At 43.2% G+C, this 63,271-nt stretch overlaps 1 protein-coding gene across 1 annotated transcript; it reads left to right on the top strand.

Moving 5' to 3' along the window:
- The first annotated feature begins 36,885 nt into the window (after window positions 1-36,885).
- Window positions 36,886-60,604, top strand: TNFSF8 (TNF superfamily member 8). The gene is made up of 4 exons (XM_073314108.1): window positions 36,886-37,332; window positions 45,616-45,661; window positions 58,472-58,540; window positions 59,046-60,604. Exons 1-4 carry the CDS (start codon window positions 37,138-37,140, stop codon window positions 59,504-59,506), a joined length of 771 nt encoding a protein of 256 aa, XP_073170209.1. The 5' UTR covers window positions 36,886-37,137; the 3' UTR covers window positions 59,507-60,604.
- Window positions 60,605-63,271: the final 2,667 nt, after the last annotated feature.

The raw sequence follows: 63,271 nt of genomic DNA, 5'->3' as shown, positions 1-63,271 counted from the left end.
AACAACGTCAACTTTCAACTCAGGGTATCTTTCTTTAAGAAGATTTGAGCAGGGAGATGGGTGTAGTGGGAGACATGGGAGTGCCTGAATGAAAAGAAGCTTTGTGCTTGTCTGCGTAACTGAGAGTCAGACACAGAGAGAGGAAGTGATATGCCTGAGGACACACAAAGAATCTGTTGCAGAGCCAGGAAATGAACCCAGATAATGAGTCCCAGTCAACTGCCTTAGCCATGCATCCATACTTCCTCTGTTCATGCTCCCTGCCATAGTAGTTGATTGTGTAACCCCCTGAGATTAAATTTAGCAGGGTTGCTAATGATTCTGTAAAGAAGGTTGGTGGGAAGATAAATGGAGAATGCAGGTGATGATTAAAAATAAAGCAAAACAAATAAAGCTCAGCTCTTTCCTCTCACACCACCATCTCAAACTCACAGATCTCCCCCAGACTATAACTTTTACTGCTAAACTAATGTAGAGAGGTGTACACAAGCATTTTATGGTTTGGAGAATTTTGTGTGTGTAAAAGAGAAACTGGGGGAAAGACAAAAAAAATTATTCATTTGTGCTGATCCCAGTCTCTTCAGCAGCTCCAGTGGCTGGTGGGGATAGCCCCATCAGCGCTCCGTGCAACCCATGTCTCATGGAATACATTTCTTTGAAAATGTCTGATCAGGAACTCTCATAACGCCTGTCTGTGTGTGTATAGCCTCCCCTAGGGTACTTCCCCGCCTGCCTCCACAGGTAAAGAAATCTCAGCCTACAGTGCCAGAGAAGCTGTGTGTGGGTAAGACACATATGAGTCCTAATAAACAAGGTCTGATTGTTGCAGAGGAAGTGCAAGTAGACGTCGTCCACACAACAATACAAATTATCTTAATTCCTGGAAAAGCGGGCAGCCCCACCATGAACAAATGACTGCTAAAGTAGAATCTCATCAAGATAACAGGGCAATCTCTCCTGTGGTGAAGAAAAGGAAGGGTTAGATGAGAGGTGGGGGGAGCCTCTCTGGAAAAAAATGGAAAAAGAGAGAATAGCTTTGCTTTTCTAGGCCATCCTCCTCTCTCACAAACCACTCCTGGCTTTTTGGGAGCTCAAAAGCAGCTTGGGAACCTCAACCCCATTGATTTCAACTGAAAGGCATCCGGCACTTCCACAGCTAAGGAATTTTTCATTGGGTTTGGAATGGTTCACCATCCAGTTTACACCCCGTCACTTTCCTCCTGCAAAGTAACACTTCACTCACATCACATTTGACTGCCTCATTTACTCCACAATGATTTCATTTGGCTTTAGAAACTTTATGGCATTCACAGGGGAGAAAGGAACAGCCAAAGTTAATCCTCTTTTGCCATCATGACGCCTGTGTATTTTATAGAGTGTTCTTCGAAGAAGAGGGGGTTGGGTATGAAAGAAAGAAAAGTTAAAACATTCTATTCCATTTATGGACAAACTGCTCATCCCTAACAAAATATAAAATCCCCATTTTTCCTAATCTGCCATCCCTCATGCCACGATACACACACCTATACCTGCACACAAACATACACATAAACCCACTTACCAGGCCGTCACTTTTGACGTGTAGAGGACTCCTGCTCCCACTGAGATCCACACCTCGTACCTTCTGCAGCTGCTGTTGAGGAGTTGCTTGGATGGGGAACTTGGCTCTTGAGTCAGGACAGCTTTCGAAATTTCACAAAGTTTTTGGTTGAGATTTTTCAAAGCTGACTAAGGGATTTGGATGCCTACCTCTCATACATTTTTATGTGAGCCAGGTGGCCAAATCTCTCTGAAAACTTCAGCTGTCGGTTTTTAGGTATCTGAAAAAAAGATTTTTAAACTTCTGAAAGGAACTGTCTCCTCACAGGATGGGAGATCCAAAATGGCGCCCGTGCAGTGATGGTCCCGCAGCCAAAGCTGGTGTGAGGATTCGCGCTTCACAGGAGGCAGGGGTGGGGTGTGGGGGTAGGAGGGAGGATGTAAAATGGCAGCTGTGCAGTGTTACACCCACAGGACACTGCAGATTACCCAGCCATCTGTCTGACAGGCCCACCACAGTTCCCAAGAGAGAGGCGCTGCTACCCTTGCTCACGGTGAGTAGTGTCTTGGTCCATGAGTAGTCCCACTGACATCAATGCACTATTTGCACAGTAAGGTACTACTCAAGGTGGGTGATCGTGGCAGATTCTGGTGTGGTATAGCATGTGACGTATTGATTAAATGCTTTGTCACAAAAACAATGGAAAACTCAAAGCTGCTTGTACTTGGGCTGTCACTAGGAGCAGCTCAGGACTCTCATACCTTCTGAATGTCATGCACTTTCATGACCACATCAAAGCCCTCTCATTCTGGGATCAGGTCTTTTACTGAAACCTCGGAGGATGTAGCAGGTGGTGATGAAGCCAAACCATTTGACGACTTTACTCACAGAGACTACTTCACTACTTGCAATATTACCTCTTTGTCAGGTGCTTTCCTCAGAGGAAATCATTCAGCTTCCTGTGCTTTTACTGTAAATCATATTCACCAAAGAGGAAAGAGAGAGTGTCACAGACCGGCAGACTGAGAGTGGAAAGATATAGATAGTTTCAGTACAGGTTGTGCCTTTCACCATCTCATTTGTAGCTCCCATTACCAAAGAGGCCTCCCTTCTTACCAGCTTGTTGTTATTCAGGCAGGAGTTAAAACCAACAACAACTCGTCGGGAACTTTGATCAACGCTTGAACTGAAACTCGTTTCAAAAACAAAAGTATTTGACTAACTTTCTCCCCACGCCTTTACTTTTCATTTTCTTGTCTCTCTTCACTTCCTGGAGCTGAGTAGCGAAGAACTGAAATACGGTGAGAAAAGCTGGTTTTAGTAGATTTTTTGCCCAAGTAGAAGGAAGAGCTACCGACAATTTCACAAAAAAGTGGAGCTGGCTGGAAAGTGCTTTATTTTATCACAAAAATTAAAACCAAAATGTGTTCAGCGGAAAATGTTTGAGTCAAAACCTAGTTTTCCACTGAAAAACAATTTTGATGAAAAATTTGAAAGCCTTCGTTTAAGTTTGTTAGTGTATGCATTGTGCTGTTAAAGCCATCTAAAGAATGAATGCCCTCCCTAGCTGTGTTCCGCTCCTTTAAAGAGCAGAGTGCAGCCCCCACCCCCTTGCTAGCCCCAAGTCTTTTCGGTACCCTGTATTCCCTAAAAATCTCTTGTCAGTACTGCATACTGGAGAGTACCACCCTACTTGCACTACTGATGGTGGCAGTTGTCAAACTAAACCAGGAGAGAACAGTCTGAACCAAAGCCCAGACCAGAAATACCCTCAAACCCTGGGGAATGTCCTGTATCCACAGTCTGTCTGAATCCAAACAGTTGGAGCCTAGCTCTTCCAGAGGGGGCCTTCCAGAAATGCGTAATGTCCGTGGATCACACAGTAATTGGGCTGAATGCTCACCATGACAGCTCACAGTTCAGTGCCTTTGAATCCAAACCTGGTTCTGCCCTCAACGCAAACCCTAATCTAAGCGTGAACACCATTTTCTTGTCCTAGCCATAACCCAGTAAGAAAGCTGCTTCTTTAGTGGACTGAGAATAGAACTTTTTGCATACAAAGATCTTAATGTTCACATGCATGAACTAGCTGGTAGAGTCTCAGTATGTCTCCTATAGCTGCATCACCTTGGGTTTGTGATTGCTTTGGCAGAAGGCATAGGGCAGGATCAGTCCTTGGATGTGAAACCTCTTGGAAAAATTCAGGTGTTGACGGCAGCGGTGTTGGAGATTCACCAGGTAAAATTCTTTCTAAGTCATTTCTGAAACAATTCCCCAGCATGGTGCTCGAGGGCTCTGTGCTTCCAGAGGTGCTGTCAATTGAGAAGGGAAACTACAGCACTGAGGGTCTGTAGTTTTTAAAGACTCCCTGGCAACTTCTGCAAGAATTATGATGTTAACCGGGTCAATTTCCAACTCAGGTAAGTACCTCCGGCTTTCTGCCTAACCCAAGTCCCCTTTCAGTTTAAATTATGCACAGTGCTCCAAACTCATGTGTTGTGTTGCTGTGAGTTGTTAAGCAGTTCCACCCCAGAGGCAGCTGCACTTCAGTGGTTGGTAAAGTGATATAGATATAGTGATGTCAGTCTTATAAGTTTGGGATGTACTCAGTGGAGTATGAAGAGCATGGCAATAACAGCAAAAATGAAGGCCTCGGTGTTTGTGCAAGGCAATACTCATGATACTATGGTTACTATCATCTTCAGGGCTTCTTACTGATGCTCCTAGTGGGACCAGAATGCACTCCTCTCTGTTACCTGTTACCTTCTGTTCCATGCACACTTGAGGAATGCCCCCATGCCCCCAGCCAGCTGATGACACCCCCTGCATCTAGCAATCAAGGAAGCATGAGTTCTGTACTACCGTGGCTACTGTGCTGAGGCAACCGATGTCTACACCTTCTTTAAACATCTGTGTAAGACAGGCTAGAATGTTTCCCAGATGCAATAATGCAGTGACATTAAAAATGTTAAATGTGTGGGGGGGGGGCAAGCACAGGATTAAGAATGCTTGAGTTCAAACAGAATAGCCAAATATTGGGGAAGGTGACACATCCCCTCTTTTTACCCAATGGTTGACCCTGTGCCATAATGGGTAAAGCGCTTTGCAGATAAGAGGTGTTCTCAGAATATAAACTCCTCAGATTTGTTGCTATTATTATGATGACTGCTCCAAATTATTATCAATACAACTCACTCACTCCAATTCGTATTTCTTAAAAAGCATTACAGAGACAGAAAATAAGGGGAGAACCAATGATTTCTCTCAGTCCTGGGTTAAAATTGCCCTAAATTTCAGCTTTCCCAGTTTGTCAGCTGTCCTAGCCAGTACATGACCATGAACCAAAATAAAGGAGCAGGTAGGGTTTACTCATTTTTGGAGCTCAGTGGGAAACAGTTTTCCCCTCCTAGGTTTTTTTTTTTTTTTTGAGATCCAACAATTTTCCTGTCAAGAATTGGGATAAAAATTCAAAATCCCCAAAATATTCATCCATTGAAATGTAAAAAAAAAATCATTTTGGGTCATTTCAAACATTTTAAAAACATGTTCTTACCATTCTGACCCTTTTAATGTTTTGTTGGTGGGTTGGTTACTATACTTAGCTCAAATTTCAAAATGAAACATTGGTTCAAACCGGAAAACCAGATTTGTCGTTTGTTTCAAAATGAAACTTTTCAACAATTTCAAAACTTTTTCCCTCAAATAATTTTCAAGTTGAAAAAGTTGTCAAAACCAACCCTTTCTGGCTAAAAGTTTCAGTTTCGATGAATCAGCATTTTCTGACATTGCCAAGTACCTGAGTGGTCTGGCTCTTTGGTATTTTGACAATGCTTATATAACTTGTCACGCCAGTAAGCCTCACTGAATTGGAACACATTGCCAAAATGTCTCTTCTGGAGAAAGCTGTGTACCTGTAGCCATTTTGGTCCCAGGCTGTGAGAGAGTCTAGGTGGGTGAGGTAATATCTTTTATTGGACCAACCTCTGATGGTTAGAGAGAGACACGTTCAGGTCTGGGAACTGAAGAAGAGCTCTGTGTGGCTCGAAAGCTTGTCGGAAGTTGGTCCAATAAAAGATATTCCCTTCCTCGCTTTCTCTCTCTTTTGGAGCAGTCTGTTTCATTCATCTTTGTTGCATACCAAGCAATTATCACCAGTTAATACATCTTGTATATGGGCGCTAGAGGGACCATTTCTTCAGCAAGAACAGGAGGACTTGTGGCACCTTAGAGACTAACCAATTTATTTGAGCACAAGCTTTCGTGAGCTACAGCTCACTTCGTCGGATGCATTCAGTGGAAAATATAGTGGGGAGATTTATATACATGAAACAATGGGTGTTTTCATACACACTGTAAGGGGAGTGATCACTTAAGATGAGCTAACACCAGCAGGAGAGCGGGGGCGGGGAGGGACCATTTGTAGTGATAATCAAGGTGGGCCATTTCCAGCAGTTGACAAGAACGTCTGAGGAACAGTGGGGGTGGGGGTGGGGACTAAACATGGGGAAATAGTTTTACTTTGTGTAATGACCCATCCACTCCCAGTCTCTGTTCAAGCCTAAGTAGACTAACACAGCTGCTACTCTGAAACATTTCTGCAGAGTAAATGCTGAGGGACAGATGATGCCTTTGGGAAAGGGTTAACACATGTTTTTCTTTTAAAAGCAAGGAAATGACATTGAAAATGTCCAGCCTGACCTTTTCATCTCAAAGCAAGCAAAGTCACAGGTGGGTACAGACAATATTCTAGCTGGAGAAGAAATAATAGGAAGGAGAAGTATGGTTGGAAAGCAGATTTCTTTCCTGATTTTCAATAGAAAAGCAGAGACTGAACAAATCATAACAGCCAGAGTTACTGCTCATATGACCACTGAGATCAAATTTATTCTGGCAAAAGTAGACTCAACTACATTATTTCAATGGAGTTGCACACACCCCCTTGCTCTAGCATTGAACTTTGTTCTGAACTTTACAGATTACAGCACATGATCAACTTTGGCCAAGATTTACAAAAGTAGGAAGCTAAAGTTACACTTCTAGGCCCAAAAACTCAAAGGTATTTAGACACCTTACTCCCACTGGTTTCAAATGGGAGTTAGATGCCTAAATAGCTGTAAGGATCTGAGCTCTAGACTCATACTTAAGCACCTAAATCAGTGAGCTGATTTTCAAAAGTGCTAACCACCCAGTAGGTTCCTTTGGGCTGTTGTGTGCTCAGCACTTTTGAAAAGGAGACCACTCTTTAGCTGCCGAACAATGGATTTAGAAACCTAACTGTGACAGACTGTAACCGTGTGTTCGCACCCTACACATGATTGTAATAATTTTTGTAAAAGGAAAGTCTTGTAAGGTATCATTTGAAAACACATAATTTTCTGGTCAGTATCATCTAACAAAATATGTATGTAAAACTGTAAGAGTTCCATGCATGATGTTATTAACACATGTTTCAAATTCCACAGCCTTGCCGAAACAGAGGTTGGCAAACTGATCGGTTGTAGACAAAGGAATATGTGCTCCACTTAATGTGCATTTAAGCAGTAAACAGAGTCATCAAGCAGGAAGGGAAACACAGAAAACCCAAAGAGGTGAGAAAAAGCCAGCAAGGAGCATCCTTTCACATAGACTCTGGCTCCTAGTGCTCTGCTGAAAATGTGTTTCAAGCAAGTGACTGAACCTATATAAAGAAGGGATAAACACCCCAAGTCACCCCACTTTCTTTCCCTGACAATTGCATTCACTACACTGAAGAGATAAAGGAGCATTTATTGGACCTTGGAGGACGGGTCCTGCCCTGCAAAGGTTGGTCAATAAGACTGCTGAAAGCATGTGGTGAGAAACTTTGTTTGACTCTGATATAGTTTGTTCAGTTAGAAATTAGTAAACGTCTTATCTTTATTTTTCTTGTAAACATTTCTGACATTTAAGCCTCATTCCTTTTACTCACTTTGAATATCTCTCTTTGTAATTAATCAGCTTGTGGTTTTCTTGTTTGTTTTATCTAATCCAGTGTGTTTAAACGGAAGTGTCTGAATAACTATTTGAGATAATAAGATGGCATATTATTCCCTTTAAGCAATAACAGACTTAAAATATGTTGTACTGTCCAGGAGTGGGCTGGACAGCACAAGACATACATTTCTGGCAGGAATCTGGGACTGGGGTGTGTGTTGGGGTCACCCTGCAGTATAACCCAGGTTGGTGAGAGCCAAAGTGTAACCCTAGTGTCACCTAGGCTGCACTAACGCACAGATACTCACGGTGTGGTTTGCATGCTGGCAGGCTGTTTGTGAGCACAGACCAGGTGAGAGCTTCCTTTGTAAGACACACAAGGTTGCTGGGCAGGAGAGACACAGCTGCTCATTAGTCTGGATTATACCCTGGGTATGTCACACTAACTTTAGGCTCTGAAAATCTTGGCCTGTTTGTATAAACACAGATTATATATATGTAAATGCAGAGAGAGAAAGAGAAAGAACAACTGACAATAGCTTGCACAGTTACTACAGTGGTAGGGAGAAACAGCTGCATTTCAGATAAGTGCGCAGGTAGCTATTATTGCTAAATCTTGTCTTTTTAATAGTGAATGCTGTGTGTTTGTGTGTGTGTGTGTAAAAATTCCTGCTCACTCTCCTGCTGGTAATAACTCATCCAAAGTGACCACTCTCCCTACAATGTGCATGGTAATCAAGGTGGGCCATTTCCAGCACAAATCCAGGCTTTCTCACCCCCCACCCCTTTACATATCTTCTCATTGGCAACTTTACTGGACATTTAATCAGCTGTGTAGTTCTTAAAAATCAGCCAAGGGTTTATGAGGAGGAGGCAAGATTTATGTTGTGAGATGCAACTACTAAACAAGCCAACACTCAGGCATAAACAAGGACATAGAAGCATGCTGAAGTATTACCACTTTTGAAGCAAGAGAGGCTATCTTTTGCGGTCATCACAGCTTGCCCACAAGAGAAATAAGCTTAGAAAAGCAGGCAGGCATGAGCTTACGTAATGGGTCAGGCAAGGAAATAATAAAGGAAGGCAGGCAGTCAAAGAGGATTTTAACAACCAGTACTCACTAATCCTCTGACCTAGTTTCTGAAAGGCCTATATAAGGAAGAATATTCTCCACTCAGCAAGCTGCTAATAAGCAGTGCCAGCATTTGAGATTTTGGAGCATATAGATTCTGAGATGAAACTTGCTCTTCCTGGAAAATAAAGCTATGCAAGTGAACCCTCTTCAAAGAAAAAATCACCTTACATCTCTAACAAAAGCAACATTGTCTCCCTCCATAGCAACCATGGTTAATGCAACAACCTCATACGGTTTATTTTGTTCATTAGTTTGTGGTTGAACCTTAAAATGGACTTTACTGGCAGGGTGGGCCTTAGGGCTGGGCAAACGGGGCCCACGACCAGGGCACTGTAGCCAAGGGAGCACTAGCAGGGGCTCAGGCTTCCCCTGGCTCACTGTAGTCGGATTCCTCTCTTCTCCAGCCCATGGCCCATGCTGGGACAGTGGGCTTCTCCCCGCCCTACTGACTCCTCCCTCACTCGCTCCTCAGTGCACTCACTGTCTCTCAAACGTCCCTAACACACACACACACACAGAGTTTCACATGCCCCAACACACACTCTGGCTCTCACACAATCCCCCAACACACAGTGACACACACACACTCATTGTCTCTCTCTCACACAGGCTGGCTCTCAGACCCACATACCCTCTGCCTCTCACAGTCCCTCAACACAGATTGTCTCACACACATAGTCTCACACTCCCCAACACACACTCTGTCTCTCACACAATTCTCTGACACATAGCCTCACACACACAGAGGCTTTCTCTCTCTGTCTCTCTCTCACAGACTGGCTCTCTCTCTAAGAGCGGCAAGGGGCTGCAGGAGGGCCGTAGACTCTGGCAAGATGCAGCCCCCTTTTGACAGTGTGAAGGCTGCCTTGAGCTGCAGGCCAAGTGCCAGGAACCAAAAGCCACCGCAGCAGACAGAAGTAAGTGTGGCAATACACCATATACCATGCCACTCTTACTTCTGCACTTCTGCTGACAGTGGCCTAGGAATTTGCTAGTTGTAGCAGTTACTCATTGTGACGTTATCTGATTAAAACATGACCATGTAGATCACCGTTGCATATTTGCAACAAATCTTGTACAACATGTCACATGTAAGATGTCTATGAAAAGGTTATGATTTGCTGAATATGTTTATGCTATTTGTATGCATGTATCGTTTTGGTATTTGAAGTCATGAGTAGAGACCTGTATTTCAAATGTTTGCTCCTGGGGTAACTCCCACAAGGTAGTTAGCCAGCACATCTTGAAGGGACTAGTCAAAGTAAGTGGCTCATCAAGTGGCACTTAACTACAATGGATCATGGGAGATGCCCATCTACATTGAATGGACTTTCCTGTGGACATTGCATATGAAGTATAGGTAATGGCCCAGAGGTGATGGGTAGGGGGGAGCCCAGGGACCACGTAGGAGCCAGGGCTAATGGGGGAAGGAGAGGGAGGGCACTAAAATACAAGTTCACCCAGGGCACCATTTTCACTAAGGCCAGCCCTGTTCACTGGTAAGTGAGTCTCTCATCCATGGTTATTGGTCTGCATTGTGCATGTTAGTACAGTTATTACAACTATCTATCATAGGTGTTTGTACAGCCATCCATCACCGTATGATCTGAGAAAATCCCTCCATGTAAAATCAATAGCAATAATGAAGTCCTTAGTCTCCTTCATGGAGTCTCTGGGTCTTCTCAATTTAAAGAAAGCTCAGAATGGAGTCGAGAGAGACCCAAACTAGGACCCTCATAGGATTTTCATCCTGTCCAAGCTAAAAAGAGCCTTTCTGGGCCTTTTGCAGTTAGAAGCCACTACAACCTAAATTTTGAAAAGTGGCCACTGGTTTGGGGTGCTCAGTTTTTGGGTGGTCAATGTAAGATGTACTAGAGGTGTCAGTTTTCAGCGGTTGGCTTCAAATGGAGTCGTAGGTGCTCAGCTCTTCTGAAAATCAGTCCAAATATGTGTCAGGATAGGCTCCCAAAACCTGAGGAACCCAAAACTATTATCCAGTTTTGAAAAATCTGGTCAGTGTTCACATCTTACAGATCCGACTTCTCCTCTAACTTACATTGGTCCCACCTTGGTATAACTCAATTAATATCAGTGGGGCTACTCCTGATTCCAAGTGTACTGAGAGAGAGGAGAAATGAGCTCTCTGTGTAAGCCATGAGATTTCTTTTGCATCTTTTTCTCCTCTCCAGAAACACTGTGGATACGCTGCAGGGTCATAGAGGACACTGTCCTGTTGGTATTTCCCCTTGGCCCAGAAATGAGGCAGACCAGAAAATGCGCAACAGAGCCTACCCTGGTGAGATTCCCAGCCCCTTGTTTGCAGGCCCAGGTGTGATCCTTGTCTCAGGAAGAAAGTCCACTCCTCAAAACAATGAGATTGAAAATACCGTTGGAGGATGTCCAATTGTGAGGCTTCAGAAGAAGGTAAAAACCTCCTAGCTAATTGTGTAGCACGTTGGATCGGGGGAGAGGGGATATGAACAGAGAAGCCGCTCTGCCTTCGCAGGCAGAGGGGCCGGATGATCTAACGTCTCTGATTCTCTCCAGCCCCTGTCCCACCCCATCCCCTGGTGATCTTATAAAAGAGGCTTAACCTTACATTTTACTTGCATAGCTCCATATATACTGCTCATCGAGTTATTCAGGGCTAAAAAAATCCACAGGCACAGTATTTCACTTACTGATACCCTGAGGCAGCAAATCTTTGAGCAGCTCTTGGTTTACGTGGTATCAGAAAGAATATGAGGGAGGGATTGTTGAGCTTTACTACAGCCTTCATAGCATTGCTCATCATAATCAAGTCCCCTTAAATCTTCTCCTTTCCGGATCAAAATGATCCCAGACTTTACAACCTCTTCTCCTATAGAAACCCCATTTATAACCCTTTCCATTGGAACATCTCACAGGTATTTACAAACAGCAGTAAATTAAGCCTCATGAGATAGGTAAGATATGCATCCACATTTCAGCAATGTAAGAACTGAAGTGCAGAGAGGTTAAATGGTGTGCCCAAGTCCACACCACAAATCAGTGTCAGAGCCATGAATATAGCCCACCTCTCTTTACTGCCATCCCTGCTAACCGTGAGACTGCCTTTAAGCTTTCATCCCTCTGTTCAGGCTCTTTTCAATTTCTGCTTTGTCCTGCTTGAGACCAAAATGAACTCTGCACTCCAGCCTCCCATTGATCTCATATAATGTTGCCGTAATAATTTCCATACTATTTTCTGTCCCCTTTAAAAAAAAAATCTGTCTAATGTTCTTTAAAAATAAAACAGCCAGCCCCAGGGGAACATATGACACCACCGTCCTCCCCCTTTTCTTTTATCACTGTCTTGTACAGAATGTGTTGGCTGTGGGAGGACCTCTGAGAGGAATTTGCCACAAGTGCTAGTAAAAACTAACCACATTTTTCCTGCAGCTTCATAACCTCCTCAGTACATTGAAATCCTTCAGTACTGCATGTTCGGCACATCCACAAATTACCTCCAAGCAGCTTCAGTGGCACTGGAGAGGGGCCAGGACGCTATTCTACCCTCTTTCCCCCTCGCTAACCTTTCACAACACCTACCTGTTTATTAGGTCTTCATGGTACTTGAGTACATATGTGGGTTTATGTAACATTGAAAAACAACCACTGCCCACTGATTCTCAGGAAATCTTACCAAACCGCAGTTGAAATATGTTAGCTCTTGTACAATGTGTTCCTACTCTGCTGGCCTAAGTGAGAAGTGGTGGAACTAGAGCAGGCTAGAATAAGAACTGACCTGAAACTTTGCCCAACCCTCCAACAGAACTGAACGTAAACCTTGGTTTAGCTCTGAAAAACTCAACAGGTTGGTTTTGCTTCACCTTGCCAACTTTGAGACTTCCTGCTCTTGGATAAACCTGGAGGTGGAACTCTCAAAACAAGGCAAGAAGAGCTCCATGTTTCACATCCTACATGCTGGGTATAACGTGAGAGGACTCCGTGTGCCCAGAGGTGAATGGATGGAATCATTCCATTCCAAAAAGCACAGCCAGGAACACCTTTCCACTCAGAGCACATCTTTCTGTGTGCCGGGGATCTATTAGCAAATGCTATGGGCTGTGTTGCTCCTAACTCCTCCTGAGGCCTCACACTATAGCTCTAGCCGCTCTGCAGGGTTGTGGTGCTTTAGGGCTGGTGCCTCGCTTCTGAGTCTCTTTCTTTAATCTTTCAAATGCCTGTTCTTGGGTCTATAACCATTCCCATGCTTGTCACTGTGTGTCCACTGTTCAAGGGTTCCCAGGCTTCTGATCGGTGGGTACAGTATCTGGAAAAGTTAATCGGCCATCCTTATGAATTGCTAGACTCCCTTCACATCTTTTGGTCCGCGACTGGCCAGACTCCCTCAAAAGTCACCAGATGTCCACCGTAGGTGTTTGTTGGGTTTCTTCTCGATAGCCTGCATTTGCTTAATGGCCTCAGAATGGTTTTATTGTTTGTCACCAGCATTTGGACGCATTTGTCCGGTCTTATATTGCTGCTTATCAGGGTTGCAGGGATAGTATTGCATACGGTGACCATATTTCCCTAGGCTGAATACGGGACACCTGGTAAAATTACTCGTATTCAAGCGAGTTCAACAGCAATCAATCGTAGAAACATTCAAATTAACAGCAAGCCCCTGTTAAAGAGAAATACTTCGTAGTTGGATTCTTTTTATTTACCTTCTTATCTTTAAGGCTTTAGGGTTCACATGGGGAGGGGTGACACACACACACCTACTCCCCCCCACACACATGGAGAGGGGGGAGAGACACACAATCCCATACACCTCTCTCACACACAGGGGGTGACTGAGAGACCCAACCCTCCCTTCCTGGGGCTCCCTGTCTGGCTGGGCCCCCTGTGCGGACCCGCCTCTCCTGGTATCTGGCACCGCGTGTTCCGGAGGCAACACATGCGGGGTGGGGGGGATGCAGGGTCACATGCCCCCCTCCCCAGATTTCTGCCACGGTTCACACCAGAATGTGGCCAGCCGACCCTTTCAGCACTGTGTGGGAGTGAAGGGATGGAAGGGAGAAGGAGCAGGGGAAGGGATGACCTGGCCTGTGTCTTTGCAGAGCTCGTCTCTTCCTCTCCAGGCTCCACCACTCCTGTGTGGTTGGAAGCAGCTTGTCCCTTCCTACCCACACAATATCAAAAGGCAGCTAACACCTCCAGGCTGCTGCAGGCCACTGACAAAACCTAGCTGCCTCCTGTCCCCCGGCTACCGCATGGGCAGGAAGGGTTTAAGCCCTAAGGATGCATTGCGCACTAGGGCCCAGGAAACCTGACTGCAGGGGCGTCAGCAAACCTGGCCAGAGAGGTGGCTCAGCAGGGGAGGGTGCCTAGGGGATGGAGCAGCCTGGCACTCCCTGTGGGCAGGACCCAGGGCTTGGAGAGAGTGCTAAGCCTCTGCCCCCGGGGCTGCTGTGGAGCCTGCAGGTGGAGCCCGTAGAACAGCCTGGAAATTGCTTCCCCCCTCCCAGCCACACCAAAGCTTCGCTGAGGGGCAGAGAGGCTTCCCCGTGCCAGCTCTGCATGGGGCTTTGGCACATGCCGGGCTCTGCTCCTCCTGACCAGTGCCCTGGGCCGGAGGGTCTTGGGCTTTCCCGGGGCGCTGGCCCAGCCAGAGGCAGTGGGGGAAGGAAGGAGCCTGCCGGCCAGGCTGTTGGTGAGTTCAGTACTCGGACCAGGGGCTGGTTCTCCACGCAGCGCTGGGAGAGAGACGCATCCCGCCGTGGGGGATTTGGAGGAGCAGCGGGGCTGGGGTGGGGGGAAGTGAAGGGGCAAAACAGGGAGAGGACAACAAGAGAGCGAGCACATAATGGGCCGATGGGTGGGCAGTAAAAGCGACACGTAACCGGCCGCTGCCTGGCGCCTGCTCGCACTCGCAAGCCACTGCAGAGCACAGCCAGCGCCGGCTGGAAATGGGACAGGGGGCAGGGCCCTGCTGGCCAAGAGCCAGCATGCAGCGGGGACTGCGCTGACAGACCAGCAGGGAGAGCGGCTGGCCCTGCGCACTGCAGCTTCGCCCTGCCACCAGCCTTGCACACTCACTCCCATCGTCGGCCACTGGAACCCCCTCACTCACCGTTGGTGGGAAGGTGGCTGGAGAGCAGGGATTTGGCCAAACTGCCTGCCAGTATGGATGTGGGGGAGACAGAAAATACAGGACAATTTGCCCATTTTAAAGAAAAAGTTGGGACACCTGCAGGATGGCTTAAGTACGGGACTGTCTCTTTAAAAACGGGAATCCCACAAACAATCCTGTCTCTCACTAGGGAATCTTTTCTGTCTCCAAAATTACTTGTGGATGTCAGATTTCTCAGCTCTGGAATATAATGTATCTTCCACTACTAAGTTTTGAGGTAAAAAACAGAGTATCTGTCTACCGATTCTTTCTGTCTAGGGTCACGGACCTCATCAAACACTTTAATCAGCAGCTGTTCCAGCCTTTCAGGCATTACTCCTGGCAACAGTGTTTCACTCACTTATCATCCTTTTCCTCCCAAAGAGACAGTAAAAAACCTTTACTTATGTTGTCTCATCTTTATCCCCCACAGTCAGCTCTGGATGCTGACTCCATTCTTGTTTGCACTGCTTCCATGTCCATGCAAGGTTTTTTCTCTGGAAATCCAGTATTCCCAATGGCTTGAGTGCCTCCATGTTGCCTGTTTGCTCTGTACCTAGGTGCTGCTTTATTTGCCTGTTACTCAAACTCTCTTCCTTGTTGTGGGTCTCAGTAGACTGACAGCTGCAACCATGTTTCATGTACCAAGTGCTGGGTAATAACATGAGAGGACTCCATGTTTGTAAAACTGAACTGGCTCTTTATTAATGGAACTATTTACAGGGGTGCTGCAACTGTACCTGGCATTCCAACCATGTGCACACAGAATGATTGCCTGGTGCTTCCTCCAAACTCTTCCCTCCTGCGCCCTGTGCTCCTTGCTCCATGCAGGTTGCTACACTTACACTACAGCTGTAAGTCTACCTAAGTTATGTCGACTACAGTTATGTAACTTCCAGTCCAGCAGATAGCGGAAATCCCATGTAATGTTCTAGATCATGGGTCGGCAGCCTTTGGCACGCCGCCCGTCAGGAAAAGCCCTTGGCGGGCCGGGATGGTTTGTTTACCTGCAGCGTCTGCAGATTCGGCCAATCACAGCACCCACTGGCTGCGATTCACCTTTCCAGGCCAAGTGGGGACTGTGGAAAGCGGTGGCCAGCACATCCCTGGGCCGGCATCACTTCCCACATTGACCTGGAGCGGTGAACCACGGCCAGTGGGAGCCGCGATCGGCCGAACCTGTGGATGCTGCCAGTAAACAAACCATCCTGGCCCGCCAGCAGCTTTCCCTGACTGGCCACGTGCCAAAGGTTGCCGATCCCTGTTCTACACACTCTCAATATTCTCAATGCGGTTTCTAGCGAAAGGTTGAGGTAGCCTTGCACATGTTTAAAAACATTTCAATGCCTGATGAATTTCAAAGCCTTGAAACTAGATGACTCACTGGATAACCCTTAGGAACCAAGTGGGTTTGTGTCTTTCTATCTTCATAATCACCACAACATCTGTGAAAAGAAAAAGAGGACTTGTGGCACCTCAGAGACTAACAAATTTATTTGAGCATGAGCTTTCGTGAGCTACAGCTCACAGCTTATGCTCAAATAAATTTATTAGTCTCTAAGGTGCCACAAGTTCTCCTTTTCTTTTTGCGGATACAGACTAACACGGTTGCTACTCTGAAACAACATCTGTGGATATTCATAATCCCCATATGTCAGACAGACAAGAGCCAGTCATACTTTCTCTCAGCCGTTATATTTTACCTAGAGGAGCTGCCTTTAATGGTGAGAGAGTGTTTTTGTGTCAATAGCCCATTCATTCCTCAACCTCTGTTGACACTGCCAACAATGTGGCCAATTAGGGTATTTCTATGCTGCAATTAAAAACCTGCAACTGGCCCATGCCAGTTGACTCCGGCTCACTGGGTTTGGGCTAAGGGGCTGTTTAACTGCAGTGTAGATGTTCAGGCTTGGGCTGGCATCTGGGTTATAGGATCCTGTGAGGTGGAAAGGTCCCAGAACTTGAGTTGCAGCCTGATTCTGGACTAGATTGCCAATCCTCCAGGATTGTCCTGCAGTTTCCAGAAATTAAAGATTAATCTTTAATTAAAGATTATGTCATATGATGACACCTCCAGGAATACATCCAGCTAAAATTGGCAACTTTAGCCCGACCATCTCCAATGCAGTTAAATAGCCCCTTAGCCCAAGCCCGCATCAGCTGGCATGGACCAGGTATTGATGTCTAATTGCACTGTAGACAGACCCTTACTGTCAATGATGCCTTTTGTGATGTAGCCACTTTGTTATGAGAGAACTGGATTTGGCATAACTCTCAGCCATCTTTTGCACTTGGCCCTCATAAGCTGGAAGTGAGGGCACCACATAGGAATAATTTGGCCTTGCTTAGGCAGACAGAACAAAAACAGCTGCAAGCTGCAGTTTTACTGACTGGGATAGATAAAGTTAAAGGACAGATTCGTGAGAAGAGGGGAATGTGGGAACCTGACCTTGATTTTGGTTGTTTGTGATTGTAAGTGTGATACCCTGGCACCCCAATATTCACCACTGTCATGTAATTTGGATATGTTTTGTACAAAGTATGCCTTGTGAGGTATCATTCTAAAAGTCTTGATCTGCTTGTCATTAATATCTCATTGGATTGTATGTGCTATTATCATATGTGAAATTATGATGTTTGGCTAGGTATGTGTTACTGAAACATGGTGTAAGATTGAAAACACCCACAAGCAGCCTTTCAGGTACAACCTTAAAAAGGCCAAACAATGTGAATGGCATATTGAGGAAATGCACACAATCACAAGGATTACTCCAGGAACTGTGTACAATAGAAAACTCTCCAAGACAGCACTACACAATGGGAACTGTTTGACCCATGTCACAGCAAAAGAGCTTTCCAGCAAGAGGGAAGAAGATATAAAAGGGAGAAAATGACATTCTGGGGGGACCACATTCTCCCTACAACAACACAGCTGGAAACACCTGAGGAACAAAGACTGAACAGGGGGGGAATTGATGGTCCTGAGCTAAAGGGATTTCTAGCCTGTGTATGAAAATCTGGGAAACCCAAGCTGCAAAACCAAGGCAGCTTGTGCCTTAAGAATCTTCCAGCCTGTTTATCACTCAGGGTGAGAATTGGCTAATTCATATCCTACCTATCTAGTGTGTTAAACTCAGTTTGTGGTTTTGTTTATTTACTAGGTAATTTGCTTTGATCTGTTTGCTATCACTTATAATCACTTAAAATCTATCCTTTTGTAGTTAATAAACTTATTTTATGTTTTAAACAAAACCAGTGTGCATTTGACTAAGGCGTCTGGGGAAAATCTCAGCTTGGTTACCACAAGTGTGCTTGGTCCTCTTCTCATTGAGGGAAAGGCAGACCAGGTGTTAAACCATATACTGGCCAGATTTGACCAAGGCAGGACAGTACTGTTCTGGGGTCCTAAACTGGGAGGCTGGTAGTTAGGGAGCCTGCATGTGACTGCAGTTGGGCGTGTCCCTACCTGTGTGAATGCTGGTGAAAATTCAAGCTTGGAGACCTTTGCAACTTGCCACGGCAGCACAGTGTGAGAGGGAGCCCAGGCCGGTGGGTCAGAGGGCTCAGTGGTACCCCAGTTCCAGGTGGCATCCCAGGGGGAACTGTCACAGTAAGGTTGTGGGTTTTGGGGTTTTTTTTGCTGAAGCTCTTTGCTGATAAGGAGAATAATGAATTGTTATTGGCTGTTACTATGGAAATAGTTAGTCTATTAGGGGCTATTATGAATTATCTGTTTTGTTGGGAGAAAATCTAAAGAGTTTAGTTAGAAAGTATGCTTTGGAGCAGTCAGAGGAAGTGTCTCTTTGGGCAAGGATCTGACACCAAAACTTCCCCGCATCTGAACGGAAGGAGGGCCCCTGGAAGGCTGGCTGCTGATTCCTCAAAACCATCTTAGACTTTGGTAAATATAAAGGTTTAGGTTGCTCTGAACCTACTGTTATAGTATCTGTGTGTGTGTGTGTGTGTGTGTGTGTGTGTGTGTGTATGCACACACGCAAGCACTTGAGACCTAAATACAGAGTCGTTTTAAAGGTAAAAGCACTCTTGTTTGTATCAATCATGTTATCAGATGGAGGAGCTGTGTCCCCATTGATTTATTCCTGACACTGCCTGAAGGCAAACAGTTAAGTTACCACTGCTTTGGATTTTTAAAACAATTCATCGACTAGGAACTGGGCTGAGGCATCTCCTACTCAATAGGCTTTTGTGCTGGTACATCAGCATGTGCTTCTGGCGTCTCACCAAAGCTTTGATCCAACCAGGTGCTGCAAGCCCCCATCCCATTCAATGGTTCCACCCTTCACTTTTGAGGTTAGTGGACTGTGAATGAGACCACGGTGCGAGCTGAGGATTCTCAGCACTTGGAATCTCATTCTTTGTGCACAGAGGTAGACAACTATCAAAACTTGTTCCACTGTAGGCGTGTTGAAAGCCTGCAATGTGGGTTGCTGCAGTCTAGAACATCTCTTTCATGGTCATCTTACTCATTTTTGGCATCCACTTCTCCTCCTTTTGCTTTAAATTACAGGTGTATTGCCCTAGCATTTATTACTCTGATGCATCTGAACTAGGGCTGTCAAGCGATTAAAAAAATTAATCATGATTAAGTGTGTGAATAAAAAAATGAATCGTGATTAATCGCACTGTTAAACAATAATGGAATACCATTTATTTAAATAGTTTTGAATATTTTCTACATTTTCAAGTACATTGATTTCAATTACAACACAGAATACAATGTGTACCGTGCTCACTTTATATTATTATTTTTATTACAACTATTTGTAATAAAAAACAAAAGAAATAGTATTTTTCAATTCACCTAATACAATTACTGTAGTGCAATCTCTTTATCATGAAAGTGCAACTTACAAATGTAGAATTATGTGCAAAAAAATAACTGCACTCAAAAATAAAACAATGTAACACTTTAGAGTCTACAAGTCCACTCAGTCCTATTTCCTGTTCAGCCAATCACTCAGACAAGTTCATTTACATTTGCAGGAGTTAATGCTGCCCGCTTCTTGTTTACAATGTCACTTGAAAGTGAGAACAGGTGTTCTCATGGCACTGTAGTAGTCGGCATCACAAGATATTTATGTGCCAGATGCACTAAAGATTCAGATGTCCCTTCATGCTTTGACCACCATTCTGGAGGACATGTGTCCATGCTGATGACGGGCTCTGCATGATAACGATCCAAAGCGGTGCAGACCAACGCATGTTCATTTTCATTATCTGAGTCAGATGCCACCAGCAGAAGGTTGATTTTCTGTTTTGGTGGTTTGGGTTCTGTAGTTTCCATACTGTAGTGTTGCTCTTTTAACTCTTCTGAAAGCATGTTCCACACCTCATCCTTCTCAGGTTTTGTAAGGCACTTCAGATTCTCAAACCTTGGGTCGAGTGCTGTAGTTATCTTTAGAAATCTCACATTGGTACCTTCTTTGTGTTTTGTCAAATCTGCCGTGAAAGTGTTCTTAAAATGAACACTAATGTGCTGGGTCAGCATCCAAAACTGCTATAACATGAAATGTATGGCACAATGTGGGTAAAACAGAGCAGGAGACTTGCAATTCTCCCCCAAGGAGTCCAGTCACAAATTTAATTAATGCATTTTTTTTTAACGAGCATCATCAGCATGGAAGCATGTCCTCTGGAATGGTGTTCAAAGCATGAAGGGGCATACAAATGTTCAGCATATCTGGCACGTAAATACCTTGCAATGCCAGCTACAAATTGCCTTTTCTCACTTTCAGGTGACATTGTAAATAATAAGCAAGCAGCATTATCTCCCATAAATGTAAACAAATGTGTTCATCTGAGCGATTGGCTGAACAAGAAGTAGGACTGAGTGGATTGTAGGCTCTAACGTTTTACGTCATTTTATTTTGAGTGCAGTTATGTAACAAACAAACAAAATCTACATTTGTAAGTTACACTTTCATGATAAACAGATTGCACTACAATACTTATATAAGGTGAATTGAAAAATACTATTTCTTTTGTTTATCATTTTACAGTGCAAATATTTGTAATAAAAATAATAATATAAAGTGAGCACTGTACACTTTGTATTCTGTGTTGTAATTGAAATCAATATATTTGAAAATATAGAACAATAGCCATAAATATTTAATAAATTTCAACTGGTATTCTATTGTTTAACAGTGTGATTAAATGTGCGATTAATCGCGATTAATTTTTTTAATAGCAATACATTTTTGGAGTTAATTGTGTGAATTAACTGCAATTAATTGACAGCCCTAATGCACTGATTTAGAAGGCTATTTACTGCCAGATTTATTTATTCATTTTCCTCTGGGGTTGTTTTATCTGCTGCAGGTGACAGAGCAGTGCTCCGAATCAGGGCAAAGATTTAGAATGGAAGAGAACGTAAATCATAGCAATCTCCCAGGGCAGCCTAATGGGACTTCTCCCCTTCATAGAGAAGAACCAGCTATCCCAAATGTTGCTTCTGTTTAAGACAGTGGTTCTTGAAAGATTTATTTCCATAGACCACTTCATTAGAGAGATGATTTCATGCAAAATTGGTGTCTCCCCTCCCATCCCTCACCTCTTATTACTCACTTCCCTTCTAGCCCTTGCCAACTTTATACCAACCCCTGCCTTGCACTTCCTGCCCCAGCCTCCTACTCCCCACCCCCTCTCAGCCTTCCTCAAGTACTTTAATTCAGTTCTTTTTACACAGAATTGACACTTTCGTAAGACACCTCCACGCCTTTCATTTACATGTCTCAAAACATAGCAGAGACCCCAGGGGTGTGACAGTAAGAGATATTTTTCCATCATTCAGAATGAAAATATTGTTGAGATTTCAAGCCACTGATGGCCAGTGATTTTACACAGAGCTGGACGGGAGCCAGATTTTCAGTATCACAAGAAAATTGATTTTTTTTCTATTCAGAAGTGGAACAAAATAAAAGAAATAAAAATTTACCCTAAAACAAAATTTTTAAAAATGGATCTGTTGAAACATTTAATTTTGACAAAATTAAAGCTGCCTAATATGTCCTTTCATTTCAATGTTTTTCTATTTCAGTTTTTTAAAATATATATATATATATATATATATATATATATATATTATAAAATGGAAGGAATTTCTAAATGACAAGTTGTTTAAAAATGAAATCATTCCATTCCAAAAATGTTGCAATGGAACATTTTGACTTTACCAAAATGCTTCCTCCCTCATCTTCCCCCCCCCACAAGATAAAATTTCCATAACATGTTTTGCTTTTGACAAATTAGCATTTTCTAGTGAAAAAATGTTCCATCAGCAAAATTTACAGTATTGGACTGGGACTCAGGAATCCTTGATTCCATCCCAGGATCTACTATGGCTCTTCTGTATGACCTTGGGCACGTCACTTCTCTTGGTGCCTATGGTTCCCCTCCCACCCTTTGTCTTTCTTGACTATTTGAGGCAGGAAAGAAGAATCGGGAAGGCAAACACTGCATTTGGAAGACTCAAAAACATCTGGCAACTCAAAAACATCTCCCTCAAGAGAAAACTGAATGTGTACAAAGCAACTGTTATCACCATCACAACATATAGCAGTGAGACATGGCCACTTACCAAGAAAGATACGCAAAAGCTGGATGCATTTCATCACAAATGTCTGAGAAAATATAGAGATAGGAAGATGAATGAAGAAGTCAGAAAAATTACTGGACAAGGTACCCTCTCACAAATAATCTACAGAAGAAGACATCAGTGGCTGGGACATGTGCTGAGAATGGAAAAAGAATGCTTACTAAATACTGCCCTTGAATGGAAACCAGAAAACGCAAGAAGAAAGAGAGGAAGACTGCAGATAACATGGAAACGAACAGTTCTGAACTGCATCAAGCACCTCAGTATGAAATGGAAGATTTGGAGAGAACGGCAGTTGATAGGCAAGGGTGGCAAATGTGGGTAGCCCAATCATCAAAGCGTGGGATGGACTAAGGTAACTGTCTGTTACACGTGTTTGTACAGCATGTAACACAATGGGACTTGAGTCTCAGTTGAAGCCACCAGGTGCTTCTGCAAGACAAATAATAACTTGTAAATGCATTGTTAGAGTGTTCTGAATGAGGTGCATAGACAGCATGCTGATTATCTATTATCTATTCTATAATACTGCATTTACAAATGATTATTATTTGTCTTGCAGGAGCACCTGGTGGCCTCAACTGAGACTCAAGTCCCATACTTCTAGGTGCTGTAGAAATACATAGTAAGAGACAGCCTCTGTATGTGTGTGTGTGTGTGGAGATAGATAGATAGATACCTGGCTAGCTGACTGATACTGACAAGACTGAGGAGTAATTGGGAGTCGTTTATATTGCCTAGATTTTTTAAAAAAGACGTATTCTCCTAACCAAGATCACCACTTTGACAACTCTTCTTCTGTGTTGTATCCCTTTGCCCTGTCCTCTGCCTGTTTGTCTGCCTTTAGATTATGAGCTCTTTGGGGCTGGTCCTGTCCTTTCTTTTCTGTTTGACAATTGTCTTGAGAAGCAGACATTACGGTAAACAAACACTAATCACACCTACAGACTTGGTGGCAGTTCAGCTGTGCTGTGCTTCCTTTAGCTTTTAGGTCTTCAGGGACAGGGACTGTTTTAGTACATGATTGTACAGTGCCTTGCACATCAGAACCCTGGGGGCCATTTTTCATATTGACTAATAACAACTCATTTGCAAACTCTTTAATCCCCACTACCACGCATTTGAACCCCCAAAAACCCCAGAGGAAATAACATGAGGTAAAAAGTTGCTTCTATTTATAGCGAGAAAAGGAGGAGTCCCAGCAGTACATCAGATAGATGTTTATCTACTGCCACAGAAATGTTGAGTCTATTTTTTAAATTACAAACTTGAAGTTTCCTTTGCTTATGTCAGAGCTTTTTTCGTTTGCTTTCACAACCTACACCACCACCTCCTCTTTCTCACTGTCTTCATCCCACTCCTCTTCCTTATTCCTTAGCCTGTCTGGCTGATTGTAAAGATACGAATTTTCAGATCCATAGAGCCCAAATGAAGTTAGAGAAGCACCATCTGCCTGGACAAACCCAGGAACGACTTCCTGTGGAAATTTCTGCCAGTGATTACATTTCTGCTTACAAACCCAGTAGGCAGTTGGGATAATCTATCCCAACTGCATAGCATAATCTATCATGCCTTCCCAGGGAGCCACTGTGGCCTAGTGGATACAGCACTGGTTTGGGGACTCAAGAGAGCTGGTTTCTATTCCTTGGGCAAGTTACTTTGCCTCTCAGTGACTCAGTTTCCCCATCTGTAAAATGGAGATAATGATACTTCCTTTGCGAAGTGCTAATGTTATTTATATTACAGTAGTACCTAATGGCTCTAGTGGACATTGAGACCCCATTGTGCTAGGTGATGTACAAATACATGCGCTCAGAGAGTTTTCAGTGTACAATGATAAACAAACAATGGGGTAAAGAATATATTATTCTCTCTCCTATGCAGATGGAGAAGCCAAGACACAGACAGGTTAAGTGACATGGCTAAAGTCACACAAGCAGTCTATGGCAGAATACCCAAATCTCCTGACTCTCAATCCTGTGGGTAACCACCTGTCTTCTCTCTAGAGATAAACAGTCAAACAAACCAAAAAAGGAAATGAGTAGGATGTGTCCTCCAACTCTCTAATTAAATTACCATTGGCCACAGGGACAGGGTTAGGTTTGTGTGTGTGACCCATAGTTTCAATTCTGTTGGTCTTTCCTTTAGCATATCTTTAACTTGCAATTTACAGGGTTTCTAACATTCGTGTGTTCTCTAGGGAAATGTTCTGTTCTTGCCCTCTAAGAAATTACAGTGGCAAGATGTGATAAAATAATTTGAGGTCTGGAAAGCACACTTTACAATGGGAGAGTTAAGGAACTTTATCTGTTTTGCTGATCAAAGAGAAATTGAAGAGGCAATTTCACCACAATCTATATTAACCTATATAGGGAGAAGGGATCTGACATTAAGGGACACTTTGAGCTATCAAGGAAAGACATAACAAGATCCAATTGCTGGAAGCTGAAATTAGTAATTGAAAATTAGATGAAGTTTCCTAACAGTGAGGGTAGTTAATCATGGGGGCAGCTTTTCAAGAGTATGTGGTAAATTCATCATCACTTGAAGTCTTTTAAATGAAGATTAGATCAATTTCTAAAAGATATCCTCCAGTTCAGTCACAGGTTAATGGGTTCATTAGTATTTAACGGGATGGTTCCTATAGAATTCCACGAGAACCACTGCTGTTCATTGGAAGACAACTTTGGCTCCATTTCTGAGACCTTGAGACATCTGAGACCTTGTCTTCAGAAATACCATCACTGCCAAAGGGCACGTATTCACTTCCATGCCCATTTATATTACATGCTCAGTTACATAGTCATTTTGGCCAAATTGTCTACATTTAAAAAAGAAATCCTTTTCTATCCACCCACCATATAGCTACTGTCATAAATATAAAGGGAAGGGTAAACCCCTTTGAAATCCCTCCTGGCCTGGGGAAAGCTCCTCTCACCTGTAAAGGGTTAAGAAGCTAAAGGTAACCTCGCTGGCACCTGACCAAAATGACCAATGAGGAGACAAGATACTTTCAAAAGCTGGGAGGAGGGAGAGAAACAAAGGGTCTGTGTGTCTGTCTATATGCTTTTTCTGCCAGGGATAGACCAGGAATGGAGTCTTAGAACTTTTAGTAAGTAATCTAGCTAGGTATGTGTTAGATTATGATTTCTTTAAATGGCTGAGAAAAGAATTGTGCTGAATAGAATAACTATTTCTGTCTGTGTATCTTTTTTGTAACTTAAGGTTTTGCCTAGAGGGGTTCTCTATGTTTTTGAATCTAATTACCCTGTAAGGTATCTACCATCCTGATTTTACAGAGGTGATTTCTATTGACTTCTATTTCTATTAAAAGTCTTCTTGTAAGAAAACTGAATGCTTTTTCTTTGTTCTCAGATCCAAGGGTTTGGGTCTGTGGTCACCTATGCAAATTGGTGAGGCTTTTTATCCAACATTTCCCAGAAAAGGGGGGGTGCAAGTGTTGGGAGGATTGTTCATTGTTCTTAAGATCCGAGGGTCTGGGTCTGTAGTCACCTAGGCAAATTGGTGAGGCTTTTTACCAAACCTTGTCCAGGAAGTGGGGTGCAAGGTTTTGGGAAGTATTTTGGGGGGAAAGACGTTTCCAAACAGCTCTTCCCCAGTACCCAGTATTTGTTTGGTGGTGGTAGCGGCCAATCCAAGGAGAAAGGGTGGAATATTTTGTACCTTGGGGAAGTTTTGACCTAAGCTGGTAAAGATAAGCTTAGGAGGTTTTTCATGCAAGTCCCCACATCTGTACCCTAGCATTCAGAGTGGGGGAGGAACCTTGACAGCTACAGCCAAATTTTATTTGAATGTTTCTATTGTTTGAACATGCTTATCCCCATGATGGATCCCTCCTTCCCACTTTGGGCTCAATCCCCAACTGCGCCATGCTTCCACACTGGTTTGGCTCTATACCGCCTTTCTACTCTGGGTCATCTGGGGCCAAAATGGCCCTTGGCCAGGGGTGCTGGAACAGTTTTTATAGGGGGGGTGCTGAAGGCAGAAACCACGTATTTGGGTTGTTATACTTCACGCCGGGGGTACAGCAGCACCCCCAGTTCTATCACCTATGCCTTTGGCATAACCGAGAGCAGCTACAAAGCTTCTTGGTTTCCCCCACCCTCCCATGTCCCCAAGCTGTGCCCTGCACCAAGGGGGCAGAGGATGTAGAGCTGGCTACGTCACCTTCACACCACTCGTGGATTTCCCTGTGACAGGCGGAACCCTTCATTTCCTTCCCTGGGGGTAACTCCGTTTGCTCAGACTAGGCTGTGCAAAGCAGCCAGAGCTGAGCCCCAGGACTGAGCTGTGTGATGTTCATCCTTGGTCTAAGGGCCCGTTGAAGGCCTATCAGGAACGCCATCCCCATTTAGCATGTGCTTGTGAGTCATAAACGGTGCCTAGTGCTATCCCGTTTCTGTCCCCCCTCCCCCAGCAGAAGGATGAATTTTCACCCATTGTGTTATAAGAAGACAAAAGTGTATATATAGCTATTCAATCTGCTTTGGCACCTGTGCTTCATGTATTCTATTTTAGGAGCTATGCAATTATCATACTGAAACCCCAAACTAGGTAAAATATATGGTTTGGTCTGGAAACCATGAGCAATTCTGTGGTTTTTGCTTTGGGTTTGTACTGAAACTAGGCACAAGTAGGTAGTTTTGGTTGAGTTTTGCTTAGAGGTGCATGAATTCATTCATACCTGAAACCGAGAGCAAAATTCAGGGGGCATGAACCCATACCATCTAAAGAACAAAAAGGGTTTAGTCTGAAACCGCAGGCCAGGTTTTCAAATTTGAATTTCACACCTCTTTGAGCCATGCTACTGATGGCTGAGTCTCTGCGCCCCTCTCCTCTAAACACTTTACTAATTTCTGTCTTCCTGGGCCCTTTTGATCTGGGCTATTTGTGGACTCATGTCTCCTTCCGTTGTGAACGTGGTGTTTGATGCTGTGTTCCTGTTGTAAAAGTAGCCCCTTCTGTTGTGCTGCTGAGTCTAGAATCTTGTAGCATGCCTTCTGCTTTTTTCCAAGCAGCTGGACATTTCCATATTAGCTGGCATGCCTCCAAGATGGTGAAAGACACTGGAGAAAATGGGGTACTAAGTAACACTGCTAGAAACACCCTGGCTGTCTGGAGCAGATGTGACTGGGGGGAGGAGACTGTTGATGGTGTTCCTCTTGACTTGGCTCTGCATTCTCCTTGTGCCCTTGCCTCCAACTTTGCTGGGAACAGCGAAGTCCTTGATTTTCCATCAGAAGTGTCATCACCCCTCTTCTCTGCCCAAGGAAGGAAGAGCTGATACAAATCCTGAGATATTGGCCTAAAGGTGTCTAATTTAGAGCAGAATTTGGGGGTGGGGGAATCCTAAAAACATTGAAATCGACATTGTTAAGGTACCTAAGGTTTTATTAACTCAAGAAAAGGCTAAAGTAGAAAGGATCTGAAGATCAATGGAAAAGTGAAAGTCTTTGTACACTGTGCTTGGTATCAAAGAAACACAGAATTAAAAGCAACGCATGGGAGGTCAGATTTAGTATGATCCATGTTGGATATCTGCGTCTGGTGGATAAAGTATATTGCATTGATAAAAAGCTCTGGGTGTGTCTAAGAAGCAGTTCAAGTGAAAAATCTTGGTGAGTCAATTCAAGATAGTGTATTATCTGTCTTTTCCCCGTGCGGACACATAGGGCTTGTCTACACTGCAAAGTTGTCAACCAAACTTTTCTCTGTCACGGGTACTTTAAAGAGCACCCTCATGAGCATCGAAGGTGAGATTTTCAAAAATGCTCAGCTCTGGTTTACCTCTGCTCCCTTTGGCTGTGATTTTTAAAAGGTGCCTAAGTGACTTAAGGACCCAAGTCCCATTGACCTGCAACAGAACTTGTTCACCTAAGTGACATAGTGGCTTTTGAAAATTCTACCCATTAAAGTGAACACGAGTTTTATTACTGACTGCACTGGGGGCAGAGTTAGGCCAGTGCTGAATATCTTTGAAAACCCAGGGTGGAATCGCTTGTCTGGCATTATAGACTGGACATACTGGAATCTGAGTAGCTCCACACAGGCGTTCAGGCAATGGAGTTCAGTGCTGCCAACCACTATCTTGTCGGTATCTCCCTTTGGCTAGTTTAGGTGGCTCCCAACTCTGTTTGGTGGATTCTGTGAACATCATTTATAGCACCTAACTCTCCCCATGAATTCCACTGGACGGAAAATGCTTAAAAGTTGGGCACTGTAGCACTGTAGCACCAAAGTCCCTTTGCGAATCTAACCTTTAGGCTCTTTGTGCCTCAGATCCCCATCTGTACAATGGGGATAATAGCAGTGCCCAGCCTCTCAGGGGTGTTGTGAGGATTCAAAATTGGGAGTTGCTCAGAGCCCATAGTAATAGGGGCCCAATAAGTAACTTAGATCATGATCCAATTTTTGCAGGTTCCTTTCTTCCCCGGATGACAGTGATGCAAGAAATAAAACAAAACAAAAACAAACAAACAACAACAAAAACTTCACAATCTAAAATGTGTCTCCTCCCTCAGAAAACTTTGATTGATTTTAATCATTATCTGGGGATAAAACATTCCTGCTTGCCAGATTTATAAGTAGGAATTTGTCCTGTGTCCTTTTTCCTCCCTTGATGTATAGTTTGCCTTTCACATTAGATGTGACTTTGTCTTTTCTCTGTCTTGTGTTATTTCCCAATTAAGTTTAATATGTTAATCCCACAGTCAGCAGATTGAGTATTTGGTTTCCCTTTTTATAAGATATTCAGAGCTTTATTAACAGTCCGTGCTGGAATGTAATTTTTTCTTGTGACTCTTTATTATAATCTGGATGCTTTACTGTGTCTGGAGCCCAATTCTGTTGGTTTGGTTAGGTTAAAGCTGGGCTAATTTTGGCCCTCTGTATGTTTCATTTTTTTCCTTTTATGTTTATGACCTCCAATACAATTGCATTGCCCTAACTGAAGTATTTTAACATCATTTTTAACCCAATTCTCTCATATTTGGAACACAGAAAAATAGAAATCACCATACTAGAGGAGGCTAGTGGGCCCTCTAGCCCAGTGTGCTGTCCGCTGCAGTGACCACTACCGGATATTGCATAGGAAGGTTCAAGGAAACATAATATGGTGGAATAAACTACCCAGAGGGATGTTTCTTCTTGACCCCAGGCAATTAGCCATTAACTGACACCTGAGGGTTTGAATCCCTCATCAATATTAAGCTATCTCATTTAACTATGATTCATATAAATGTCTATATAATCCTTTTTCATATCCAGCTAAACTCTATCAGTAACTGTTATGGCAATGAGTTACACAGGTTAATAATGTATTGTGCAAAACACATGGTTTCTTTCTTCCTCTCCTCCTGATTATTCTTATTCTTCAAATTGTATTGAGCAATTTCTGTTGTGAACGCAAAGGGGTCAACAAAGGTTATCCCATTCTTTCTTTATTTGATCATTTATTTATTTGCCTCCAGTCATATTGTCATTCGTGTGATTTGCTTTAGTCTAACCCAAGTTATTGGCATACTCTAGGAATAACATGGTGAACTGCGAGTGTCTGTATTACACAGGAGGTTACACTGGATCATCTAATGGTCTTTACAACCGGTGGCTATGTCATGCACTGTGAGACCAAGATCTTTCTCTGTAGTCCTTGACCAAGGAAACATTCCTTTAGTCTGCAAGTTCTGATTAACACCCCGATTTCAGTACAAACTCACCTCATGCGGTATGGTGTCAGGGTCATGCTCTCTGTGGGCCACTTCCAGAGCACAGTGTCATCAATGGGAACCCTTTCCATTCATTTCAATGCATTTGGGATCAGGACCTTTTTTGTGTGTGCATTTGATTATTCCTCCCGATCATCTGAGTCGATTTATTGTTGTCTGTATTTGACCCTCGGTCAGCGACTTGAAACCATTCCACTGACCTTCCCAGGCCAAGCTTTGCCGAAGTGTCCTGAGATTTTGGGTGACTCCAATCTTGGGTACCCAGCTACAGAGATGCTGAAGAGGCCATTTGCAGAAAGTGCTGAGCACCTGCCCTCTGAAAATTAGCCTTCTTTCAGGTGTTTCAAATTAGGCACCCAGAAATTGAAATGCCCCAAATCACTCTAGACATCTGAAAATCTGGTTTTGGGCATATACTGTATGTTAATCTTACCCTTCCCTTTTCTCTCAGCTTCATAGTTTCCCTACCACCCTCTCCAGTCCATCCGCCAGGTCACTAATGAGACTACCAAATGGTATCGGACCCAGAAAAGAAAATTTCCATCTTTATTAAATCTTACCTAATACGTCCTCCTGTGAGATATCAAAGACTGTCAAACAGCCCAGACTCATTCCCTCTTGGAGAGGATGCTGTGCAGACAGAACTATTATATTCCATGGCAGACAATAACTCCAACTGAGGGAAAGTATTACCTGAAAAATCTATGAGTTATTGCACTATTATAACCATTCCGTTTGCATTGGCTTAGTATTGCATTTTATCATCTGCCTTAATGCCACTAGTTTCTCTATGTATTGTACTTTTAGAACGATGGATGATGCACATCGCCTACTGTTATAAAAAGATTTTTGTCCCCTACAGACAATTTACAGCTAATTCAACATACCTGCTCTGGTATTGCCTTCAAAGGCTGACTGATGTGTTGCCTTTGAACAAGAAAGCTGTCTGCATAGCAAGAATAAACACTGTGCAGTTTCCCGGGGAGATAATATCACACAAATTGCTGATTTAACCCCTATTTTTCTCCCTGTCTTGTGTCTACTTTGGTTCAGTAATTTTGATTGTTTTTTTCCACCCAGTCCAAATGAGAAAAAAACAAAACAAAAAAACATTTCTCTTCTTGAAATCCTCCCATATATCCCGAAGGAGGAAGTCTTGGATGGAAGCTCCATAGCACCTCTTAAAAAGAACAGTCTATTGTAACAGCCCCAAATATTATCATAATAGTAATACGTGTCTAACACACACAGTGTCATTAACTTTATTTATTAGCTCCAGTCACCTGACCGGGATCAGAACCACATGCTACATGGGTCAGTTTCCAATTATTTCAACGGTTGTTCATAGAATCATAGAATATCAGGGTTGGAAGGAACCCCAGAAGGTCATCTAGTCCAACCCCCTGCTCAAAGCAGGACCAATTCCCAGTTAAATCATCCCAGCCAGGGCTTTGTCAAGCCTGACCTTAAAAACCTCTAAGAAAGGAGATTCTACCACCTCCCTAGGTAATGCATTCCAGTGTTTCACCACCCTCTTAGTGAAAAAGTTTTTCCTAATATCCAATCTAAACCTCCCCCACTGCAACTTGAGACCATTACTCCTCGTTCTGTCATCTGCTACCATTGAGAACAGTCTAGAGCCATCCTCTTTGGAACCCCCTTTCAGGTAGTTGAAAGCAGCTATCAAATCCCCCCTCATTCTTCTCTTCTGCAGGCTAAACAATCCCAGCTCCCTCAGCCTCTCCTCATAACTCATGTGTTCCAGTCCCCTAATCATTTTTGTTGCCCTTCGCTGGACTCTCTCCAATTTATCCACATCCTTCTTGAAGTGTGGGGCCCAAAACTGGACACAGTACTCCAGATGAGGCCTCACCAATGTCGAATAGACATTGTTGTTACAGTAATACTTAGGTTCCTATGTCCCATTGATTTTCAACTTCGTTTCAGTTGGAATAATTGACTTTCAGAGGGACTTAGGCAGCTAAGTCACTTAGTCAGATCCTCAAAGGTATTTAGGCGCCTAACTTCCATTGATTTCCATGAGCGTTGGGTGCCACAATACCTTGGAGGATCTGGGCCTTAGGTATTTTTGAAAATTGTATTAAGTGTTTCTTAGCCTTTTCCATGTTGACACACCCATTTCAGTACTGGAAACCCGCAGCTCTGGGACATCAAGCTGGATTAACCTGCTTCCATTTGTCAATATGGGAAGGGTAGGGTGGATGCAACCTATTCAGCTCCCAGGGCTGCAACCTATTCAGCTCCCAGGGCTGAAACCCCAAGTTTTATACCAGCAGCGCAGAAAACGGTAGTATCCATTATGAGTGATGCATCAGAGCGCTCATAGTGGAAAGGTCCCTCACAACGGCATCCATGTCCCAGAAAGTTCTGAATGCGTTACTCAACCCACCCAGGCCCCAATCTAGAATATAATGTAGGCCAAAGAGAGATGCGAGAAAATGATTCACTCTGGGAATTTTAAAGGGTGTGACTCATCTTGAGCATACATATTTTCAATAACCTCAGTTTTCTGATTCTGCATTTCCGGTTTCCAATGCTTTACCAGTGTAATCGTAAGGACGTGTGGGACAGAGGTGCAGCTGAGTCTAAAGTGATGGGCACTGCTTGCTGGAGGGGCCTGTCTGAGTGGTTCAATGTGGAGATGAGTCAGAGGCCCCCTCTCCTAATACCAAATATTTGCTGTGTAAGACCTTTTATTCATTTTCATCTACATTCCAGGCACCCTTCTGACTCATCAAATGTTCATGACAAAAATCTGCCTAGAGATAAGTTAGTTGTTCACAAACTATGGGCCAGATTCTGGCAGGCGGGCTACAATGGCATAAATGCAAAAGAATAGGAAGATTTTGACAGCACCTAGACCTCTTTCAGGGAGAGGGCAAGTGCCTCATGAGAGGTACTGAAGAGCCTCGGTTCGCAGTGACTTCATGCAGGGGGGAATTTTACGTAAGCTATGTTGGATAGTTTGAGCCTATTCAACAAGTTTGATATTTTTCCTTTCCACTTAAAACTAGTTCAGTGTTAAGTTGGAGCTAGGGCTTTTTTCTCTCTTTTTTTTTTTGCTTCCCTGTAAGAGAAGTCACTTGTGTACTCTGCAAAGAAACAATTAGCATTGCTGGTTTTGTGGTTCACTTGTTTTCTCCCTTCTTGTCCTTTCACACAACGGCAGAGAAAAGATCTGGCTGCTGATCTGTAGCGCAGATGCTGCAGTGTGCTACATTTCGTGTATTCAAGAGTCAGTGCGAAGACCTGGCTACACTCTGCCTTTAAGCCGCTACAGCCGCAGCTGCGTTCAAACGTTCATATGAAGCTCCTTGAAGCTGCACGCAGCACACTGGCCTGCAGCTCTGCATTCCAGAAGGTCACGAGAGAACCAGGGAGATGATAGGGGAGCGCGTCCAGAGCTGATGACAGAATCCAGGCAGTGATGGAGCATCACTCTGGGGATGTGTTTGGAAATGTTGTAGTTGTACTCAGGCCAGTGTTTATGGGACACACAAGCCTGTTTTCAATGGTAGTGAATCCTCTCCCAGTTCCCTACACACAGCGCTTGCCGCTCACACCAGAAGCTCACCTTGATTTGATTGACTGATGAGGTGCAGGGTCTATTACTCAGTTATGGGGGCAATTTTTGAAGCATCTGTTCATCCTACAATGGATACCATTAGAAAGCTGCTAATTGCTCTAAGATAACCACTTAGCTTAATGACAGGTTTCAGGGTAGCAGCCATGTTAGTCTGTATCAGCAAAAAAAACTAGGAGTCCTTGTGGAACCTTAGAGACTAACCAATTTATTTGAGCATGAGCTTTCATGGGCAAAAACGCATTTCATCAGATCCATGGAGTGAAAAATACAGTAAGCGGTATATATGTTACAGCACATGAAAAGATGGGAGTTGCCTTACCAAGTGGGGGGTCAGTGCTAATGAGGCCAGTTCAATCAAGGTGGAAGTGGCTTATTCTAAACAGTTGACAAGAAGGGGTGAATATCAACAGAGGGAAAATTACTTTCTGTAGTGCTAATGAGGCTAATTCAGTCAAGGTGGACGTTGTCCATTCCCAACAATTGACAAGAAGGGGTGAGTATCAACAGAGGGAAAATTACGTTTTTGTAGTGACCCAGCCACTTCCAGTCTTTATTCAGGCCTAATTTGGTGGTGTCCAGTTTGCAAATTAATTCCAGTTCTTCAGTTTCTTGTTGAAGTCTGTTTTTGAAGTTTTGTTGTTGGAGAATGGCCACTTTTAAGTCTGTTATTGAGTGACAGGGAGATTAAAGTGTTCTCCTACTGGTTTTTAAATGTTATAATTCTTGATGTCAGATTTGTGCCCATTTATTCTTTTGCATAGAGACTGTCCAGTTTGGCCAATGTACATGGCAGAGGGCACATTGCTGGCACATGATGGCATATATCACATTGGTAGATGTGCAAGTGAACGAGCCCCTGATGGTGTGGCTGATAGGGTTAGGTCCTATGATGGCGTCCCTTGAATAGATATGCAGACAAAGTTGGCACCGGGGTTTGTTGCAGGGATTGGTTCCTGGGTTAGTCTTTTTGTTGTGTGGTGTGTAGTTGTTGGTGAGTATTTGCTTCAGGTTGGGGGGGCTGTCTGTAAGCAAGGACTGACCTGTCTCCCAAGGTCTGTGAGAGTGAGGGATCATCCTTCAGGATAGGTTGTAGATCCTTGATGATGCGCTAGAGAGGTTTTAGTTGGAGGCTGAATGTGACAGTTAGTGGTGTTCTGTTACTTTCTTTGTTGGGCCTGTCCTGTAATAGGTGACTTCTGGGTACCCTTCTGGCTCTGTCAATCTGTTTCTTCACTTCACCAGGTCGGTATTGTAGTGTAGAAGCTCTCTACACCAACATTCCACACAAAGATGGACTTTGTGGAACAGTATCACTGATAATGTCATGGCAAACCTGGTGGCTGAACTTTGTGACTTTGTCCTCACCCACAACTATTTCAGATTTGGGGACAACGTATACCTTCAAGTCCGCAGGACTGCTATGGGTATCTGCATGGCCCCACAGTATGCCAGATTTTTATGGCTGACTTAGAACAACGCTTCCTCAGCTCTCGTCCCCTAATGCCCCTACTTCTTCTTGTGCTACACTGATGACATCTTCATCATCTGGACCCATAGGAAGGAGGCCCTTGAGGAATTCTGCCAGGATTTCAACAATTTCCACCCCACCATCAACCTCAGCCTGGACCAGTCCGCACAAGAGATCCACTTCCTGGACACTACAGTACAAATAAGCGATGGTCATATAAACAACACCCTATACCGGAAACCAGAGAGTGCTGCCTAACAGAAGTATGCACTTTTCATATGAAAGGGGAAGCTGAATTTGTGCCTACGTTTACATTGTTGTGTTTGCTGTCTTTAAGTAGCAGCCTGCAGTCGTGAGTGACGCAGTCATGAGACTAAGAGCAGAGTTCTACAAGACGTGGCTGGGGGTTGATTGGGTACCAGAAAAAGGAACGTTCATAGAGGAAGATGTTTCTCTTTTATTTTATTGGAAAACTGCTGAAAACATCTTGGAGAAAGAACGGCTGGGCCAAATAATGCAGTTGTTTAATGTCAGTGTAAGGAGTGGGTTAACATCCAGTTTTCACCTTAGCGCAAAAAATGGTGGAGAAACAGTTCAATGAGCATTGTGCTTCTTTACACCAGGGCTGAATTTGACCTAAGATATCCAGCCATTTTTTTTCACCAAACTTCATTAATTTATCTACTTATACAGCCGTCACCAGCATCGTATCTGCGTGCCCGCCTATTAGAACGATTATATGTATTACAGTACAGGTATAATTATTACTCTTACTCATGTTTATTACGGTGGTGCCTGAGGTCCAACCAAGACTGGGGCCTCACTGTGCCAGGTACTGTACATAGGAAGAGCAAGTCTCCGTGCAAACATCATGTAGTCTAAATAGACAGTTTAGTAAAAAGGCATTATTGTCCCCATTTCACAGCTGGATAACTGAGGCACAGATGGACTGTGTGGTGTGCGACAGCTCACTGGAAACAAAACTGGTTTTGCTGAGACTCAGCCTACTTCATTCACCACAAAACTACCCTTCTTTTCTAGGCAGCCATCTTCCTACCTGAGCTATTTCTCTGAATTCCACCAGGAAAGGAGTCCATCCAGCACTCCCTCCCAGCATAATTGCTGCTGTCAGGCCATTGCAAGGTCTTTTCAGCTCTGAATCTGCTGTGCCACCCATGCTGCACATGCCACCCTGCTATTTTTAGCATGCTCGCTCAGGCAGAGCTAGTGTGGGTCTGTCTCTCCAGGCTGGGAGCCACACTTCCAAGTGCAGTGTAGACATGCCCAAAGTGATTTAGGACCCTGAGTCCCACTAACTTTCAATGGGACTTGTGTTCCTAAGTCATGTAGCCACTTATGAAAATCCCACCCAATGTTTCCAAATCATGACTGTCAGGGCGGATGGTCACCAAACGCGTGTCGGCTCAATCACACCTGGACCCGGATCTCGAAAAGAGACAAGGAGCTTGCAGTCCTATAACACTTGACTAAGAATGAGCAGGAACTACACTGTGAAACAGGAGGATGCCAGCTGGGGTGATTTACTGTACTGAACTGTCCCTGCAGTTGAGTAGGAAGTGAAACAGCATTTGCCTTGCACTCAGTTTCACAGAAAGAGGGTGGAAGGGGAGGGGGGGGGACGGACCAACCTTGGTTACCATTCACCTTCTGACATCAGAAACCGGTGCAGTATGAGCGGCTGCCTTCATGAAATCCCTGATCAAGAACATGAAGCTCCTTCCCCTCTTCACGGCTGCATCCTGCCTCACGCCCCCGGGTCCCTTTTTCTTCGTACCACAAATGATGAAGCTTTTTTTCCAGGTCACATGAGCCCAGGATGAAGGGGGAAAATCCTGCTAGGAACAGAGATGGGCTGTGAATGAGAAGCTGATCAAGGGGAGATACGGAGTGGTGAGCTGAGGGCTATATAAGAATGTGCTCCTCGCTAGAGCAAACATTTTTCCCGGTGAATGATTCTCATGAAGCAGCCATGAACATGACTGAAGCCGGTGTTCCAAGGAGGCTCCGTGCCACTAACAAAAGATACTTCTATTTCACCACAGCTTCCCTCACGGTGTGCCTCGTCTTTGCTCTAGCAACCGTCATGGTCCTAATCGTTCAGAGGAAGGTAAGTCACTGACAGCTTTTCTCCTTCAGTCTCTTTTTTACTCCTGCTCTCTAAGAGGGTCCTTGCAACTGGAGATTCAGTCACTGGCCCACAAAAAAATGTAGATTAGGATAAAGGCAAAACAGAGAAAGAGAGAGATGTTATAAGGAAATTATTTATTTTCTCTCAGTACAATACTGGTTTCTTGTGCACAATATCTTCCACACAAGAGAAATAGAAAACCTCATGCTCCAGGACATAATCCATCAGGAGAGGCTAGAATGAGACCTTTATAGAGGGCAGGTTTTTACTGCTTGGTTCTTATACTTTCCTCCGATGCATCTGGTTCTGGCTACCATCAGAGGCAGGACACGGGGCTAGGGGGACCTGCGGTCTGAGCCAGCATAGCAATTCTTATAGTGCTGTGATGCTTTGCCAAAATGCTTTATTGATTGATGTGATAGAAGGAACCACTGTGTATGACACCATGTATTTGCAAGGAATGGTAGTTTGCAAGGGCCGGGGGGAAGTAATGCTTCAAAGGCATTGCATAGTACATTCCTGCAAGCATGCAGATTTCAAGTTCATTAATGGACGGAGAGAGACATGGAGGATAGATGTTTTCAGATTAGCTTTGGAAAGCAATGGAGAGGTCATCGAGGTAGAGGGATGCAGAGAAGCCATTTCAAACTAGCACAAGCTGCAGAGGATAAGGATCTTGAACTGAGTGTCAAGTTTGGGGGAAGGAACAAGCGAGCAGGGCAGTGCTAACTGCAGATAAGGAGCAAGAAAAATGGGGAACTCTGAGGTAGGTTGTCAACAAGCCTGTGGAGTATTTTAAAATAAAAGAGGAGAGCTCTGAGCTGGATCTTGGAATGAACGGGGAGCCAATGGTGTATTTCAGGATTGGGCGATGGGGCTATATTTCTCTGTACAGCTGATTATGCATATAGTGGATAAAATCTTGAAGCTATTGAAATCAGCGAGAGTTTTGCCATTATCTTCAGTGGAGCCAGGCTTTCACACAGTGGGGTTGGAAATCTTATTATAAATCCAAGTGCTAAAGATGCATCACTGCACCTGTTAGAAGGAAAGCTACAGAAGCTAAAGTCCCAGCTTTATGGGAGAAAGTTGAGTTGAAAAATGCTACCCATCATGTTCTTTTCTCTTGAATTACTAAATCAAGTGTGTGTGGAACTATCTGGAATTTACCTAAAAATGAAACCTCAGGGCCTAATTCATCTCTCTGTTACATCATTGTAAATAAGGAGTCACCTAATTGAAATCAAGGTTGTTACACTATGATAAAACCAGTGTAAGCAATGTCAGAATGAGACTCGCGTAGTTTAACATAATAATCAACTAGTGCCACATTAAGGAAACACCTAAAATAATGGTTTCGTTAATTACTGCATAGATCCCACATAATGTTGGTTCCAGTGATACTTATTAACACTAAATTTGACACTGAATTAGTGCTGCATCAGGATAAATGCTGTCACACTGAATGCCAGAGGAACAATAATGAAGGATTAAGGTTGTTCATTTTGGAAACAGAGCTTGCAAAAGGAGAAAGCAGCAAGCTGATAGCTCAGGTGTGTGATACAGAGAATCATGCTGCAATTTTGTTCTGCATGGGGGAATTAGGGAGTAAGGAATGTGTCTCCTGGTCTTGCTTTCAAGACACTGAAGAACTCACATGCCTAAATCTTCTCCCTATGGTCCCTTTACTCTCCTTCAATGGGGAAGTGACTAACCTTCAAGCCCAAATGATGAACTGTGACACCCCAGGAGCAGTTCCGCAGTGGGATGCGGTTCTCATTTGGAACATGCATCCGCCGTCATGCCCCCGCTCAGTGTAAGATGGGGCAGGAACTCCTCCGAGAGCTATGTTTGTTGCTGTTGAGTTAGGGGATCCTCTAGTCTAGGTGCTTTCTTAATGCACCCCACAATGCAAGTGTTTTTTGGAAGGTCTCATCATTGGAACCACATGGCTCATAGGGCTCAGTCCTGTGACACACTGTACCCAACCATGGCGTTGGATCAGACCCAGGGGCTGTTTTGATTGTCTCGGAAGTGTCTTTTTCAGCTGGATTGATGGGCGATTTCCAAAGCACACAGGGAAGTTAGGTAGCCAATGCCTATTGACCATCAATGAAAGTTGGCTGCCTATCCCTCATTTGTGCTGTTGAAAATCTCCCTCTTAACAAATTTCCACTAAAAAAAAATGGTTCACGATTAAGGACCTTACATAGGGTGAAATTCGATAAAAAAGCAGAGAAACTCTGCAGACCTGAAATCAAGATACCCCGGACATGGATTATACAACATGGAAGATCACAATAAACAACCACCCATAAATCCAGTCATCCCTCTGGATCTAATACAAATGTTGTTAAATAATAATCCGTCCTAGTTCGTTTCATAGCGCAGCAAAAAAATCTTCCTCACACCCACTTCTCTAGCGGCAAAGGCTTAGCAGTGTAAGTTTAGACTCCTTGGAACTGTGTATTGGGATACAGCCAACTCAATTCTTCATGCTTCTGCTAGAGATACATCGAGCATCTTCCCATTTACTGTATCTCGCTCTTTTATGTGAGACCTTGTTTTTCATAAAAGCAGAAGGGTTTGCCATGGGGGACCTTGGACCAAATTTCTCTTTCTCATTGCAGCTGTGTGAGGCTGATGTCCTGCACATCAGAGGTGTCTGCATTTCATTGTTGCTGTATGTATTTCCTCAGTGAAGCACACTGGGGCAGAGGGTGTGTTGTAAACAATAATTATTATGGAGCGCCAGCCTTAAATTACCTGGTTGTAGCAAAATGTTGCCGTGAACGTGGCAATAGTAGACCCCTATTCATCCCTAAGCTTGTATTTTACCAGCCATCATAACTACACATGGGGACATGACACTTCAGGGGTTTCTACATGCTCATGTTTCCAACCTGATAGGATTTGGGTTTTTTTCCCCAGAGCCATTCAGCCCTATTCCAGCAATAACATAAAATTGTATACGTACGTGCCCAGTAATTATACGGAATGATCTAGTTTTCAAACCTGTTATGGTTAAAATTCTAGAACAATTTCACCAGCTGGAATCCAGCCCAGCTCAGTAATGTCCAGAAGTAATTCCTATCCGATGGCTGTTTAGAACACTGGATAACATGACTTCTAAAAATTTCACTCCATTTCCTAGGTGGAAATGTTGCAATTTGCATTAAAGAATGCCCCCTAGTGGGCAAACGTGGCAGAGACAGCAAGAACTGAATACCATGGAAAATGAGCCACCTACTAAAATAGAACCCTGCAGAACAGGACTAAGGCATCTTGATAGGAGCAAGACCCCCTCCGCTCTAACCCATGCTGTAACCTTTCTATGGTTAAACAGTATCCTTCACGGTCCCAGGCTGTGAGCCTGGTACCGTTCACCAATACTAAAATCATTCCTTGTAGTTACACCTGCATTTGTAATGATGCCCCTTGTCAGCTCAAGTGTGAGGCTTGAGCCAGGAGATGTGGATCATTATTCCCAGTTCTTCCTTTGACTGTGTGAGAGTTTGGGCAAGCTGCTTAAATTGCCTCTGCCTCAGTTTCCCCATCTGTAAAATGAAAGTAATGATGCTCACCCACTTTGAGGTCCACAGATGAAAAGTATGAAGGATTATGATGCTGGTGCAACTGGGATGTACATTTTACAGCCTCTGCTGTAACAAGCAAATACAAAGATTAAGAATTAGGTAGCTGTTTATAGGCCCTGTGGGAATATAGGGGCTAGCTGTAATGGCTGGGACTCAGTCATTAATTTTTCTGTCTTCATATTCTTGCACCTCTTAAAAGGCAGAAAAATGGGGAACTGTTGTTTTAATAATAGATGGTTTAAGTAGGGTGACATCCTAGGGCAAAACTCCCATTGATTTTGATAGGTCCAAGATTTCGCCCCCGGAGCCTCATTTTCAGAGCGGCTGGCTCTGGCTGAAGTGCATAAGAGTGGTGTAGGCTCAGCACCCCAAAACTCCTGAACTAAGGATGCTGCCCCGATGTGTTTGTATAGCACTATGTTAGTTAAGTGCCTTTACATGGATTTTGTAAGAACAATCCCACACTTCAATGAATGCAGGTAAAATGGACTTTCAATCCTAAGGCAGCTAAAGATACTCAGCCTGTATCCTCATAAGTCAAGGGTGAATCTCAAATAGTTGGGGGTGAATTCAAGGCTTCAACTAAGTCAATAGCAAACCCTCCCACTACGTTCAAATGCTCAGGATTTCACCCCAGGGAATTTGGAGTCAGGTTGACTACAACACCTGTAAGTCAGGATGCTTATCTGAATCTTATCCCAACTACTGAATTCAAACCACTTGGGTCTGCAAAATCTAGACTAAATTGCTCATAATAACAGTTTTTCTCTCCACGTGTGGGCCCAGATGGGAATGGAGATTTTGGTGACCGCTTAGTGTTGTAGGTTCTGGTTGGAGTCTGGATGTTGAGATACCCACAAGTGGCTGAAAAACGTTATCTGAACGGAAAGAAAGAAAGTTTCAGAACAGGCTCATGCCAGTGCAAGTGCACTGAAGTCAACTAAGTAACACCTACTTATAGTAGCTGAATTTGGGTCTGTATTCAAATTCAGTTTTAGAAAGAGGCATAGAATCTGGTGAAAGAGTACTTCTTTTTTCCAAGCCCATTCATCCACCCCTACTCATATCTTCTGCAGGGCATGTCGTGGCATCTGATGCAACAGTAATCCTCATACCTCGTTGTTTGTTATTGCGTGGTAGTTTAATTATTATGGGTATCATTCCTTTCCAGTCAGGGGTATGAGACCTTTGCAGTTTTTCTCCCAGGGAGCGGGGTCTGCAAGAGCCATTTATCAAGATGATTTTGATTAGATGACAAGTGAGACACCAGGCTGATTTGGTTTGGGAAGGTTTTTTATAAAAGCACTTTTTAAAAGCTGATTTTTCCCTGGCACATGATTATCATTTTCTCTGATGAAGCAAACGCAAATCATTCTGCTTGTGATGATTGAGACCATTCATCACCCGCACGCACTGCCATTGCAGATTTATAATGAATTTTTCCCAGGCCTGTACAATACACTTTCATCTCTTTGAGCACCTAGAGGGGAATGCTTTACATTTCAAATTAGAGCATTAAACTGAATCTTCTTGCTGTGGGAAAGGAAACGCACTCCCCCCCCCCCCCTTAGAAGCAAGCACTAAAGTTTTATTTGGGTGTCTACTCAATTATTCTTGAAATAAGATGCATTAGTTTCTGTTGTTTTCCATCCATTCTGAGACTTTCCAAGCAGGAATGCGACACATTAGTGCATTTTAATTTCCCTCAAGTCCCCCCATCTGCATAGCAAACTACAAGTCGTCAGATTTATATATTTTTTCTCCTAACCTTTATCGCAGAGGAAGGTTTGAAAGGTGAATGCCTCGCTCGAACACTAATGGCTCAATTGCTTTGCAAAACACTCCTTTATAAACAACCATCGCCTGATTCCATTTAGTGAAACGATTAAAAAAATTAATCGCGCGATTAAAAAAATGAATAGGGATTAATCGCACTGTTAAACAATAATAGAATACCATTCATTTAAATATTTTTGGATTTTTCTACATTTTCAAACATATTAATTTCAATTACAACACAGAATACAAAGTGCACAGTGCTCACTTTATATTTATTTTTATTACAAATATTTGCACTGTAAAAAAACAAAAGAAATAGTATATTTCAATTCACCTAGTACAAGTACTGTAGTGCAATCCCTTTATCATGAAAGTTGAACTTAAAAATGTAGAATTATGTACAATAAATAACTGCATTCAAAAATGAAACAATGTAAAACTTTAGAGCCTATAAGTCCACTCAGTCCTACTTCAGCCAATCGCTCAAACAAGTTTGGTTACAATTTGCTGGAGATAATGCTTGTTTACATCTTGTTTACAATGTCACCTGAAAGTGAGAACAGGTGTTCGCATGGCACTCTTGTAGTCGGTCGGCATCACAAGTTATTTACATGCTAGATTCACTAAAGAATCATATGTCCCATCATGCTTCAACCACCATTCCAGGGGACATGCGTCCATGCTGATGACGGGTTCTGCTTGATAACAATCTAAAGCAGAGTGAACCAACGCAGGTTCATTTTCATCATCTGAGTCAGCTGCCACCAGCAGAAGGTTGATTTTCTTTTTTGGTGGTTTGGGTTCTGTAGTTTCCACATCGGAGTGTTCCTCTTTTAAGACATCTGAAAGAATTCTCCACACTTCATCACTCTCAGATTTTGGAAGGCATTTCAGATTCTTAAATCTTGCATTGCGTGCTGTATCTATCTTTAGAAATCTCACATTGGTACCTTCTTTGTGTTTTGTCAAATCTGCTGTGAAAATGTTCTTAAAATGAACACTAATGTGCTGGGTCAGCATCCAAGACGGCTATAACATGAAATATATGGCAGAATGTGGGTAAAACAGAGCAGGAGACTTGCAATTCTCCCCCAAGGCGTTCAGTCACAAATTTAATTAACACATTATTATTTTAACGAGCGTCATCAGCATGGACGCATGTCCTCTGGAATGGTGGCCGAAGCATGAAGGGGCATATGAATATTTAGCATATCTGGCATGTAAATACCTTGCCACGCCGGCTACAAAGTGCCATGCAAACACCTGTTCTCACTTTCAGGTGACATTGTAAATAAGAAGCAGGCAGCATTATCTCCCGTAAATGTAAATAAACTTGTTTGTCTGAGCGACTGGCTGAAGTAGGACAGAGTGGACTTGTAGGCTTTAAAGTTTTACATTGTTTTGTTTTTGAGTGCAGTTATGGAACAAACAAAAAATCTACATTTGTAAGTTACACTTGCACAATAAAGAGATTGCACTACAATACCTGTATGAGGTGAAACCTCAAAAATACTATTTCTTTTATCATTTTTACAGTGCAAATATTTCAAATAAAAAATAATACTATAAAGTGAGTTCTGTGCATTTTGTATTCTGTGTTGTAACAGAAATCAATATATTTGAAAATGGAGAAAAACATCCCAAAATATTTAATACATTTCAACTGATATTCCATTGTTTAACACTGCGATTAATCACGATTAATTTTTTAAATCGCAGTTAATTTTTTTGAGTTAATCGCGTGAGTTAACTGTGATTAACAGCCCATGTGAAATGTAATTGTAGATGCAAAGTTCCTTCTTCACAGGGCAAAATGTGCCCACCTCTTTTTAGAACCAGGTATATTGCATTGAGATGTAATGCCCTGAGTCCTTGGTTGTGGGGTCCCATGGTGGGAAAGACGGTCTAATGGCTAGGGCCCTGGATTGAAGCACAGGAGACTTGCCTTTAATTCCCAGCTCAGCTACAGCTTCCCTTAGTGATCTTGGCCAAGTCAGCCATTCTACCCCATGCCTCTGGTCTCCCTCTGTAAAATGGAGATAGCATTTTTTCCCTACCGCATGGGGATCCTTAGAAGGTAAAATCCATTAATGGCTGAAAGTCACTTAGGCCAAGATCATCAGAGGCATTTAGGCACCTAACTCCCACTAGTTTCCTTAGGGTGTTAGGCACCTAAATACCTTTGGGGATCTGGCCCTCAGATGTTACAGTAACGAGGGTCATATAAGTACCTAAATAGATCTCTAGCTGCGCCGTACAAACTTCTACCATTTGGACTAAAAGAGGAAGTGCCTTAGATGATAGCTGTAGCAGCTGATCTGTGGGTCAGTCACAGAAGGGGGTCACAGGCAGAGTTGGCCAAGGTGTTATATTAAAAATATTCATGGACACTTAGGACTAGCACCTCAGGACTTGAAGGAGTGGAAGGGATCACAAGGCTGATCCTTGTGCCTCAGACAGATTTACAGAACATCAGACCAAGTAATGCCTTTTACTCTCAACCTTTCTTCCCTCTTTCCACCTAACCATCGCAGGACTCACCAGACTTTAGCCCACTGTCAAGTATGTTCCCTTGACATTTTCAGGTATTTCTGCCTTGTGGCCGCTGAACGAAGATCCTTTTGCCTGTCATTTCAGCACTTCTGGTTCTAGTCACAGCCAGAATTGGAGGATAGACAAATTAAAATGAGAAATAAACCACCTCTTGCTTGTAGGACACCATGGGACACAAGTGATGGATAAGGCCTTGTGCTGGTCTGCTGCTCAGATTGAATTTCACTCTTCAGGGACAGAATGTAATAGAACATAACTTAAAACCACTCTGTACCTTGAACACAAATATTCATAGGGCCTAGAATAAATATCGGCTTCCTTACTTTTCTTTCAGGGACTGGCTCCCCCAGAGGATGGCATTACACATGCAAGCAGAAAAGGTAAGGCCTATAACTGACTATCAATATAATTTGCCTGGTTTATAATGCAAATGCCACCCAGGGTGACGAAAAGCTGTTTGCGCAACTCTTAATCACTTACCCAAAGTCTCCTCTTGTTGTAAAAGCCAAGCCAGTGGAAAAAGCTTATAAGTTACTCGGTACATCCGGAAACCAGTGCACAGCTCAGCAAATAACAAGCATTTCTTGTCTTTGGTACAGTGTGTTTTTTGCCAGAGGATGTGAACATTAATCTGATTATATGGCAGCACTTGGATGGCTCAGTCCTGCATTCCTGCATGCAGAGACACATTTTACCCTGTTTTTATTAGGGATGGGTCATTGTCACTCTCGTCAAAACCACTGGGACACCATGGTTTCATGGGTTTGATATGACTTCAAACAGTACTGGGTTCACATTCTGCTTCAGAGAGGATGCAAGAAAGAAGGAGAGTTGAGGTGGAGGTAGGCGGGAGGCTGGTGAAAAATGGGGCATCAAGAGAGGCAGAGGGAGAAATATGTGGGGGAAAACAGATCACAGAGGGGGAGACAATTCTAATGAGAATAGTGTATACAGTGGGCCAAGAGTCTGCTGTCACTTAAACCATCATAAAACTGGAGTAATTGTTGGTTTCATTGCAATTATCCATCTGCTTATATGGTTCTCATCACCAAGTATTTCAGCATCTCACAAATATTAATGAATTTATCTCCACCTCCAAGAAGAAGGAAAGCATCATTACCATTATCATTTTACATGTGGGGAAACTGAGGCACGAGAATTTATATTGGCTAGCCCAAGATCACACAGAAAGCATGTGGCAAAGTCAAGAGTTTAACCAGGAACTCCTGAGTGCCAGTCCAGTACCTTAATTACGAGATCAGAGTTTGTCTTACTCAGCATTTACACAGAGGTAACTCAGAGCAATGTCTGTCCAAGTTCATACGCTTTCCAGCATACCAAACTGCCGTCACATGCCAACTATACCATCACAAGCTTCCTGACAGCATAAATGTCTCATCACTTCTTATTGTTTTCAAATTGAATCTCTCTGGAAATAACCCAAGATTTTAATTTACACAACCAGGTTTGGGTAAAGAGAAGATTAGATCCTTGAAGTTCAGATTCTGCTCTCAGTCACCCGAGTACCAATCCAGAGTAATGGCTTCAGGGAAGCTACCCTGGCTTTACACCATAGTAATTGAGGTTGATACCAGAACCTGAGTAAGCTTTACAAATGCCCTCCGAAGATTTGCAAAACATCATCAGCCAAGTTTGGACCATTTCTAATCTTTACACCAAGAGAAGGAAAAGCAGACACTGGCAGTGTGAAGATAGGGACTAAAAGAGACACTCAGAGGACCAGAGCCTTGGCAATTGTAAGTTGACATGGCCTCACTGACATCATTGGAGTGATGCTGATTTACAGCCATCTGAGGCTTTAGCCCTAATTAGTAAGAGGCAGAGGGAGCTGCAGTAGTGGATGCTTACCATAGACAGAGTAATTGATGAAAACCAGGTGCAACGAAATTGGCGATCAATTAATGTATATTTAATCCAAAGCTAATGGTACAATACAATTCTCTGTGGTGCAAGGTAGATTGCTCACTTATTCTTGTATTAGCAGGAGTGTTGTAAGCAAGACACAAGAAGTAATTCATCTGCTCTATTCCATGTTGATTAGGCCTCAACCAGTGTCTTGTGTCCAGTTCTGACACCACATTTCAGGAAGGATGTGGACAAATTGGAGAAAGTCCAGAGAAGAGCAACAAAAATAATGAAAGGTCTAGAAAACATGACCTATGAGGGAAGTTTGAAAAAAATGGGTTTGCTTAGTCTGGAGAAGAGACGACTGAGAGGGGGGCATAACAGTTTTCAAGTACATAAAAGGAGGAAACAGATAAATTGTTCTTGTAAACCTCTGAGGATAGGACAAGAAGCAATGGGCTTAAATTGCAGAAAGGGTAGTTTAGGTTCCACATTAGGAAAAAATTCCTGTCAGGGTGATTAAGCACTGGAATAAATTGCCTAGGGAGGTTGTGGAATCTCCATCATTGTCTTATCTGCTCTTAAAAATCTCCAAACACCTGTCAGGGATGGTCTAGATAATACTTAGTCCTGCCATGAGTGCAGGGGACTGGACTAGATGACCTCTCGAGTTCCCTTCAAGTCCTACAATTCTATGATTCTAAATAAACACACTGAAACCTTCATTCCTTCCCAGCCAGCTCCTGCCAATTGCTCTCTCTCTCAGCTCGAATAACCAGGGGAATGTCAGACAGAAGGAATGTGCACTCTCAGGGTGCTTACAAGCTGTCATTTCATTTGCTCCTAGCTGCAGTGTAGACATACTCAAAGTGGGATTTGTGTGCACTTTGAGGCCCCTTTCCATGACTCAGTTGGTGTAAAGTGGCCTTCATGTAAATATACATTCTATATACAAAAAGCTACATTCAGAGAAAGTTAGTTAGGTTGTAAAGTCAAGCATTCAAAAGTTAGGAAATGCCAGATTTTTGGTTTTCAGTGCAACCTTAATTCTACCCCTCTGTGTCCTGAAAGAGGCAGGTGGAAAAAATAGCAAATTATCAAGTAATTAAAAAATGTATCATCAGGCAAATTCACAGTGGGATAGACATATGCTACTTTCCAGAGTTGATTGAGTGATACTAAAAACATGCATTATATTTTCATCTCATGTTTCATTTAGAGTTTACATACTATTGCATATTATTAACTAAATGCCAATGGGTACTTAACAGCAAATTTATTCAGGTGTACATATTCCTTACTCAGCTGTCAATCCTCTGGGGATAGGTTTGAAATAGTCTAATGGCATCTAATTTAGAGGCATGCTTTGCCAGCTAATTAAATGTTTATTTGAAAAAGCGCCACTGAAGCATTGATAAATCTCTTTTCGATATTCGGTGGAATGGCACAAGCAACAGAGGGAAAAAATTAAGATTACCATAAAATAAATGGTTTCAGAGTAACAGCCGTGTTAGTCTGTATTCGCAAAAAGAAAAGGAGTACTTGTGGCACCTTAGAGACTAACCAATTTATTAGAGCATAAGCTTTCGTGAGCTACAGCTCACTTCATCAGATGCATATCGTGGAAACTGCAGCAGACTTTATATATACACAGAGAATATGAAACAATACCTCCTCCCACCCCACTGTCCTGCTGGTAATAGCTTATCTAAAGTGATCATCAGGTGGGCCATTTCCAGCACAAATCCATATTCTCTGTGTATATATAAAGTCTGCTGCAGTTTCCACGATATGCATCCGATGAAGTGAGCTGTAGCTCACGAAAGCTTATGCTCTAATAAATTGGTTAGTCTCTAAGGTGCCACAAGTCCTCCTTTTTCTTTTTTCATAAAATAAATCTTTCCTGAAATGTAGTCTCTGCAGTTGTGAAATCCCTTCCACGGTTCTTGGCATGCATTGACCATTTTGCTTAACAAGTGATTTCTGCCTGTCAGAAGCTGTTTGGTGAGAGTTACCTATCAGGGCTCCACAAACCTCTCCATCTGTCATTCCCCTTCAAGTTCTATGTCTCCAGCTTGCTGACTTCTCTTGTTCTTCTCTGGATCATGAAGTCATGGCACTAAACTCTGCTCTCATTGACCCCGGGGTATACCAGGAGATACTTCATTGTTTGCCTGGAAGTAAGATATTGAAATTCATTAGGAGCTGAGTGATAAGACACTGCAGGACATATTTTGATCTTTATTATGCCAGAGTAAATCAGAATAAACTTGGAGTCAGTGGAGTAATTCCAGATTTATACCAAAAGAACTAGGAGCACAATTTCATCTTATGGGTTTGAATCTGGTCTCTCTTACACCAGAGTAAATCCAGTACAACTCCACTGAAGACTCTGGAGTTACACTGGGGCAAAAATAATGTAAGTGAAAGCAGAATCCGGTCATATGATGATAGTCAATTTCTAAGGAGTCTGTCTGGACTGAGAGATATGGAAAGACTGCAACTTTACTGACCTGTCTTTGCAAGTCACAGTCAGTACATTTGTATATGTAATGTGGGGAGGAGAAGGCTACCTTGCCGTGACTTTAGTATGGAGATTCACAGACAGGTTTGGTATTGCCCTCTGAGAGCTTCCTAGTCCCCAATTATAGAAACCGTTTTTTGTTTCTTCCTCTGTTTCCTTTTAGGAGAAAAAGTGGGTGGTGGCAAGTCTGGGCTTGCAAATGCTAATCAGGTCCTTCAGTTTACTTCTAAACCAGACTTCCCTACCTGACCACAATGCAATATGTCTGGCATAACATGAACAAGTTGCCGGAAGTTAAAGCCAGACAAATTAAAATTAGAAATAAACCACCTCTTGTTTGTAGTGAGGGTGATTAACGACTGGAACAAACTACTAAGGGAAGTGATGGAGTCTCCATCTCCTGAGATCTTGAAATCAAGACTGGATGCTTTTGTGGAAGAGACGTTTTAGTCTAACCCAAGCTGCTTGGTTCAATACATTTTTTAATAGCCTGTGATATACAAGAGGTCCCACCAGCTGTGATGCTGAGGAGCCAGGGGACTTGGGCAAGCAGTTCAGATAGCAGGAAACCAGGCAGACAGCCTGCCCCAGCCAGCTTAGTTTCTGGTGAAAGTTTTGACAGAATCAATGGAACGTATCGATTCCGCCAAGTCAGCATTTTCCAACAAAAAATTGCTCCACTGGAAATTTTGCCATCATCTCTAGTTCGTTATGATTATTTGTATTACAAAAGAGCCTAGAGATCAGGGCCCTATTGTGCTAGGTACCTTGCCGGCACATAATAAAAGGCAGTTCCTGCCCTAAAGACAGGACAGACAAAAAGGTGGGAGGGGAAACAGAGGCTGATGAAGTGACAAGGACACTCAGCAGGTTATTAGCAGAGCTGGGGACTAGAACTCCCATTCTCTCAACCATGCTACCTGCTTTCCTCCACGACGGTGCCCTAGTGAAAGCAGTACACGAAGGTCATGCTGAAGAGCTCTGCTCAGCTTGTAAGATCCCCTAGGATCTGACAGCAGCAGCGGGTGCCGTGTCTTGCAGCTGGCGGCAGGATACAAAAGCAAACCTACTGGTTTAATTAAAATACTCTCAGATAGCTAAGCAGATATTTGCTAGAGATGGGTGAACTCGTTTTGCCTAATTTCAAAGGCAACTTAAACAATAGTGGGTTTGGACGAGTGACTCAAACATTATTGGTGACAGGTTTCAGAGAGGTAGCTGTGTTAGTCTGTATCAGCAAAAACAACGAGGAGTCCTTGTGGCACCTTAAAGACTAACAAATTTATTTGGGCATAAGCTTTTGTGGGGTAAAACTCACTTCATCAGATGCATGGAGTGGAAAATACAGTAGGGAGGTATAAATACACAGCATATGAAAAGATGGGTGTTGCCTTACCAAGTTGGGGGTAAGTGCTAATGAGCAATTCAATTAAGGTGGAAGTGGACTGTTCTCAACAGTTGACAAGAAGGGGTGGAAATCACTTTTGTAGTGCTAATGAGGCCAATGTAATCAAGGTGGCCCATTTCAAACAGTTGACAAGAAGGTGTGAGTATCAGTGGGGAGAAATTAGTCTTTGTAGTGACCCATCCACTCCCAGACTTTATTGAGGCCTAATTTGATGGTGTGCAGTTTGCAAATTAATTCCAGTTCTGCAGTTTCTTGTTGAAGTCTGTTTTTGAAGTTTTGTTGTTGAAGAATGGCCACTTTTAAGTCTGTTATTGAGTGACCAGGGAGATTGAAGTGTTCTCCTACTGGTTTTTGAATGTTATAATTCTTGATGTGAGATTTGTACCCATTTATTCTTTTGCGTAGAGACTGTCTGGTTTGGCCAATGTACATGGCAGAGGGCACGTTGCTGGCACATGATGGCATATATCACATTGGTAGATGTGCAAGTGAACGAGCCCCTGATGGTGTGGCTCATGTGCTTAGGTCCTATGATGGTGTCCCTTTAATAGATATGTGGACAGAGTTGGCACTGGATTTGTTGCAGGGTTTGGTTTCTGGGTTAGTGTTTTTGTTGTGTGGTTTGTAGTTGCTGGTGAGTATTTGTTTCAGGTTGGGGGGCTGTCTGTAAGCAAGGACTGGCCTGTCTCCCAATGTCTGTAAGAGTGAGGAATCGTCCTTCAGGATAGGTTGTAGATCCTTGATGATCCTTTGGAGAGGTTTGAGTTGGGGGCTGTAGGTGATGGCTAGTGGGTTCACCATCCCCTTAGGAGATGGAGAGGAACAGCCAGAGAAGAGAGAGGGTCTAGCTGAAAAGCAGATACACTGTGTACTGGATCCCAAAAATAGATCACTCAGGTTGTGGCTGCCTAGCTACAGGGGTCTCTTCACAGGCAGCTGTTTAGCTAGAAATTTGTAGTATTATTTGAATCAGACTTGTAGAATCATTTTGGTTCAAATTATACTTCAAATAAGCTGACCACATTTTATGAACCTCCTAAATAATTCCATAAGAATCACAAATCTTCAGCTCCCTCAGCTCCAACCAAACCTGATGCTCCACCATGTGCAGGAGAATTTCATTGAAATGGGGCGACTACCTAATCAGGGTAAACTTCATCTGCCAAGACATCCTGTCTAAGCATCTTCTCCTGTTTACTCCTTGATCCTGTTGCCAGAGTGCTCCATCTGGTGGCTGGATTCACCATGTTCTGTGTTTCAGAGTAACAGCCGTGTTAGTCTGTATTCGCAAAAAGAAAAGGAGTACTTGTGGCACCTTAGATGCATCCGATGAAGTGAGCTGTAGCTCACGAAAGCTCATGCTCAAATAAATTGGTTAGTCTCTAAGGTGCCACAAGTCCTCCTGTTCTTTTCATGTTCTGTGTGTATGAGACAGAAAGACCAGATGCATGTGTATAGCCTTCAGATTCTTCCTGTCCTGAAGCTACAGACCACTGAATAACATTATGTACCTGTTATAGACACCCGCCTTCTTGCATGACTGGTGGAATCTGAGTCATGTTCTCAATGTTACTGCAGATGTGGCTGTAGCCCACCTGAGACGCATGTTCCATAGACATAGCAAGCTCTATTGGTCGCATCAGACAGGGAGCCTCCCTTGATCTGGACCCCAAGGAGATACACTAGGCTTGTGTGAGCTGTTACTGTCTCCTGTCTTTCAGCATGCAGATACCGCATCCCTCAAGATAGGTTCCTTTGGGAGCCACATGTAACTTACTCCCAGCATCCATGGCAATGGCATACAAATGTTGAGAGTCTCATGACATAAGTAGCATCTTCAGGACAGAATAAGTCTACACACCTTCCCTCTAGGGCTTCTGTCCCACTGTCAGACTCTTCTCAAGTTTGCACCATATGTGACCTTCAGGTACCACACATCTCAGGGGACAAAAATGCAGCCAGCAAAGATTCCCTTACCCTTGTTTCCAGAGTCTGGCCCTGGTTTTCCTTGTACTTACTGTGGTTTAAAACTGATGTAACCCAACCGACTTCAGTGGCATTACTCCTGATTTACACCATTGTACGTAAGAGAATTAAGCCCTGCACACACGGATCTTCCTGTGCTTCTGAACACACTCACACTAATTTTACGCTCATGGAACTCCTTTGATTTGCACTGGGCCAATTGCGATCAGAATAACTAACTAGAAAAGCAAAACTGAAAAATGGTTATAAGCAGCCCCAGTGGCAGCTTGAGCTCAGGAAATGCTTCTTTACAACCAGACTTTTTTTTTCCATGCTTGGTTTTCTCAGAAACACAGCTGATGTCACCAAATAAATGCTATTAAAACTTACTGACGTCAATGAAAGCAAGTTCAGGTTTACAAAGGCCAGGTACAGTCACTTCAGCTCAGAGCTGATCATGGGAGATGCCTTGAATCGCCTGAAGTTATCTGCTGAGGTACTCAGCTCTTTGCTCAATCATGCTCTTTATTTCAAGGCAGCAGCATTCTTTGCTTGATCAATAGAGCTTGGAGTGCTGGAGCTTTAAATGCTACAGGGGCTTTTCTGATCTGAAGGGTAAATTCCACTCCCTAACACTGAGTTTCTGTTAAACTCCCACCCCCAAAATCAGACTCTACCCTCCTGTAGGACAGATGAAGTTTTTAGGGTCCAGAGCTATGAATGTATATTACCAAATCCTATTTTTCATCATGATGCAGGTTTTAAGTATCTAGGATAGTCATAAAGCTTTCTATTCTATTCTATTCTATTCTATTCTCATCACTGTAGTATCTGGGCAATTTCCAGTCGTGCATGAAGCAATGTGATTAAGACTGTGCTTTGGTCTTTCTTTGACTGGGATTTTCAACAATAAAGGACCCACTGTCATGGACTTTTTGTGTGCAACAGTCACCTACCTTTGGCCCTTTTGAAAATCCCAGCCTCGGTCATATGTTTAGTGTTATCTAATTTAATTCATTCCTGTGTTCGTTAACTGCCTGGCCAATGGTTTGCTGGTATGCGTACAAAGATTGCAACATTACAAATGGCCAGCCAGTAGGATTATCTATAGCTGCTCAACTGCTCCCCTGTTTGCCCTCCCCAATGACAGGCAACCTCTACCTTCTGACATCAAAGTCAGCCTAAGCCGATGTTCTTGAGACCTAGACATTAGGATCTCTTTTCTTACACTTTTATAGCAAATTTTATCTGAAAATCTTAACTAGTTTTACACACAGGCCACAGTTTGTTCTCATTTACACGGTGTAAATGAGTAACTCTACTGATCCCAGTGGCGTTACTCCAGATTTACTACTGATGTGCTTTGACAGCAGAAGTTGGCCCTATCATTAACAAGGCTTCGTAAGAACCCTGTGAGGTTGATAAGTATTATTCCAGTTTAACAGAAGGAGAAATTGAGGCATAGAAAGGTGTAAGTGACTTGCATTTGGCTGTATATCTTGGGCCAAATTCTTTGCTGGTATAAAATGACACAGCTCATTAAAGCCCATTTACACCTGGAGAATTTGGCCCTGTAGTGTCAGATCCAGGTACAGAACCCATGAATCCTGACTTCTATTCTCCTGTTTTAGCCACTAGACAACACACTCTCCGCGTCTGGATTACAGGTCACAGATTTTACTTATGCCCTGTGTAATTCTATGTGACTTAGTCAATGGGGCTTTCATGTACTATGTGAAAGTAGCATTCATCCATCTGGAGGAAATGATTAGTTGTGCACTGAAATATATTTCCTGGACCGTGTGCTCTAGTTTATAACACCTAGTTTATAGCCAAAACAGTCAGGGAAACTATGGAGCGGGGGCGGGGGGGGAAACACAAGAGATGCAAGATCTTTCTGTCTTAATCACAAAGTAATGGTTATTATTACTATTTATTGTTTGTGCTACCATAGTGCAAGGGAGACCCAGTCACGGAGCAAGGTCCCACTGTGCTAGGGATTATACAAATGCAGAACAAAAGACATTCCCTTCCCCAAGAGTTTACAATCCCAGTATAATACAAGAGGCAACAAATAGCTATATTTAGAGGGGATGAGTGCAGGGAAACAATGAGACAGAATTGGCAGTCAGCACACCAGCAGCTGAACTGTGTCAAGGTTTTTTGTTGGCATCACAGCAAAGGGGAGATTTGAAGGTGGCTAAATGAGGTAGCTTTGTAGATGTTACCGGAGAGCAACGCCCAAGCGTGAGGGGCAGCGTGGGAGAAAGCCTGAAGGTGCTTGTTTGAAAATTGAAACAGTGGGCAGTGGAGGGTGGTAGCATAGGTAGACTGGAGGCAAGCATTGGCAGTGAAGGAGAGATGATAGGTAGGATGGAGCAAGGTTGTGAAGGGCTTTGGAAGTGAACAAAAGTACCTTTTATTTGACACGCTAGAGAAGAGGGAGCCAGTCGAGTGATTCAAAGAGAAGTGTGACATGCTCAAAGCGACGGGCTAGGAAAATGGTCTTTGCAGCAGCATTCTGAATGGATAGGAGTGGGGTAAGATTACATTGGAGAAGGCTGTTGCAGTAATCAATAAAAGAAGGAGAATTGGGGGACAGGTGAGCAAGAGGGTAAGAGCTGACAGGATCGTTGGTTAAGAAGGGAGGAGGTCTGGCTTACAAACATCTGCATCCACACTGTGGTAGAATGTGAAATTCACTCCCTTTTGTATTGACAGAATTCAGCTATGCTGCACTATTTTTGCCCAGTAGGGGGACCTGTTCTCCTGCTTTTGAGCAACGGTAAAGCAGCTACAGAAGTACAGTGCCCTACTCACTGCAGTCTATGGTTCACACGCAGTATGCATGAGATCACCTCTCCATTGCATAATTTGAGTCGCTCAGCTTCACGCTTGCAAATCAGCCATTTCTTATTGCCTCATCAGAGAAAAGGATGTGGGGGAAATGCATTTGTGCGTAATGGAAATAAAACCTCCGAGATGGTATATAAAAGGGTCAATTGTTTCATAACATTTAGGGAGTTTGCAAGAGTTCCTGAACCACTAAAAAAATTTACAAAAAGAAAAGGAGTACTTGTGGCACCTTAGAGACTAACCAATGTATTTGAGCATGAGCTTTCATGAGCTACAGCTCACTTCATCGGTTCCGATGAAGTGAACTGTAGCTCACGAAAGCTCATGCTCAAATAAATTGGTTAGTCTCTAAGGTGCCACAAGTACTCCTTTTCTTTTTGCGAATACAGACTAACACGGCTGTTACTCTGAAACCTAAAAAAATTTAAAGTCCTCTTTATACAGTCCTTCTGTCCTCTGTCTACAGCTTGATTATGCTGATAGGGCAGTGATTTAGGGCATGACAATGAGCAAATTGTAGTCCCAGGCTCAAGGATGGCAACGGAGTCTGAAGAGCTAATGGAAAACATCTCAAGCATCTTTTGTTGGGTTTTACTGACTTTCCCCATGCCCCATTCCTCCCCAGCTTCAGTTCCTGGATTGACTGAAGGTGCTTGCATTGTGCGTACCAATTCCTCTTTCACTATTGTTATGCAGGAAGAAACGTATACAAAAATCAAATTGTCTTGTATGAAGTAACCTGTGGCCTTCAGGTCTAGAGGGTCATCAAACTCCCATGAACATCTTAACATTTCTCTAATTATAAAGAAATAGGGTAAAATTGTCAAAAGTGCCTGTGTGAGCCTAAATCCCCTTTTCAAAAGCAAGGCTTTGTCTACCCTAGAAAGCTGTACCGCTTTAACTACATTGGTCTGGTTAAAGCAATGAAACTCGCTAGGGTGGTTAAATGTGCTTATACTCTTATAACTTATCCCCATACGGGATGGGGAAGAAGGGGTACCAGTGTATGTCACCTTTAGACCAGCGTAACTGGGTCCAAAGGCTTGCACCAGTATAATGATATCAGTAAAAAAATCATACCCCTAAATGAGATAGGTTTCAGAGTAGCAGCCATGTTAGTCTGTATCCGTAAAAAGAAAAGGAGTACTTGTGGCACCTTGGAGACTAACCAATTTATTAGAGCATGAGCTTTCATGAGTATGCATCTGATGAAGTGAGCTGTAGCACACGAAAGCTTATGCTCTAATAAATTGGTTAGTCTCTAAGGTGCCACAAGTCCTCCTTTTCTTTTTACTAAACGAGATAGTTATACTGATACGAAATCTGTGTGTGGTCAGGTGTTATTTAGAAAGTTAATAAGGCTTAGGCTATGTCTACACTTGCAGAGTTTTTGCGCTGTCAGTTTCACCGGTGATGGGGAACCGGTGAAAGAAAAGCACTGGTTTTTGTTCTCACTGACTTCCACCGGCGTCAGATCGTGTTCACATTTGCAGCACTTCCTTTGCTGATGAGAGCAGCGCTCTAGGGCAGCTATCTCTCCATTTTGAGGGTAGGTCTTGTCTTGTGGGAAGTGTGGGATGATGGCGGGGCATCCTGGGTCCCTGCACAGCCGCCTGTCCCCAAACAGCTCCAGTAACTCAGCATTCCTCCAAGCAGGGGATCCTTTGCTCCATGGAGCAGCCATTGTCACCTGGCCAGAGGATAAGTGAGCACTTGCCAAGACAACAGGAAGGGGAGTTTCAAAGTTCCGGGGCTTTACACGGGGTGGGGCGGACGTCTGTTTACCTGGCCTCAGAGCAGCAAAGCTGCTGGTCAGAGTGGTCACCTAGGCACTGTGGGATATTCTGTGGAGGCTAAAAGCACTGTAAACAGGAAAAACGGGTCTTCACATGCCCGTCAGTGCAAAAACATCATCGGTAAGAGCTGTACGCCTCTCGTGGAGGTGGTTTTCTTTTTGCGGTGAAACTTCTGACTTCACTGCAAAAAATCACTGGCAAGTACAGATGCTCCCACAGTTTTTGCGCACAAAAAGGGACTTTTTGCGCTTTAAATGGCAAGTGCAGACATGCCCATAGACACCAAAATCTCTTCTGAAAATGGTACTTCGGCTAAGTCATTTGCAGTATAATAGGGACAGTTATTGCAAAATGTATTAATATAGGGACAATTATGTTTCCAGAACATTGATTTATTAACTCCCAGCAAATTAATTTCTGGGATAATATTTGGTTTATTTTCAAGTTCTTTCTCTGTTATCTTTTATTGGCATCCTCAGCTGACAAGTATTCCATCTGGGTGTCAGCAGAATGAATTTAAAGCAATACCGAGCTAAAGTCTTCCCTGACTTCAGTAAAGTTAAACCAGGAATGAATTTTCTCCATTCATTAAAAAATGAAATGAAGCTAGAATAGGATTATGCTGCGTTGAGAACCATGGGACTTGGCCTTTTTACTTGGGATGGGGAACGGTTCATGATGGTGTGGGTTGGAGAATCACTGCAAAAGAATACTGGTAGCAAACCCTCTAATGGAAATGAAACTGCAATGGTTATTTATCTTTTGTTTCCTCCAGGGAATGATTTAGATGTTTTAACAACCCTACAGAATGCTTCATTTAAGAAAGCGGCGGCATACATGACAGGTCAGTGAATGAGTCAAGTTAATTCAAGTTTATGGGAGCCTATATCTCAAACTGGCTGAAGATTTTCCATAAAAAAAATTTTGCTGGAAAATGGCCTTTTGACTAAGTGGATATTTTCATGAAAATAGTACTGGTTTTGTGGGGAAAATTATTTATTCTTTTTAAGTTTTCAGCAACCAAATATTTTGTTTTTAAATGATGAAAACAAAAATTGAATGTCTTTGTGCCCACTATTTCCCACCACATGTTCCTGACAACATTTTGACTACATCTGCTTGTGTTTAAGTTGGGAGAAGAGGTTTAAGTTGGGAAGAGAGGTGTTCAAAATTCTCAGCCTAAAGCCTAGTGGGCCTAGGACAGTGGTTGTTGTCTCCTATAGAAGAATGACAGAATACATGGCTACCATTTACCAGCAAATAAGTCCAGCAAGCTCTCATTTGTGTGTTTAAATAGAATATACACCATATTGGTATATTGTATTAGCTCATTCTCCTTTTCTTTCTAGTGTCAAAGCCAATAAATAGTCCAAAACTGAAGTGGACTAAAAATCGTATTCTCCAAGACATCACGTACAACAGCAACGGAGACCCGGTGATCCAGACGCCAGGCTTGTACTTGGTCTACTGCAACTTGCACTTTCATCTAACCAACTTCTCAAGAAACACAATCGACCTACAGGTGGAGCTTCTTGTGAATAACGCCACCAACAGGCAAACGTTACTCACACACTGTCCCACCACCAACAGGCAAACAGTATTCAAGCAGTGTGCATCAGTTGCAGACTCTAACAGGATATTTCAGGAGCTCTCCATACTCCATCTGGTGAACCTAGATGCAAATGACTGGATATCAGTAGAAACTAAGCAGTACAAATATTTGGATTTAGATTTCTTTCCCAATGACAATGTTCTTGCAGTCCTCAGGTACAGTGATAAAAGTAAGGAGTGCACTGACTGCTCCCTGTAGCTCAAAGTAACCTACCTTCAATGACAATGCCTCTGCTGGACAATACCTGGTCTTAGTTGACATACATTACCTCATCCTAAGGGGAAATAAGGAACTTTCCAAGCGTCCAAAAGAGAAATCTAAAACACAATAAAACATTCACCCAACAAACATAGGAAAACACTCTGCTTTGGCCGAAAGTGGGATTGCCTGTGATGCCAGAAGACTGTCCGTCAGGAACGAGGCCAGCAAGTGACCCGCAGTCATGACAATGGCGCCTCAAAACAAAAACAACCAAATTAGGAGAAGAACTTTCCATGCTGAAAATGATCAGATATCTGATATCTTCCACTTACAGAAGCAGCTGGGCAAGCATAACTAGCCTGGGGGGAATGGAACCTCTTGTCATCTGAGGATTTTGGAATTATACACGATAGTACTTTGAGCTAGTTTTTTCCAAAAACTAGCAGTCAAAGCTGATTACTGATGCTTTCTTTACAACTAGAGCAAGCAGCTGTAAATCTGTGAGAGAGCCTGTGGGCAGCATCGTTGAAAGCAGAGGTGGGAAGAAGTTAGGTCATGAGAGGCAATCTGGCCCAGCACTTAGGGCACTGGACTGAGACTTGGGTTCTGTTCTCTATTCTGCTACTGACCTGCAGGGTGGCTTTGCACAAGGTGTTTCACCATTGGTCCATCTTTCATATTTAAATTGTAAGCTCTCTGGGGCAGGGACTATGTATTTGTACAGTGCCCAGCACAATGGGATGCTGATCTCAATTGGGACCTCTAGGTACATGCATAATACAAATATTAAAAGTAATAATAATAATCTAGTCCATGTGCCATGTAACAGGCTTGTCCCTTACAGTATATGTTGAAGTGCTTTGTGAAGTCAAGTTTTAAATGTAATCTGAATGTCACCACAGCATACATGCATATAAACATTTGCTTTTAGGGGGCTCAGAGGAGGAAGGAATGGCCCACACTGCACTAAACACCTGCCATTTTGTGACATTTTAGATTGAGCTCTGGATTTGAGCACCCATATTTGGGAATGTTTGCATCTGGAGTTTTGATATGGGCCACCATCAAGATCTGGCATTTGGATCAGGGCTGCACTGTGCTTTTGGTTTGACCTTGCATCTGTTACTTCTGAGTGTAGAGGATGGAGGATGCGACAGGAGAGAACCATGCTCTAAAGTTATGAAGTTATTTATCTATAGTACAGTAAATCAGAGTTTTACGTGAAATTCCAGCTTCACAAACATGTTTAATTAAAATGTAATTCTTGTACTACTGGTGACAGCAGAAAATGTAAAATTAAGAAAGCAAGCACTAGATCATACTCTCTTTTCACCATCAAAAGCCTACTGATATAAAGATTTTTCATGAGTACCTATATTTTGTTTTAGCCACATGACTGGAGCTGGGTGAACTGTTCACAGTGGAGTTTTTCACTGGATTTAGCTCCCTTGTGTCTTTGTGAATTTCCCCTAAACAGACTACAGTTTTTACTATGGGTTTTGTCATCCAGGTTTTTCTGATTAATGGCTTGTGTGAGCACATTCAGAATATCTGTAATATTAATAATTCATTATTTGTGCCATGTGACTGGTCACCCAAGTCACATGGTATGGTTTCTGCTCCCTGTTCAGATGATTTCAAAATGCACAAAGAGCTTTCAAAACACATCCACTTCATCTGTGCAAATACATAGTCACACAAAAATGTGTGTGTGTGGGGGGGGGGGGGAACATAATTACATAAGTCATAGATTCCAAGGGCAGAAGGGACCAGTGTGGTTATCTAGTCTTGCAGGCTATAGAACTCCTCCAAAATAATTTCTGTTTGAACTAGAGTATATCTTTTAGATCAGAGGTTCTCAAACTGTGGTCCGTGGACCACCAGTGGTCCGCGAGCTCCATTCAGATGGTCTGTCGATAGTTCCCTCTAAAGTGCATGCCTGGGCGGCCACACATGAGAGAATTAAGGGCCACCCACCCAATTAGTGGAGATGTGCAGGCGTCTCCACTAATTAGGTGCCTGGACCCTGGAGAAGACGCACATGTAAGGTGAGGTGATGGCCTTGGGGGGATTAGGGGGTAGGTGGGGGGGGCAGTGGGGTGAGAAGAGGGGGTGGGAGGAATTTGGGATGTGCAAGGCTGTGGTGGCCAGAGAAAGAGGCAAATTTCCCCAGAGCCAGGGCTGTAGCAGCCGGGGAGAGACGGCCCTCCTTCCCAGCCCCAGCTCGGGGGGCTACTGCACTGGGAAAGAAAGGGAGAGACCCCCGCCACCCTTCACAGTCCCAGCTCGGGGGCTGCTGCAGAGGGGAAGAGAGGGCACATCCATTGCATTAGAAAGGTGAGACTATTGGTATTAAAATATGAGTTGTGTGCTTTTATTTGTAGAACAAAAAAAAACCATTAATTATTATTATTATTAAGGGTTTTTTTTCTACAAAGCGCTTTACAGTAGTTAGCTAACAGTACAAACAACATTTGGAAAGATCATTAAGTGGTCCCCTGAGACCCTCAGCAATTTTCAACTGGTCCGCAGAAAAAAAAAGTTTGAGAACCACTGTTTTAGATCATTCTGTTTTGGTGACCATGCATGTGAAAAATATTTCACACACATACACACACTTGCAAAAAATGAGTGAAAGGGACCACAGATACTGTGGAAACAAAACCATGTTTTTTATTTAAAGGCATATATTTTTTGCAGCATTCACCTAGCTCTACCCATTCAGACCCTTGGTAGAATCAAATCATCCCTCTGCTCTTAAAAATCTATACTGGTCTCTGAATGGCTTTCTATCCAGCATCAGCCTGCACTTGTGTGTCATATGAGTAGAACCCAACAAAGGTTAAAGAGGCTCGTCCCTCTTAGGAACCTTTAACAAGAGTTGATTTCTCAGCCAATGTGAATTCAGGAGCAGCACCGACACCAAAAAAGGCTTTGAATTTGAAGGGGAAAATAGCTCTTTTTTTAAAAAAAAAAATCCCCCTGCATAGGACGATATGTCACTATTCTTTCAGCAAATGGAGGAAATAATGGAAGAGTGGAACTAAACCGATCAGTCCCTGGCTTTGCATGATGGCAGGATAGAACAATCTTGCCCTTACCATGCCACATCCAAGAAATAAGCACAAATTATAGCCAGAAAGTCAGACCATCAGCTAAATGTGTGTCAAATGGCTTTCATTAAAACAAAGCCCCGGGCCAGGCATCAGACTCCACACTTCATTGCCGATTCCAAACCACTTTACTATTTCATCTTCTGTCCCGCCCCCTCTCTTCTCCTTGTTTTTGGCCATGTTTATAGAATAAGAAAACCCATTTCAGTTCTTTGAACTGCATCATGCCTTTTCAGCAAGGTCTGTGGCAACAGCCTTTGGAAGACAAATAATTCCACAAGCCTAGACTTCACGGGTTGCCGAAGACCAAATTCTCAACGAAGGCCACTTTTCAGAAGGTGGTTGTTCTCCTGTATTAATTAGGTTGGTCTTAGTCCCAGGACACACTGGTTATGCAAAGTTCCTTCAGTAAGGGTGGAAGCCCAACCCTGCAGTCCTTACTTAAGCAAGACTCCCAAAGACCTCTAGAGCTCTTTGGAATCAGGAGTTTTTCCTCTTTTGCTCTTCTCATTGTCTCTCAAATCCACAAGTTCTGGATGTACCTTCTCTGAGGTTCCCTCAAAAGACAGAACAATCTTGGACGATTGAAAGAGCCTATGTCACATAGACGCTTTTGACTATCCCTCCCCATGTCCTCAGATGTGGCAGT

The sequence above is a fragment of the Lepidochelys kempii genome, chromosome 16 (assembly GCF_965140265.1).
Source record: "Lepidochelys kempii isolate rLepKem1 chromosome 16, rLepKem1.hap2, whole genome shotgun sequence".
NCBI lineage: Eukaryota > Metazoa > Chordata > Testudines > Cheloniidae > Lepidochelys > Lepidochelys kempii.
Note: the sequence above shows the minus strand (reverse complement) of the source record. Positions and strands in the feature narration are given on the sequence as shown.

Excerpts from the sequence above, each read along its gene's own strand:
- TNFSF8 (XM_073314108.1), top strand. The coding sequence starts at position 37,138 with ATGTGCTCCTCGCTAGAGCAAACATTTTTCCCGGTGAATGATTCTCAT. Across the intron at positions 45,662-58,471 it reads TACACATGCAAGCAGAAAAG|GGAATGATTTAGATGTTTTA; the intron begins GTAAGGCCTATA and ends TGTTTCCTCCAG. Across the intron at positions 58,541-59,045 it reads AGCGGCGGCATACATGACAG|TGTCAAAGCCAATAAATAGT; the intron begins GTCAGTGAATGA and ends TTTTCTTTCTAG.